Source organism: Hyperoodon ampullatus (genome assembly GCF_949752795.1).
Source record: "Hyperoodon ampullatus genome assembly, chromosome: 2".
NCBI classification, from domain to species: Eukaryota; Metazoa; Chordata; class Mammalia; order Artiodactyla; family Ziphiidae; genus Hyperoodon; species Hyperoodon ampullatus.
Genome location: NC_136915.1, coordinates 77,220,840 through 77,281,787, shown reverse-complemented (window position 1 = coordinate 77,281,787; position 60,948 = coordinate 77,220,840). Strand labels below are relative to the sequence as shown.

At 38.2% G+C, this 60,948-nt stretch overlaps 1 protein-coding gene across 1 annotated transcript; it reads right to left on the bottom strand.

The window, feature by feature from the left end:
• Positions 1-13,892: 13,892 nt before the first annotated feature.
• On the bottom strand, positions 13,893-39,559 carry LOC307048370 (calcium-activated chloride channel regulator 4-like; the record flags this gene model as incomplete). Its single annotated transcript, XM_079697444.1, has 14 exons — positions 39,395-39,559; positions 36,548-36,688; positions 36,260-36,407; positions 32,811-32,919; positions 30,869-31,046; positions 30,301-30,519; positions 28,005-28,232; positions 24,515-24,692; positions 23,141-23,247; positions 20,378-20,593; positions 19,525-19,792; positions 15,877-16,047; positions 14,697-14,933; positions 13,893-14,332 (listed from the first exon to the last, which is right to left on the bottom strand). Exons 1-14 carry the CDS (start codon positions 39,551-39,553, stop codon positions 13,893-13,895), a joined length of 2,799 nt encoding a protein of 932 aa, XP_079553570.1. The 5' UTR covers positions 39,554-39,559.
• Between the last annotated feature and the right edge of the window lie 21,389 nt (positions 39,560-60,948).

Sequence of the window (60,948 nt, the reverse complement as noted above, 5' to 3'; positions counted from 1 at the left end):
ATCATTCAGCATTTTGACCCCAGAGCCCATATATTTTTAATCACTCCACATTAAGGCAATGTTGTTTTATAATGAAAATAATGTAAATACAATTTTTTAAAAATGGGAAATGGGGTCAAGGTTAGGAATTGTGATGATGGATCAAGAATGTCTGACTAAGGCAAAAGGAGCCAAGACTTGACAGAAGCCCAAAGGAGAACTAAAAATAGAGAACTGGTAACTGAAAACAGAATAGCAGAAAATACCTTTAAATTAGGAGTTCAGATAGGATAATACAATGTTAAATTCTAATCAAGCAACATCACCAAGAAGGAGGTTTTATTATATGTGCCCAAACTCTGCCCTCTTAGGCAGCATCCCACATCTTCTTTCCATTCTTTCAAGAATATTATGGGATAATTGTATATTAGTAGAATTAATATGTTGTGCAAACCTCCGATCTGCATTTTGTCTCTATGGATTTACCTATTCTGAATATTTCATTTAAATGGAATTGTACAGTAAAAAAAAATGTTGTGCAAGTTATAGGATGGAGCTATTGTACTGGCCACAATTTCCAGGGAAGTTGTCATTAACTAGAGGAGGAAGGGGACTGGGTATTGACAGATACATCCTAAGCAGTCTTCTCTGGTTCCCTCACTGACCTCCTTTCCTACTGTTCCCTACCTCCCCCTGAACTCCAGGTTGGGGGCTTCAAGCAAACCAAGCATGCACTCATCCCATAGAGTGAGTGCTCAGGAAATTGCTTTTGACTGATGGACTGACTGAATTAGTGAATGATTATCTTTTTAACCCCAACATATCACAATGCCTAAACAGAAACTTGTTTAAGGTCTTTGAAATGTTGGAGAAACCTGAGGGACTCAGATCCCCTCTGGTGTTTGGGGGAGTACCTAGGTATTTTTGAGGAGGTGTTATTACTCCCTCAATAAAATCAGGAAACTCTTGTTTCTGGAAAGGGAGATCCTTCCTTTTTGCCAGAGAAGTTAAGAATAGCTTCCCTTCAGCTAGTGGGTACATGCACTTCAGGAAAAATAGATAAATGTTAGTAACACTCCTCCTCTACTTGTTCATAGTGGCACGGAATGTGTGATGGTTCATAGAGTGTGAAAAAGGACCTTCAGCGAATTAGAAATAAATGCATGCCCTTGACTTATTTTTCATGTCTCTTTCATGCTGAGTTTCTAACCCTCTTTGTAGAAGGAGAAGTAGGGAGCTGCTCTGGCGCCCTCAGAACCATCCCTGTTTATAACTAGTCCACCTCTTACAGATTCCCAGTTGGCTGGTCTAGCTACAATGGCCACTGTCACCATCAATCCAAACTCAGTTAGACATTCTGGACAGATGCTGGCTTGCATTAATCAGACAGGACTGTGCTCAGTGAGTCTAGATGGAATCCTACTCAGGCAAACAGGGTCAAGGACCTAGACTCTTGGGGTCACCAAGAGTGCCTCTGGAACTAGGAGGAACTTTTTGAAAAATTTAGTTGATATGTAATCATTTTAGTGTGTCATACAAAAAACATATCCAACACATCAAACTTCTAATTTCACATATTGTTATTGTTAGAATGACACGAAGATTTTTTTGTTTTTGTTTTCAGTGAGTTGACTTAATAAGAAAATAGTAAAACAGGGATACACAGACATGGGAACAACCTTGAAGTTGGTATGTGCAGGTGTGAGGTTAAGATACTTAGTCTAGATGATCTGGAAGGCCTTCCTTAACTCTACAATTTTATTCAATACTCTGACATTTAGTCAGGTCAGAATTCCTAATGCTGGAACCAGTATCTACACTAAAACTTAATCATGAGAATTAATTGGCAAAACATTTTAGCTATCTTATCTAATAATAATATATAAAAGTTCATAAAAATTTGAATCAACCTAGAGTTTGAAGGCTAGTTGAAGGATTAACAAAGAGCAAACTTTAAATCAGTTTGTTATTGCAGTAACAATGAGGATATAGTTTAACGTTTTTGTCCTCAATTAGGTGGAGTGAGGCTCAGTATTTTTACCTACAGGTATAATATTGTCTTCCTATAGTGTAAGTCCATGCAGTAAGATTTTACTTGTTCCTTTTGTGCTCTCCTTGTCAGCTCTGGGATTGATTCGTTACAACTGATACTCTGGAGAAGACAAATTTCAAGTTTTCCTTGATCAAATTTTGATTTATTGAGCATAGTGATAGACATTGAGGTATGCTGATGATAAGAGATTGTCCCCTGCCCTTAAGAAGCTCACCATCTAGAGGAAAATAGGAACAAGTAAATTGTCAGTTAAAACAAAGAGAGTTCAGTGTTACCACAGAGGTTAGAAGTGAGATGATGTGAGAGGAACTTAACCCAGTCAGAAGGGGGACTGGAGGAGCTAGGGAAGAATGATCATGAGTCATCCATGTGACTGGAGAATGTAAAAGTGGTGGGGAGGTGGCGGCAGGGGGCTTTCCTGGAGATGAAAAGCAGCTCGCAGCCTGGGGATGAGATATATATCCTGAGATATATTAAGAGAGAGTGGATGGAGCCCAGTATATACAATATACACTGTGTGATGGTGTGAGAACTGTGACTGGAGTGGTAAACCAGAGGTGGAACATGAAAGACATTATCAATCATATCACGGGTCTTGAACTTCACACTGAGTACAAAGGAGAGTCGTTAGAAGGTTTCAAATAGGAGAGTAAAAGCATCAAATTGGTACTTTAGAAACACTCTGGCTGTATGGTGAAGAATGGTTGAAACAGGGAGGCATTGCTAGCACATATGTTGTGTGAATTAGAAAAACAACTTGTGAATTAGAAAAATGTGTTCCCTCTGGGCAGAGAAATGATCTAATAGTGCCCCCTCGACTTTAGTCTTGGGAGCTGAGTTTAGACTGTATTTTACCCCTACACTCCTTGCCCCTGACAAGGCTGGATGCTTTCAGGCAGGACACAACCTGTACAGTGGTTCACAGTGGCTCTTTTTGCAAAGGGTTATGTAGGAATCCAGGTGAGAGATGCTGGGGGCATGAACTAAGGATAGAGACAGGTGGAGGGATTTTTGAGATACTCAGATTTGACAGGATTTGATGACTGTTTGTAAAAGGGTAAATAAAGGGAATGGAAAAGTTTCTGTATGTGTATGTGTGTTCAAATATTCATTACTTCATTGTTCCCTCTCTCCTCTTTTATTCTCTCTTCGTGGGACGCAGTCCTGTCTCCAAAGAACTCACTGAACAGTTGAAGGGTGTTAGGGAGGCTTATGTCAGATATGTAAAGAAGTAAATGCATTTGGAAGTTAGATTCTATATGAAGAGTGGAGAGTTGGACACGAAAGAAAGTGCTCTATTCTGCCTGAGAGTGGGGGAGACAGTCAGGAAAGGCAGTAGGGGTGGGATTTTGAAAGGGGGACATATGGTCAGGAGGCAGAAAAGGGAGCCTGAAGATGGTAGGATTAGAAATGGAGAAGGATGGAAGGGGTATGGTGTTCCTGATAAAGACCCAAAGACATAAAACAGTGTTTACTTTTGGGAAAACTGAAAGTCCTTGACTGATTAGATGTGTGAGAACAGTGAGATGGTACAGTAAGAGACAGGGAAGTGGAGGCAAGGGCCGCATGGTGGCAGGCCTGGCACTCATTCATTTGACACATACTTTGGTCCTTTTGTCCTTGGTGCCTGGAAAAAGTGATGTAGAGTCATAGTCTCTACCTTTGTGGCATTAGTCTTTATTTTTAAAATAGTTTAAGAGCTATTTTGGTTTTGCACATTACTTTGGGGGCATTGTGGCAGACATATTGGGGAGGGTTGTGGCAGACATATTGGGGAGGGTAGAATGAAGATACAGAGTTTATTTTTGTGTATAGTGTTAAAGAATGTTCTAATTTCATTTTTTTACTTGTAGCTGTCCAGTTTTCCCACCATTTATTGATGAGACTGTCTTTCCTCCATTGTATAGTCTTGCCTCCTTTATTATAGATTGACTGTAGGTGTGTGGATTTATTTCTGGGTTTTCTGTCCTGTTCCATTGATCTATATTTGTTTTAGGTTAACACCATACACAAAAACAAACTCAAAATGGATTAAAGACCTAAAAGTAGAACCAGACACTACAAAAATCTTAGAGGAAAACATAGGCAGAATATTCTTTGGCATAAATTGCAGCAATATCTTTTTTGAGCTGTCTCCTAGAGTAATGGAAATTAAAAAAAAGGGGGGGACCTAATTAAACTCAAAATCTTTTGCACAGTAAAAGAAACCATAAACAAAAAAAAAGACAACCCACAGAATGGGAGAAAATATTTGCAAACGATGCAACTGACAATCAATTAATTCCAAAATTTACCAACAGTTCATGCGGCTCAGTAGCAAAAAAGAACCCAATTTAAAAAATGGGCAGAATGAGGTAGACCTTCAAGATGGCGGAGGAGTAAGACGTGGAGATCACCTTCCTCCCCAAAAATACGTCGGAAATACATCTACATGTGGAACACCTCCTACAGAACACCTACTGAACACTGGCAGAAGACCTCAGACTTCCCAAAAGGCAAGAAACTCCCCATGTACCTGGGTAGGGCAAAAGAAAGAAAAACCAGAGACAAAAGAATAGGGACAGGACCTGCACCTCTGGGAGGGAGCTGTGAAGGAGGAAAAGTTTCCACACACTAGGAAGCCCCTTCACAGGTGGATATGGGGGGTGGTGGGGGGGAAGCTTCAGAGCCACAGAGGAAAGCACAGCAACAGGGATGCAGAGGGAAAAGCGGAGAGATTCCCACACAGAGGGTCAGTGCCGACCAGCACTCACCAGCCCAAGAAGCTTGTCTGCTCACCTGCCGGGGCAGGTGGGGGCTGGGAGCTGAGGCTCAGGCTTCGGAGGTCGGATCCCAGGGAGAGAACTGGGGTTGGCTGCGTGAACACAGCCTGAAGGGGGCTAGTGCACCACAGCTAGCTGGGAGGGAGTCCGGGAGCAAGTCTGGACCTGCCTAAGAGGCAAGAGACACTTCGGGGTGTGCGAGGAGAGGAGATTCAGAGCACCACCCAAATGAGCTCCAGAGACGGGCGCGAGCCACGGCTGTCAGCGCGGACACCAGAGACGGGCCTGAAATGCTAAGGCTGCTGCTGCAGCCACCAAGAAGCCTGTGTGCAAGCACAGGTCACTATCCACACCTCCCCTCCCAGGAGCCTGTGCAGCTCGCCACGGCCAGGGCCCTGTGATCCAGGGACAACTTCCCCGGGAGAACACACGGCACACCTCAGACTGTTGCAACGTCACACGGGCCTCTGCCGCTGAAGGCTCGCCCTGCATTCCGTACCCCTCCCTTCCCCTGGCCTGAGTGAGCTGGAGCCCCCAAATCAGCTACTACTTTAACTCTGTCCTGTCTGGGCGGGGAACAGATGGCCTCAGGTGACCTACATGCAGAGGCGTGGCCAAATCCAAAGATGACCCCCAGGAACTGTGCGAACAGAGAAGAGAAAGGTAAATTTCCCCCAGCAGTCTCAGAAGCAACGGATCAAATCTCCACAATCAACTTGATGCATCCTGCATCTCTGGAATACCTGAATAGACAACAGATCATCCCAAAATTGAGGTGGTAGACTTTGGGAGCTACTGTAGACTTGGGGTTTGCTTTCTGCATCTAATTTTGTTTCTGGTTTTATGTTTATCATAGTTTAGTATTTAGAGTTTATTATCATTGGTAGATTTGTTTATTGATTTGGTTGCTCTCTTTATCCTTTTTTTTAATATATAGATATATATATATTTTTTCCTTTTTCTCTTTTTGTGATTGTGTATGTGTATGCTTCTTTGTATTATTTTGCCTGTATAGCTTTGCTTTTACCATTTGTCCTAGGATTCTATCTATCCGTTTTTCTTTGTATTTTGTTTGTTTTTTATTTTTGTATAGCTTTTAGTGCTTGTTATCATTGGTGGATTTGTTTTTTGGTTTGCTCTCTCTTTCTTTTTTTATTATTAAAAAAATTTTTTTTAATAATTAAAAAAATTTTTAATAGCTTTATTTTATTTCATGTTTTTTTCTTTCTTTCTTTTTTTCTCTCTTTTCTTCTGAGCCAATATGGTTGACAGGGTCTTGGTGCTCTGGCCAGGTGTCAGGCCTGTGCCTCTGAAGTGGGAGAGCCGAGTTCAGAACACTGGTCCACCAGAGACCTCCCAGCTCCATGTAATATCAAATGGCAAAAGTTCTCCCAGAGAATGCTAAGACCCAGCTCCACTCAACGACCAGCAAGCTACAGTGCTGGAACTCTATGCCAAACAAGTAGCAAAACAGGAACACAACCACACCCATTAGCAGAGAGGCTACCTAAAATCATAATAAGGTCACAGACACCCCAAAACACACCACAGGATGCCATCCTGCCCACCAGAAAGACAATATCCAGCCTCATCCACCAGAGCACAGGCACCAGTCCCTTCCACCAGGAAGCCTACACAACCCACAGAACCAACCTTAGCCACTAGGGGCGACACCAAAAACAATGGGCACTATGAACCTGGAGCCTGAGAAAAGGAGACCCCAAACACAATAAGTTAAACAAAATGAGAAGACAGAGAAACACACAGCAGATGAAGGAGCAAGGTAAAAACCCACCAGACCAAACAAATGAAGAGGAAATAGGCAGTCTACCTGAAAAAGAATTCAGAGTATGATAGTAAAGATGATCCAAAATCTTGGAAATAGAATGGAGAAAATACAAGAAACATTTAACAAGGACCTAGAAGAACTAAAGAGCAAACAGACAATGGTGAACAACACAGTAAATGAAATGAAAAGTTCTCTAGAAGGAATCAATAGCAGAATAACCGAGGCAGAAGAACGGATAAGTGACCTGGAAGATAAAATAGTGGACATAACTACGGCAGAGCAGAATAAAGAAAAAAGAATGAAAAGACTTGAGGACAGTCTCAGAGACCTCTGGGACAACATTAAATGCACCAACATTCGATTATAGGGGTCCCAGAAGAAGAAGAGAAAAAGAAAGGGACTGAGAAAGTATTTGAAGAGATTATAGTTGAAAACTTCCCTAATATGGGAAAGGAAATAGTCAATCAAGTCCAGGGAGCGCAGAGAGTCCCATACAGGATAAATCCAAGGAGAAACATGCCAAGACACATATTAATCAAACTACCAAAAATTAAATACAAAGAAAAAATATTAAAAGTACCAAGGGAAAAAAAAATAACATACAAGGAAATCCCCATAAGGTTAACAACTGATCTTTCAGCAGAAACTCTTCAAGCCAGCAGGGAGTGGCAGGGCATATTTAAAGGGAAAATCCTACAACCAAGATTACTCTACCCAGCAAGGATCTCATTCAGATTTGACAGAGAAATTAAAACCTTTACATATAAGCAAAAGCTAAGAGAATTCGGCACCACCAAACCGGCTTTACAACAAATGCTAAAGGAACTTCTCTAGGCAAGAAACACAAGAGAAGGAAAAGACCTACCATAAAAAACCCAAAACAATTAAGAAAATGGTAATAGGAACATACATATGGATAACTACCTGAAAGTAAAGGATTAAATGCTCCAGCCAAAACGCACAGACTGGCTGAATGGATACAAAAACAAGACCCATATATATGCTGTCTACAAGAGACCCACTTCAGACCTAGGGCCACATACAGACTGAAAGTGAGGGGATGGAAAAAGATATTCCATGCAAATGGAAATCAAAAGAAAGCTGGAGTAGCAATACTCATATCCGACAAATTAGACTTTAGAATAAAGACTATTATAAGAGACAAAGAAAGACACTACATAATGATCAAGGGATCAATCCAAGAAGAAGATATAACAATTGTAAATATTTATGCACTCAACATAGGAGCACCTCAATACATAAGGCAAATGCTAACAGCCATAAAAGGGAAATTGACAGTAACACAATCATAATAGGGGACTCTAATACCCCACTTTCACCAATGGACAGATCATCCGAAATGAAAATGAATAAGGAAACACAATCTTCAAATGATACATTAAACAAGGTGGACTTAATTGATATTTATAGGATATTCCATCCAAAAGCAACAGAATACACTTTCTTCTCTTGTGCTCATGGAATATTCTCCAGGACAGATCATATCTTGGGTCACAAATTAAGCCTTGGCAAATTTAAGAATATTGAAATCGTATCAAGTATCTTTTCTGGGCACAATGCTATGAGACTAGATATCAACTGCAGGAAAAAAACTGTAAAAAATACAAACACTTGGAGGATAAACAATACACTACTAAATAACCAAGAGACCATTGAGGAAATCAAAGAGGAAATCAAAAAATTCCTAGAAACAAATGATAATGAAAACACGACAACCCAAAACCTATTCGATGCAGCAAAAACAGTTCCAAGAGGGAAGTTTATAGCAATACACTCCTACGTCAAGAAACAAGAAACATCTCAAATAAACAACTTAACCTTACACCTAAAGCAATTATAGAAAGAAGAACAAAAAAAAAACCCCAAAGTTAGCAGAAGGATAGAAATCATAAAGATCAGATCAGAAATAAAGGAAAAAGAAATGAAGGAAATGATAGCAAAGATCAATAAAACTAAAACCTGGTTCTTTGAGAAGATAAACAAAATTGATAAACCATTAGCCAGACTCATCAAGAAAAAAAGGGATAAGATTCAAATCAACAGAAGTAGAAATGAAAAAGGAGAAATAACAACTGACACTGCAGAAATACAAAGGATCATGAGAGATTACTACAAGCAATTATATGCCAATAAAATGGACAACCTGGAAGAAATGGACAAATTCTTAGAAAAGCCAATCTTCCGAGACTGAACCAGGAAGAAATAGAAATTATAAACAGACCAATCTCAAGCACTGAAATTGAGACTGTGATTAAAAATCTTCCGACAAACAAAAGTCTAGGACCAGATGGCTTCACAGGCGAATTTGATAAAACATTTAGAGAAGAGCTAACACCTGTACTTCTCAAACTCTTCCAAAATATAGCAGAGGGAGGAATACCCCAAACTCATTCTATGAGGCAACCATCACCCTGATACCAAAACCAGACAAAGATGTCACAAAGAAAGAAAACTACAGGCCAATATCACTGATGAACATAGCTGCAAAAATGCTCAACAAAATACTAGCAAACAGAATCCAGCAGCACGTTAAAAGGATCATACACCATGATCAAGTGGTATCAAGCAATGTGATACACCATATTAACAAATTGAAGGAGAAAAACCATATGATCATCTCAATAGATGCAGAAAAAGTTTTTGACCAAGTTCAACCCCGATTTATGATAAAAAACCCTCCAGAAAGTAGGCATAGGGGGAATTTACCTTAACATAATAAAGGCCTTATATGACAAACCCACAGCCAGCATCGTTCTCAATGGTGAAAAACTGAAACCATTTCCTCTAAGATCAGGAACAAGACAAGGTTTTGAATGACTGAATGAAATTTCAGACCACTTTGAAAACTTGTAAATATTTATGTCTTGTGATTTGTTTAATATCTGTCTTTCTGCTAGAGTCTAACCTCCATGAGGACTTAGAGCAGTATTTTCATTCACCATTCTATCCACAGCACTTAGCTGCAAAGTGTTGATAAATAGTAGGAGTTTAATATCCTGACTGACTGACTGACTGATGAACAGTTGGCACTCAGTGCTAAGATCTCTGAGTTTGGGGTGCAACAGTACAAAGCTTCTCAGCATGAGAGCTGCTATGAATTGAACACTAAGTATGTGCAGGAATGCGGCCAAGGATCTGTCATTATCTAATGAGATTTAGACACTTGGACTGGGTATTAGTATACCATTTTTACAGGTGAGAAAACTAAGGCATAACTTCTGTTGTTTACCAATGTTGCTATTTACCAATGTCTAATTACAAAGAATTGTTTAAAAGTTTTAATTTTCATCAGTTCAGTATATGGAGTTTAAAATATAAAATAGTTCTATAACATTTCCAAAAAAACTTTACAATTGTACTACAAATTAAATCTCTTTGGACCACATATTACTTTTCCCAATTTCTACTCCTTCTCTACACTCTACTTCACAGTTAAGATTCTTGAAAGAATTGTGTACACAGAGTTTTTCTATTTATTCACTACCCATTTTTTCTTTAGCAAGATTTCTCTTATTAAGGTCACTAATAACTGTATTGCTATATTCATTGGCCACTTTTCAGCAGTAACCAGAAACGGTTGACTGCTCCTTCCTCCTTGAATCATTCTTTTCTTGATCTCACACACTTGAGTTTTCTCATTTGTAGTCATAAGCTGTCTCTATTTTTTTTTATGGCAGTTCCTTCTCTTCTATTCAATATCAAAACTATTTGTATCATTTGGAAATTGGTAAGGTCTCTTAAATTGTTTTCACTTGGGTTTATTCCTGAGTCAGCAAACAAGCAGTATAAAAGGCTTACAAGATATGGATGTAAGTGGATAAATGGGCACAGTTTAACATGCCTCCACAGTTCCTCATGGGATTGGGCTAGAAGTTCTGTAGTCAATGCAGCCAATGTGGAGGGAGTAATATACCAGGTCACAGGAGCTCATAGCTTCCTGTTTGCTTCCATTTTTATTATTACGTTAGGGACAGGGTCCACTTACTATGACATAAGGAAATTCCTTGCTGTGCAACAAGTCATCATTACATGCTTCCATGTTTGAATTGGCTTTGCTGAGGCAACTTGGAAAAAGTAGAAATACATTTCACAGAAACTGTGAGGTTTTGGGTTAGAGCTGGTGAAAAGAGATATTTGATTTAAATTGGGAAGGCAGATGTAAGACAGCTGCCATAACTGCCTGAAGGGAGGGGTGATAGGAGGGAGTAAGAAACATGGAGATGGCCTGGTGTCCTTACTCTTCCCTACTCCATGTCCAGCTCTTCTTCTTGAATGCTGGCTTTGCTGACCTATCATGATCCTAGACCCATAACAAGATACTTGGCAACAATCTCACAGAGCTTGTAGATATGCAGAGGCAACAATCTTCCATAGACTTCTACATCAGCCCCCTCATGGTCCCACTCTAGTTCCTAGCCTTACTTAGCTTCCAACATCCAACACCAAAAGCTGACTCCAGTATTGCAGGGAGGCTTGTTTGTAACTTTTTTCTGATTCTCTGGCTCTTTCTTCAGTTCTTTACTGTCCCACTTAACCCCTATAATAAATTCTCAATTCTGCAATGTTCACAGTGGTTCTGATTCCCAGATGGAACACTGACTAATACGGTTACTGGTTGTTTCAGTAATCTGGAGCTTTGGACCAAACCATTTTAAAACTTGGCAGCTTAAAACAACCACCAGCTTATGTCCTCCATAATTCTATTGGTTTACTGGGCTTAAATGGGAGGTTCTTTTGCTGGTCATGTTTGGAGCCTAATAACTGCAAATACGATCATCTTAAGGCTTGACTGGGAAGCAGGGATAGTTAGGCCTCTTTCATTCTCAGTATAGTCTTGGAACCTCTGCAGAGGTCTCTCTGTCACTGTAGCTGAATTTTGTAAATGACATCTCAGAGTTCCCAAGAACACAAAAATGCCCATCATTTCTGCTACTTTCTATTAATTAAATAAGTCAATGGGGCCATCCCATACCCTAATGTGGGAGGCAACTACATAAGCCCATGAACAATAGGAGTTGTGGATCTTTAGAAATCCTTCTGGAGACTAGCTACCATACTTTACTGTTAGATCTGCAGCAGGCCTGGCTCATTTCACAGTTACTTTGAGCTATGCTCTTCTGAGTCCCATTTCATGCTAGTGTCATAGTGTACATTAATCAGACACTGTGGTTTGGGTCTCACCATTTACACATGCTCTATTAGGTCACTCTGACCTGCAACACCAGCCACCACCAAGGAGCATGAGTAAGAGCATGGGAAAATGGTACCCTCAGTCCTGGCTGAGCAGCTGAGATTGTAAATGTATACCACCCCTCAGTCCTAAAGCTTGGATAGACCCCTGCAGGCAGATGTTTAGTTCGGGACACTGCCAACTGCCCACCTCTAGAGGCAGCAACTAGTTGAATGACTGCTGGTGTGGATTTTTTTTTTTTTTTAGCAAGTTTTTATTTTATTTATTTATTTTTAACAACTTTATTGGAGTATAATTGCTTTACAATGTTGTGTTAGTTTCTGCTGTATAACAAAGTGAATCAGCTGTATGTATACATATATCCCCATATCCCCTCCCTCTTGTGTCTCCCTTCCACCCTCCCTATCCCACCCCTCTAGATGGTCACTGCTGAATCTAGGGGCAGGGCAGGAATAAAGACACCAACATAGAGAATGGATTTGTGGACACAAGGAGGGGGAAGGGTAAGCTGGGACGAAGTGAGAGAGTGGCATTGACATATACACACTACCAAATGTAAAATAGATAGCTAGTGGGAAGCAGCTGCATAGCATAGGGAGATCAGCTTGGTGTGGGGTTTATTTTCCCTTCAGGAATCCTGCAGTCATTTGAATCTCTGGGGATGATAAGGGGCTGTTCTTCCCTGCTTAGGGCTGCCTCTCTTCCTTTACTGGGATAGCTTAGATTTTTTTTCCTGTAGCTAGATTCCCTGCCAGAGGTGATGGCCCCAAAGTTTGATAACTAGGTCAACTATTAGATCATGAATGATGCTATAGGACTGTACTGGAAATCCCATGCAGAGCCTTTGTACTGCAGGTGTTCTCACTAGTTTATCCTGGACTATAGCCAGGGCTAGCTTTGTGGGCATGCAAAAGCACATTTGCATGGTGCTTCATGCTTAGAAGGTCCCTGTACTTAGTTTAATGCTTTGCTGTTGCCATCTTGAAACCCTCATTAACTTTTGAACAGGGGCTCCTCATTTTCATTTTTTACTGAGTCCTATAAATTTTATAGCTTATTCAGACTACAACAATGGTAATCATTCAGTTATTTTTCTGATTCTTACTAATTCACAATTAGCTATTTGATGCAGTCCTGGAAATAAGTCTAAACCAAGGCCCGACCTGGAAGGGGAAAGCCTTCAACTGAGACCCATTTGAGCAAATCTATTGCACCAGAGCATCAGGGACAGTACTAACCAGACTAGCAGGCTTTACCTCCAGAGTTATGGGATTGGTGGGTGGGAAGGACACAGGGAAAGTCTGGCTGTTATTTCTGTCACTATCATAGAATTTCAGGCTTTTATTCCCCTCCCAGTAAAAGGCCTATTGTCCTACACTTACCCTTTCTTACACTTTCTCCATGTTCACCTGTACGTGCATAGCTTTTAGCAACGCCTGAGTAGGTGCCAGCCCACTAGAGTAACTAATTGTGCTAATAACCTTCTGCCTCAATAGCACAGTCTCCAAATGCCCTACTACACAGCTCATTTTCCAATGAATGCTATGAGAGTAAAACTAACATTCCCATTTATCAGGTGTTTCCCACTTATTTCCTCTTCCCTACCTTCTTTAATATTATCTTCCATATCAATGAAGTGCAGTAAACATGTCCTTATTTATATTGTATATAGTAGTATATAATTGAAGACCTTCAGTGAATACAATAAAATCAATTTATACCGAAAAATACTGAGACCAAATTCATTTTTCTCAAATGTTGTTTATTTGCCTCTTACACTTGCATTTTGACCACTCCAATAGACAGTTTTAACTTCTTGATGAAATTTGAATTTTTATAGAGAACTTTTTTGTCTCAGGTAATATACAACCAGGTATGAATATGAAAAAGGATCTTTATCACCTTTTGTGATAAAACAATGAATAAATAAAATTATTTAATTTAATACTGATTCACAATTTTTCAGACACCTCTTCATGTTTATATGTAGTCAAACTATCCCTTCTAAAACTCTTAAAATTATTTGTATGAGTTCATGATCACACATGATAAATTTAAAAATTGAGAAACATCCTTTACTTTTGTCATTGATGTTTTTTAAAACCCTGTTCTAGGTCTGCTAGAGTTTCTTTTCCTGCTTAAGACACAAATGGTGATACTTATAATCAGACTGACAATTATCACAGCACCAACCACTAACACCACCAAAATAGCAATGCTGAGCCCGGACTTAGGGGGATTTTTATCAGGATTAGGATCTGGATGAATTTCATCAGGTATGTAATCTTGAGGAACAAACAAAGCTGCTTGTGCAATGTTAGATACCTTTGATGTCAAATTGCTTTTATCCACACTTTGAATGGCAATGAATATGTGGGTTGCATTTTCTTCTGAGATATTTCCTGGTTTGAATGTAAAGGTTTCCTTGGAGTTGGCCTCACTTGGTAACAGATCAGTAGTGTTTACGTGCAGAGCATTATCAAAATTATCCCTTAGATCCAGGATACTTCCGCTTATTCTTATGATATACTTTCGAACTAAGAAAAAAAAAGTTACATATAGTTTAGAAACTAGAGCATACCATATTAAATTTCTTTTTATTAATTCTCCTCAAAGATGTCATTTAGTCATGCCAAGCTTATACTCAGATCCAGAGCCTTATTTATTTTTCCATAATAGCTGAATTCTGATTTTTAAACTCTTCCAAATGCTACCTTCTTTATGAAAAGTGATAGCAGGTTAAAATGTGTCACATTTGATGATTCAAAACATGAGATTATAAAATTAATACTTTGCTGAGCTATTAATTATAAATTGTTTTCCTCTCACACAACCTTACACCCTTGCTTTTGCAACTAACAACTTTAACTTAATCAACACTGCATGACACTTCGTCCTTACCTTTTCCAACATCAAAATCATCTCCTGGTGCTGTCCATGTTAGACTGATCTCATCCTCATCTGATGTGGCCTCAAGGTCTGTGATTTGACTTGGTGGGAAGACGTCAGTCAAGGAGGGAAGATTTGGAACATTTGTAACCACAAATGCACCCCCAGATGCTGTTCTGGTGAAACTCTCCAAGTTTGTCCGAGTGTTCTCATCACTTTCAGGTCTTGGTGGATTCCCTTTAATGTTCCCTGCATTAAAAATTCCTGGTATTTAATGGACAAATCTGCACTAATATTTTCAGAACTCAACAAATTGTATTTCCTATCCCACATCTTTCCATTTTTTCCCATATACACAGTTACATTTTACTAATTTTGGTGACAAAGTCATAAGCATGCAATTGGTGGAAGAATTCTTTTATTAGTATACTGACCAGACTATTGTAGGGTAGAACTGGATAAATAAATGGCTTTGACATTAAGACTACACTGAATGGGAATATTGTTATATAATTCAACATATGACTTAAAAAAAAAGGAAATGCTTTATTTCTCAAATTATCTTCAAGATGGGAATAAACCTGGGGAAATTACTACTGGTTCCCTCCCAACCACTTGTGCCAGGTTCCTTACTTCCTCCCTGTTACAAGTGTTAGGGAATAATACTTCGGGTTATATTCCAATTGCCAACAGAAAGCCTCTAAAAGTCACAAGCGACAAAACAAAGGAAAGCTAACAAAAATGCATTTTTAATCCTTATCATCACCTTCCTCTACACATTTTTCCTTTTGACTCAGTAAAAACTTTCCAAATAAATGTTTACTCACATATCTTTTAACAGCATATGTAATCGGAAGGATAAATTCTACCACTAGTTTGTACTTAGGTACATAACCTATTAGCCTGTTTGCTTCATCCTGAACTGAAAATATGGCGTATTTTTGTTGATATAGGTAAGATGCTCCAAACTAATATAATAATGGGTGACATTTATCAAGATGCCAGACACTGTACCAAACGTTACATTAATTTGGAGGCACACTGTAGTATGACTGAGAGCTTCATTCCAGAAATGGGAAAAGCTATACTCTGAAGTTGTAAAATATTTGCAGCCTTAATCATATCAACTCACAATTATTCAAGCCGTCACTGGGTTTCAGTGATGGCTTGAATAATATTATGAGGTACTCACCATCCACTACCCAGCCTGGTATATATGCAGCTCTATTCAGTGGATGCCGTAAGTTTCGCACGACAGCATTTTCTCCTCCATGAGCCCGTACTTTCAAGCTATATCTGCCATTTTCTTTATAAGTTGTAAAATATCTGGAGTAGACTCCATCATTCTTAAAAGAATCAGCACCTTATTATAGAAGTGAAGGAATAAATTACTATTGTAAAGAAAAAGAGAAATTTATGCATTTTCTAAACCAAGCATATGGCCTTTATAAGCATATTGCCTTGATTGGACTCCCTATTCTGTGATTGACCCCTTGGGGAATATTTTCATTTTGCTCTGCCAACTAGTATCATGTTGAATTGATATCCTTGTGTTACTTTGTGTGTGTGTGTGTGTGTGTGTGTGTGTATACACACAAGGATCCCCACTAAAGAAAAATTGTCTTTGCATAAGATTTAATTATCACTCCAGTCACCTACAAATTACCTATTTTGACTTATCTTCAAACACTCCTTTTTATTTTTATTTTATTTTTTATGTCAAGATTTCCTTAGCTAATTTATTAATTTTAAAAGATTTTTTTTACATCTTTATTGGAGTATAATTGCTTTACAATGTTGTGTTAGTTTCCGCTATATAAAAAAGTGAATCTGCTCTATGCATACGTATACCCCATATCCCTTCCCTCTTGTGCCTCCCTCCCACCCTCCCTATCCCACCCCTCTAGGTGGTCACAAAGCACCGAGTTGATCTCCCTGTGCTATGCGACTGCTTCTCACTAGCTATCTATTTTACGTTTGGTAGTGTATATATGTCCATGCTACTCTCTCACTTCATCCCAGCTTACCCTTCCCCCTGCCTGTGCCCTCAAGTCCATTCTCTACATCTGCATCTTTATTCTTCTCCTGCCCCTAGGTTTTTCAGAACCAATTTTTTCCCTTTAGATTCCATATATGTGTGTTAGCATACGGTATTTGTTTTTCTCTTTCTGACTTACTTCACTCTGTATGACAGACTCTAGGTCCATCCACCTCACTACAAATAACTCAATTTCGTTTCTTTTTATGGCTGAGTAATATTCCATTGTATATATGTGCCACATCTTCTTTATCCATTCATCTGTTGATGGACACTTAGGTTGCTTCCATGTCCTGGCTATTGTAAATAGTGCTGCAATGAACATTTTGGTTCATGACTCTTTTTGAATTATGGTTTTCTCAGGGTATATGCCCAGTAGTGGGATTGCTGGGTCATGTGGTAGTTCTATTTTTAGTTTTTTAAGGAACCCCCATACTGTTCTCCATAGTGGCTGTATCAATTTACGTTCCCACCAACAGTGCAAGAGGGTTCTTTTTTCTCCACACTCTCTCCAGCATTTATTGTTTGTAGGATTTTTTTTTTTTTTTTTTTTGCGGTACGCGGGCCTCTCACTGCTGTGGCCTCTCCCGTTGCGGAGCACAGGCTCTGGACGCGCAGGCCCAGCGGCCACGGCCCATGAGCCCAGCCGCCCCATGGCACGTGGGATCCTCCTGGACCGGGGCACGAACCCACGTCCCCCGCATCGGCAGGTGGACTCTCAACCACTGCGCCACCAGGGAAGACCTGTTTGTAGATTTTTTGATGGCCATTCTGACCAGTGTGAGGTGATACCTCATTGTGGTTTTGATTTGCATTTCTCTAACGGTTAGTGATGTTGAGTATCCTTTCATGTGTTTGTTGGCAATCTGTATATCTTCTTTGGAGAAATGTCTATTTAGGTCTTCCACCCATTTTTGGATTGGGTTGTTTGGTTTTTTTGATATTGAGCTGCATGAGCTGCTTGTATATTTTGGAGATTAATCCTTTGTCAGTTGCTTCGTTTGCAAATATTTTCTCCCATTCTGAGGGCTGGCTTTTCATCTTGTTTATGGTTTCCTTTGCTGTGTGAAAGCTTTTAAGTTTCATTAGATCTCATTTGTTTATTTTTGTTTTTATTTCCATTACTCTAGGAGGTGGGTCAAAAAGGATCTTGTTGTAACTTGTGTCATAGAGTGTTCTGCCTATGCTTTCCTCTAAGAGTTTTATAGTGTCTGACCTTACACTTAGGTCTTTAGTCCATTTTGAGTTTATTTTTGTATATGGTGTTAGGAAGTATTCTAATTTCATTCTTTATCATGTAGCTGTCCAGTTTTCCCAGCACCACTTATTGAAGAGGCTGTCCTTTCTCCATTGTATATTCTTGCCTCCTTTGTCAAAGATAAGGTGACCATATGTGTGTGGGTTTATCTCTAGGCTCTCCTTTTTATTTTTAACCCTTACCTCTTACACTATGATCCATTAACTTTCTGGTCTAACAGTGGAAAACCCATCTATTATTAGAATAAACATTTGGGGGAGCTCAGGAATACTGTATCATTAGGATATTTCTTCATATCACCGGTACTAGAGTTATTTGTTAAATTACAAACACATTTCTCAGGGAGGTTATGACTCTAGGAGAGAGGTTCTTAAAATGAGGTCCTTGGATCAACAGCATCTGCATTTCTCTGGATCATATTAGGAGTGCAAATACTCCTAGGGAAGGCTCCAACATTCATATTCTGTTTTAACAATCCCTTCAGGTGATTCCCTTTCATGCTGAAGTTTGAGAACCCCTGCTCTAAGTCATTGTTAATCACCAATACCTTCTTAGGTAAAGGTGTCCCAAATTAGTTAAGTAGTCATTGGGTTTCATCTGAGAAATGAAACAAGGTACACGAGTTTTAATGTAGCATGGAAAGAGTTGGGGAAAAGGAAAGAGTCACCAGACAGTTTAGGAAAATATTGTCATATTAGATGAAGATGCTGAGGTGAACCAAGGAACAACTTTGCCTTCTAGATTTTTCACATGGCCAACTCTAGTTGATGGTAGGATTATAAATTGACTGATTTAATTACACTGAAAAGAAGTTGATAGAAAATTCTGACAATTTAGAAGTTTACTGATGCAGTAACTTCTTTACTAAATGACCTGTCAAAAGAAGTTTCAGTTCCCAGAATAATTCAGAGTCTGGGAAAAAGGTCTTTAAGTACCACTCACCCACATAGACCAAGGAGATAGAGCATGACCAACACTCTATTTTGTTTTCTCCCAGTCAGATCTGGTATCTGATGATGCTCCAGTGATGTTCCCTCCTCTATTATGGCAGATCTGCCTTCCCTTGTGCCTCAGTTCCCGAGAGTATATGTGAACTTTTATCTAGCTGTTGGGAATTACTCTTGCTTGTCACCCTCTCCCTGCCAAGGGCCCAAATTCTACTTAATTTCATACTACTGCTTGAGTTTCACTGTCTCTCACCAGCCTTTCTTGATTATATGCCCCTAAGAAACACTTATTAAGAATTCTTGATTCAGTCCTCAATCTCTCCAATGAGACTTTCCTATCTGTTGGTGAACATTGGTTGTCTAGATGACAAACAATAATGACAGTAAATAAAATTCATTGAGTGTTTACCATGTGTAAGACACTTGCAAATCACTTTGTAGATGTTACCTGGATAGAATTTCATGCTGCTCCAGCTGTTCATCCAAAATCTGCATCAATTCTTCTGCTGCCTATCCCTCTGCCCCACACTGCCGCAGGGACATAACATATCCTGAGTTATGAAAATATAGGCGTGTTCAGAGAAACCTATGAATTACCTGCACCATTATCCAAAAGTTCCAAAGCTTCTGTTTTCCCAGTACTCGATTCAATGAAAGCAGTCACATTGGCTCCAAGAATGGGTATATACCCTTGTAGAATTTCTGCATAAACAATCATTGGGCTGGGGAAGCTGTTTGTGTCTTTATTCATTTTAGCATTCAACGTGATTGGAGACACAGAAGAATTTGCTGCTCGAGAATTTACTGTTATAGTTAGTGTCTCTGGGTTTGCTTTTGCTTGAAGACTGTAAGTCCAAACACCCACCTAAAAATTCAATGGAAATGGAGTAAGTGTCCAAGAGCATGTTATTTTCTGTTTCCATTATCTAACTCTTAAATAAATTGTATAAGTGTGTTGCAGAATGAACAGGGTTTTGAGAGTTTTGAGGGTAAAATGATGAGAGTTGAGACAGTTTGGATAGGACATCCCGACTATTGTAATGCCTGGTGTCCAAAATTTATGAAATCTCAGTAAAAATAAGCTTTGGAAAGTTTGCCTTGACCTTATCCTTTGATCTCAAAGTCCACGGATTCTGTGATCTGGTAGTACTAAGAAATGGCTCTGTAGCTATCTACACAGCAAGCTGCACAGACTCTTACTACATTGCCTCCTCAAAGTTATTCTTAGCCTACCTAATTTTTTCCCTTCTCTTCCTTCCTCCTAATGTGTAAGTTCTTTCTTTTTCCTATCACCAAAATTTCAGGACCATACAGGCAGGCATAGAAAGCACATTCTATTTTATCTTAATTTTGAAATTATACAAGTATTGGCACCCATATTTATGATATTAAACAATGTATTTTCAGCTTAAAATAAATTTGCGAGGAAGTCCAAAAGTTAATTGTTTACCTTTGTAGTTCCTGGAATACTGAGATAGGCCATTTTGGAAGCTGAATCCACTGTGAAATTTCCCACTGATTTTCCAGTGGGATCCAAGAGAGAAATAACGGGAAGCTGTTGGTTCCATGTGATGAGAAAGAATGTGTCCTTTCCCACAGTGCTATCAATTATTACAGTGCCGTTCATCCAGCCATTACTGTTGAGTTTTAATCCCTTACTTTCAAGCTGTTTAAATATATCAAAAAATTAATGACTGGAGAAGAGAGTAATTTTATGCTTTTTTCTTTTTTACATATTTTAAAATTTCTGCCCTGAGAACAAACTTAAATGTGGCATACCACCTTAGGCTTGTGATCTCTCTGAAAGCTGATTGGGATGTGAATGTTGTCAGTCAGAAAGTGTGGAAATATAGGGACTGAGGACAGCACAGGGTATAATAAAAGCATTAGAGCAGGAGAATGGGGCTTACACCTGGAAATATGGCCCTGTTATTATTTTCCCAGTTGCCTTGGCAAACACCCACCCTAGGATTTAGCATTAAAGGGTACACCTACCTCTGAGAAGATTAGCTGTGTGTGTGTGTGTGTGTGTGTGTGTGTGTGTGTGTGTGTGTTGCCCTCAGTTTACCATTTTCTTGATAAGCTAAAATAAAATAATGCTGGTGGCTAGAGTGTTTGAGTAGAGGAGACACAATAAGTGGTGGAGTTCAAGAGAGAAAATCAGAACTAGCAAATAATGAGACAAACAGGGATATTTTTCTGATGTGAAATCTTAAAATAATTTTTCACACACTATAGAGTATTAACATTGGACAGTAATCATGCCCAACAAGAGTGGAAAGAGGGCAAACTGATGTCTATGAAGGATGAAATCCTGAGGAGAGAAGAAGTGAAAGATAGGACCTTTCTCTAAGAGGGGCTTAAAGGAAAGTTTTTCAAGTCTTTGTGGACAACTCTCAGTCAAGGAGAGCCAACTTTATCCACTGACCAAGAAGGTACTTCCTTCAGATGTGTCATTTCAGGAATGATGGGAAAGCTCACTTCTACTCCATCACAGTCCTAAACCACAGATACCTTCACACCAACGCTGATAGAAGGATATGAATTCTACCATTGAAACACGATGGCCATGACAAATATCTTAGTCCGATGTTAAATGGACATGTCTTTGAGTGGACAAAATATTATTGAGTTAAATTTGAATGTAAATAACTTTTTAAGCCTCCCCATCAGGAAAGTCTAGGAAAGTTATAAGGCCTTGCCTACATAGTAGTATTATGGCAAAATAACTAAAGAGAGTGATGCAACCTTTTCTCTGTATTCCAGCTCCACCATCCAAATCCAAGTTTCCATCCACTCAGATAGCATACCTCTACCTTGTCACTATTTTCTCCCAAGATTTACCCATCATGTATGTCAATCCAGATTAACCTTTCAAAAATTTGTTTTCTTTTTGTTATTTCTCTATTTAAGAACCTATAGGCATTTCAAGTGAGGGGAACAAAACTTTACTCCTCCCCCTTTCATACTGTATAAAAAGTCCATCCCCAAAACTTTGAGCACCTCCTGCATGCAAATGTCTCATTTGCAGCTGATTTCCCAATTTCTGCTCTTATATTTTAAAGTTCTTTTGGTATATTCCACTCTGATATATCATCATCCACACAGAACAAGCATAAAATGATATCCTCAAAATTAGTTCTCTCACCTTATCTGTCAATTTTAGACAATTGTGTCATCATTCTCTGTCAACAAGACTGAAACCCTCAGAAATGAGCTTTATTCTCCTTCAGTTTATTCTTTGTACACTGCCAAGCTAGACATCAGACCTGTTTTTAATTTGGGTTCAGGCTGAACTGCAAACCAGATCTCCAAACCAATCTGCAATATTATCCTAACCTTACATCCTATACTTCTGTCCTCCTCATTGTTGGAGAGTAGAGGAAAACAGGTTTAGATGAATATGTCAAGTTTTAAAGTAGGCAATGAGCTGAATTGGAAGATGGTAGATGGATGACTTGGCATAAAGTGACATGATGTAGACTTAGTGGGAATGGATGTGGAGAGAAACAGAATTTTGTAAATTATATTTTGAAGGAAACAGGCTCTGTTAACATTTTTCATGGGGCATGAACAAAGAAGAATCAGTTTACTCCAAGTTTTTAAATGTAAGTAACAGAAAATTGTGGTGTTATTGAAACACAGAAGAGAAACGGAGTTGAGGCAAACAAAGAGAAGAGAGGTGAATAACATAAAAAGACAGTGAAAAGAGTGCTTTAAGAGGTAAGAGAAGCCCTAGACTTGTAGATATGCTCTGATTATTCACTCTCTTTCTCCTGATAAATTTATTTCCAAGATATAATCCTTCCATTTCCAAACCACATTCTAGAGTTCATTTATCTAAATTAAATATATTTAATAGCAGTGAAGGTTGGGTAAATCTTGGAAGCATGAGGTTTTTTAATGCATTCATAGAAAAATGGATGTTATACTATTAGACAAAGTCTATTTTTGGTGGAAAATTTAACAGCATTAGGTTTTGATGTTATGCCTTAATCAAACCTCATGGGAAAAGGAAAAAAATACACCGGCTATTTCAATACTTCAATACTTAAATTGGTCATATCTAAAGGATAATTTCTATTTCAGATTGATTTTTTAATTAAAATTTTATTTGAGAAAGATATAGAACTCAAAACTTATAACAACCAAATTATTTTTCTTGGTTATGGCTAAATGCAGACATAAAAACCCAAGGACTGGGAACTCTGACCTGAAGAGACTGCTGGGAGGCATCGGTGTTTCCTGATGCAAGGGCTGCGAAAGCATCAATGAGGCCATTGTTCTGGGCTTCATCTGAAGCATAAAAATGTTTTCCTCCTAAGGTGTAAATACATTAACTCAGTTGCTTTCCAGAAAATAAATATTTTCACATTTTAGTGATTAATTAGATATCGGGTAAACAAAGCCATAGTTTCAGTTTGTATTGTTAAAATAGACCAAAATCAGATAGGTGTAATGCTTAACTCTGAAATGTTAACTTAAAAATGTCATAACTGGGAGGTAAGCTACCTTTAAACCCCACTTATAGAAATCTTCCTGACTTGAATGCATGAAATAATCAAAGAATATGAAAAATGTTACAATTTCATGTACTAAAGCTCACAGAGTTCACATAACCTTTTAGGAGAATTATTCACTTTAATTATCATTTAAGATACAGTTCTAACAATGTAAGCTTTCAAGTTTTCCAGCCAGAGTGGATCAGAATCAGAAAATTAGAAAAGTTAAAGAGCTTTCATATTGAGATATTCTGACAATAGTTGGCAATGAGGAGATAAAAAAAGGTGAACAATAGAGACAAATCCAAAAAAGGCACTACTTTGGGGGGAATACTTGGGACAGAAATATTTTACAATGGCCTTAAAAGTCCTTTGAAATGATGGGAGTTTGTACAATTAAGCATTAAAGAGCAAGTATATGTTTGGTAACATTAGAGGTCAATTCAATGCAATAATTGATATTCATAATGTTATAAATTGTGTTCTCTACTATGTTTAAGAAGACACTGAAAACATGTAGTCCATTTTCATTACATGTCTCTGTATCTAAGATAATAGCTATTGTATATTTAATCAGAAACCTTGTTATTATATTTATACAGCCTGAGCCATTCCTTAACCTCCAGTCTAGACTCTGCTCTCATGTATTTCCCACTGTCCCTCAATGTGGCTTGCATTGTCATCCCAACATGATTTTTTTCCCTCTCATCACTTTTCCTTCCAGAGAAAGCAAACAACTTGATAAATGTCCAGCTCCAATGTCACCTTGTCTCTCATGCCTTCTTTCCCTGACTCTGTTCAACCCTGGGAGAATCAATGGCTCCCTCTGCTCACATAGTGCTTGACTCCTATGTATGTCTCCTATTATGGAAGAATGTTATCTGATTATGCTATCTGATTACTAGTTTTATTTGTCTCTCCAGCCAGCATGACTGTGAGCACTTTGAGATCAGGTCTGGTTTAACTCTGGTCCCAGGCTCCTAGCACAGCACCTGCATAGTAGGAGCATAAGAGAAGTTGGCGAATTGTCAGCCTCTACCTTTATGCATTGTTATCAAAGGACTAGAATGTATGTCATATTTTACCTGTTACATTGCTCATCTCTATGACTGCTTGATCGGCATTTAGTCCCAGAGCAATAAAATGAATTATGGCCCCACTTTGTTTCACTTCATCAATACAAGTGTTTGAAGAGCTATCCTCCCCATCAGTCAGCAGCACTATTTCAGATCCATCTAGTTGGGGGTAAGCGTTTCTAATTACCTACAAATATAATCAGAGCATTATTACAGGTGTTTCTAGATCAAATGGACATAGAAAATAAAGTGTGCAGAAAAGAGGCGATAGCTTCTTTTTTAAAATCATAGGATCTGCAGTCAACAACTGCTAGGGGAACTTAAACATGACTTTTAATTTTCTGTCCACCTGCTGTAGGGAATGTTTGTTCAGATGAAGTTTGTGTGGGAGCAGGGGTGTGGAAAATCCTACTTGGGTTAAATGACTGTGACATCTCAGTCTGGGGAACTCAGGTGAACTAGACACCAAAAATATAATGGCAGAATGTGGCATTAAATATTTTTCTGTTTTATTTGACCAGCGTGTCCTCTGATAGGCCTTCGGTGTATAAAGTCTGTTGTATATGCAGCTAGATGCATTGAGTTTACCTCAACATTCTTTAAAAAGTTAATGACTCCAAATTAGGGAACCCTCAGTATGCTTATAAAGAAAAGATATGGAAAGTTCTAAGCAGGTCAAGGTTAGAGATCTTGTTATATAATTTTGATTTTACCTCTCATAGTCACAAGCACAAAACTAAGCATATTGGTGGTGTAAGAGAATACATGACTTATTGAGATTGTGTTCTATTTGTGGCTTGGACCAACTGAGAGTTTTGAATCTAGACACCTGTAAGAAAGGATAAAGAGAATTTATCCCAGGATAGCAACTGTATTTCATCTTTGACAGCTTTATTGGTAATGGCTTCTTGACACACCATTTTGAGAAATTGAGTCCAGTCCAAGAGGGAAAAAATGACAGGTTATCAGTGGCTTTCATGAACTTGCAGTGGAGGTGTGTGTAGATTTACAAAGGAGGGTTTAGAATGTAGAAATTCTTAATAATGCAGGGGACAAATTGACCAGTCTCATTTCAAATTTTGCATGTTTTGATGCAAAGAATGACTATTATATATATTTTATAATATATGTGAAATATGGTGTGATGTGCAGGAACCAAACTAAAATATAGGAAATGTGTTGATACATTATAGCATTTATACAGCATCCCCACCACATTCCCCCTACACATTCGAGATCAAATGAAGATTCAGACATTAAGCATAGTTCTCTCTCCTTCACATCTCCCTTTCTTGTATTAGTTTATTCACTGAACACTTGCAATGTGTTATTCACTGTACTGGTTCCTGGGGATTCAGCAGGAACTACATGGTTTTTGCATTCATGGAAAGAATTAAATTTAAAGATATTTACTGAGATTTGGGTGATAGGCTGAGGAAATATAGAGAAGAGTGACAAATACACAACTAATATATTCAGTAAAGAGAAACAATATTATAGTGCTACCATTTACTGAAATTTGCTAAGTGTTAAATGTGTTTTACACATTGTGTAATTTAATCCAACTCAAAACTCCCAACCTGTCCCTAGATTACTACCCTGCTACCACTCTTACTCCCTACATTTTACTTTAGATCGGGCAACCAGAGTCATCTTCCTAAAACATGAATTAATTATCAGGCTCTGATACTTGAAAGCCTTCTGTTTTGTTTAAAATACAAACCTCTTATATTTTTTGAGTGTTTGAAGGATCTAACCATTGTCTACCTGGCAATCATACTTCATACCCCTTCATTTGCCAAATTCCAGTGCCAATAGCTTCTATCATTTCTTAGAATAATTTAGTTTTTTTCACCTCTTTCCCAAGGGACTTTGCCCTTTTCTTCCCGCCTGAACAACTGGCTCCTTCTCATCCTCCAAATTTTAGCTTAAACATCACCCTTCAGAAAGCACCTCAGTGGCCTCTCTACCTAAAGTAGGCTGTGCCCCTCTTTTCCCTGTTACTTAATCACGTTACCTTTGTTTGGTCCCTTCACAACACTATCTCCACAACCTTCAATTATTGTTTTAAAAAAATTAATTGATTGATTTATCTATATATTATCTGTTCCCCCACTGAATTAACATGCAAGATTTGCTTCTTACATAAATAAATATGTGTTGAATTAATTAAAATATGTTATGTTTACTCCCTGCTCCCTACAATGTGTTGAATAAATTAAACATGAACAACCCTATGTGCTAGCTTTCATTACCCTATTGATGAGGTAATTGAATGCTATTGAGGTGAAGAGTCAGGCTTAGGGTCAGAAAGCTGATAAGTGATCATTGGAGTTTGAACCCAGACTTCATGTTAGAAAGCTATGCTAAAATGCTATTCTATTTATAAAAGAGGATATTCAATAGAGTTGGGAGTAGCAGGAAAAGCTACATAAAGGAGCAAGGATTTTGAAGAATTGGTACAATTTTAACATGCAAAGATGGAAAAGAAGCATTTTAGGCAGAGGAATTACATGGGCAAATATATGGAGGCTGTTAGTACATAGTGGGCTTGGAGAACAATGTGTACAGTAAGTTGGTTGGAGCATAGAGCATTGGGAAGGGAGAACTGAGAAAAAACTGGCAAGAGAGGTGAGGGCAGGTTTATCAGAGGCTGAGAAGCTTTTAGATAACATCAGACTGAGAAATTCAGACTTAATTTTATAGACTGTGAGGGGACAGGATATCTAAGCAGGAAAATGACACATGATATTAATTGTGAGTTCAAGATGACCATTTGTATAAAAATAAGATTCATAATAATAATTGTGAATTATATGTTCACTATGTAATATAATAAATATTGTTCTAAGTATGAACATGTATCATTTTGCTCATAATAATCCTATGAGATAGGCATTCTTATTTTCCTATATTTTATAGATAAGGCATTGAGAATCCAAACAGACTGAAAACTTTGCCTAGATCACATGGCTTGTAAGTAGCAGAGCCAGTACTCTGATATCAAAACTCATGTTCTGACCAGTATTCCTTACCCTAAGTATGACTAACAGTTCCTGCTACATCTGGAACTTTGACAGATAAACGTTAGTTTCCCTAACTGAACGTCACAGAAACTAAAATGAAGATTGGCCTGAAGTGGAATCATACCATCTGACTTGCTTCTTTGCCTTAAAATTTGATGACTCTTGCTGCTCAAGAACTCTTATTTATTTAATTAACATTAATTGAGCATTGACTACTGCATGGTAATAAGACAAAGTCTCTGACCTCATTGGGCTTATACTCCAGTGGAATTTTAATAGTCATTTATTTACCCATTACTTTACTCATTGATTTACTGACCCATTAAAATATGGACAAGTGATTTTTTCTATGTGATTAGTTCTCTGCTTCTTAGAATTAGTTATGTTAAAATTAGGGAGCAAGTATGTGAAGCAGCACTTAACATAAAAATGTCCTAATAATAAACAAACTATATTTGAAGTACAATTTTCACCTGAAATCCTAATTTAATTCCACTGCAGATGGAAGTTCCTCCACTAGCAACTGCAGGTAAACTCTCCAAGAGCTTTGTTCTTTCATTGCTGCTTATTATTTGGATTAGATTACTTTCGATGTAGGCACTACTATCAAAGTGCACCATCCCCACCCAGGATCCATTTTCAACAGTCTGCAGCAGGAAATGTTTTGCTGCTTGATTCATTCGATTTAGGCGATTAAAATCCTGAAAAAAAAAAAGGTTAGGAAAAACAACCAAGTAATTTTTGACTGGAAAATAATAGCAGATCACATAAAATGAGTGAATAGAATTTGTTTTTAAAGATTTTATGTCAATAGTAGTTGATGTTATTAAAGAAAACAATTTTTTCAGTTGATAAAATTTAAAAATACAGTTTTATTATGTAATACATATGTATAGTATAGTAAGGAACCCAGGCTTTTAACCAGAGCTGATTCTTGGCTTCTAAGAACCTAAATTAGAGGTGTAGAGTAGGGTGGGTGCTGGGCTGGAACTGGGGGGGGGGGTGGTGATGACATCTTAGAGACTGCTTAATTACTCCTGGAATCCTCTGTTCCAGTTGTCTCAAGATGAAACTACTCCCCAGGTCCCACAGTTTCAAACCAGACTATCATGAACTCCAGCTAGAAACTGAAATCTCTCCATCCACTGGCCACCAGACTACCCAAAAGATGAAACTTATTCTAAATTCTGAGAGACCCCGTTCCCTCCCCACCCATTTCCTCTTCTGCTCCTAACCTCTCCTCACCACATTTCCACTAGAGATTAACTGGAATTGGTTCTTTGGTAACCCATTAGGACTCATATCCTTATTTCCTAGGTGAATACCCAGGATATATACCTTTCCACGCATTTGTCTTTTTTCAGTCCCTCAATACCAATTGACCTGTGGTACTTCTTCCTAACACATGCCCAAATTTCCCTCTGAACTCCCCGGAACCAAATCATGGTGAAGAACTTTTTCTACATCCCCATCTTAGCAGGTTTTCTCTACCACTTTGCTTTACCTTTAAACGTGGCTCTGCCTGCACCCTGTCTAGGGGAGGCTGCTCATCTTCTTCCAATTAAGAACCTCATCTCTCCCCAGCGACACTTCCTAGAACAGTTCTGTGTGCTGGTATCTACCACTCTGACGCTCTTTTGGAAACCCTGTGCTATTGTGGATTATTTCACCCAGCTGTATCATCCTCTGCCCTTTCCACTACCACCCAACCCCCATTTGTTGAATACATTATTCCTGATCTTCAGCATGCTCTGTTCTGCCTCAAATGTGCCATCCTGCTGGGTACCTTATCACATTACATCTGCTCATTTGTAGTCCATTCATTTCAACAATTATTTATTGAGTGCCTACATGTGATAAACCCTATTCTAGACAAAAGGGATACAAAGATGAATAAGACTGCTTCAAGTCCTAGGGGAGCTGGTTCCTAGAGAACATGGTTTCAAGTCCTAGAGGAGTTCACAGTATAGTAGGAGAGAAATGTGTAATTTCAATATAATATATAGTAAAAGAGGTTTGTACAGGTCATTGTGGAAGATCTGCTGAAGGGCCCTTAGTCCAGCCTGGAAGACCAGCCCATGTCCTGGACAAAGTGGGTACCTACATCATATTTTGAAGGATAAGGTAAATATGAGTTAACTCATGATGCAGAAGAGAGAGAATTTTGTCTCTTCAACTATGAACTGTTCAAGGATATGGATCTCTAATCCTAAAGCCTAGTACAATGCCTAGTGCCATTCACTTAATGAGGGTAGAAGGAATGAATGGCTGAATCTGGTCCTATCTTCTTTATGGTGATGCTTTTTGTCTGTGTCTTTGAGCATAAGGGGGTCATTCATATAGGTGATACAAATAAGATAAACCCATGTTAAGAATTCTCCTGGTTGATCTTTCACTCTCTCCTCATGCCTGTCAAGTATTTACAATAGATAGAGGGAGCAAGGTTAGGAAACTTTTACATATTTCAGTCTCTAGTTCTGATCTTCTAACAAAAGCTTTACTAAAGGACCTAAAAGTCCTCCTCCACAAACTCTCCATTTTCTGGAAAAAAACAGAGATTCTTGGATTAGGTCCTTCTAACTCTATTGCCATCCTTCTTTCATTATTATGTTCATTGCCCCTCTTGAGGTCAAGATCACAGGAAGTGATGGTACTTATGCCAACCGTGCAGTTTAGAAGAATCCAGGTGCAGGTAGCAATCAGAGTGTTCTTAAGCGTTCAGTCACTGCCCTGTCCCTACAACCAGGAAAAATGGGTGCATGAACTTACCGCCATGCTTCCAGACTTATCAAGGACTAAGCACACAGTTCTTTCACTGATCTTTAGCAATGAGATGACAGGTGGAGGGGGTGGTGCCACCATAACCTCTGTGTTTCTAAAATCCTCAGAATTGCTGATTACCTCCCATGTGCTTCTGAAATTGCACTTTTTATTTTGTAGGCTTGGAGCTTCATGGTTATGGTTTTTTTCATTACAGAATTCAGTGACCTAAAAGGTTAACAAAATGAAAAGAAATTTTATATATGATGCATTTATATTTTTTATATGATGCATTTAGAAACTCAACTACAAATCTGAAAAGTATTAAAAACCTCTTCTCTAAAAATGTTGTTTATTGAATGAAATATGATTCAAGGAGGAAACATATAATAGTAAGGCAGATTTTCAATAATAATAATAATAATAGGTGACACTAGATGAGTACTTACTATGTGCCAGCCAATGTTCAAAGAACTCTGTAATAATACACCTAATCCCTGAACAGATATTTTATAAACATGGTAACAAGTCCTCTGATTATAAATATACAGTCTGAAGTAATGATTGGTATACTTACAGAATCAATACCTTGCATAAACATTATGGATGTCTTTTCAGTTTGATATTTATCAGGGAAGAACTGACAATCTTTTTGATACAGTTTTGTCTTGGAATCAATTTTGCATCTATTAGTTACACAGCTGTTTCCTTGACACTTATACACTCTGTTTATACCAGTAATGCCTGTGGAACACCTGAAATTGTGTGACAGTTAGTCTCTGAGGCAACCTAATCATTAAAATTTTTATAAAACCTTAAGTGGTCTTCTTATCAAGGTTTTCAATAATGATCTTTATCAAGGTTTTTATTCTTATTTGAATACCACATACATCCTATTTTGACAGCAAAGTTTCAGGGTTCCTACCAGAGCACTTATCTGTTTTTCAAGAAATTTTTGAGGGAAATTTAAGTAGGATCTCCAGTCTATGCAAAGGGTGAGTTCTCTTCTGGAATTAAATCTCCTGCTGTCCTGCTTATACTAGTGGCTGTAGGCTCCCCTTTTCCAAACATCTCTCCTGGTAGCCTTGTGATGGTAAATGAACTGCAGGCATCTGGAAAAGGTATCTTATGAAATCATTTACTCTTGGTACCACTTTAGCCTAAGACTGTTTGTATATTTCTTATTCAAAGAAATTATCTTCAAGAGAATGAAATGTTGCATAGCTACAAGTATTTTGATTATTCAAGGAATATTTTTATCCAAAGTGAAATGTGACTAGAAGGAAAGACTGGGATACTGCCAAGAACAGTAAAGAATAGTAGAGGGATTTTAGACATATGTTTTATTGCATGGAATTTGCCATAAGCGGTAGTGACTGTAACAAATATGCTGGAATGTGAATGTAGCTCATCTTTTCAGTATATTCCAGTTCAAATTAAAGAAGCAAAGACTAGATTTTATTTAGTAATTTAAGGAGTCTTCTAAATATGTCTGTGCCTCTATTGCCCCAAAACTCAGCAAACATAATGGTGTTATCTATGTTAACAACCATGATGAATATTATGCATAGACTTAGACATTTAGGGGAATATGATATAAACAAATGTAATCACACAATAGTCTTTAAAATACTCATCCTAAAACTTGGTGCTATGGTGCTGAGGAAGGACCTTCATTGAAATTTGTACATTTTTGACAAGTTCCCACCCCCAGCAGGGCATCTAAGATTGATTAAGCTGCTGATGCCCAATTTTACATTGATTACCTCACCCATTCTGCTCTCTTGATCTCAGAATCAAGAGGATTGTCTACTATTAACTGTGATGTTAGATTTGTATTTTAACATGAACGTTATAAATCCCAGGAAATTTCTGTTTGGCTCTCTGAAGCTGGTTGATTTCCTACTCAGCCGCATTTACCACTACTTATTTTTTTTCATTCTTTTGTAGGGTAAATAATTTTGACCTCCTAGCACATAGTACAACCCTTTACAGAGAGCACTAACTTTAGCAAAAATGAGTTCTGGCAGCTATGGTAGAGAGGTATAAAAATATGTCAACTTGACTACCAAATGCTCTTGAAGTTATGTGTATGTTAAATGAACAACCAGCTTCAGGCTTCCCTGGTGGCACAATGGTTAACACTCAGTGCTCCTAATGCAGGGGCCCTGGGTTCCAACCCTTGTCAGGTAACTAGATCCCACATGCATGCCACAGCTAAGAGTTTGCATGCCACAAATAAGGAGCCAGCAAGATGCAGCTAAGGAGCCCACCTGCCGCAACTAAGACCCAGCACAACCAAATAAATAAATAAGTTTTTTAAATGAATAAATAAATAAATGGACAACCAGCTTCTTTGAGATACATTTTCTTAAAAACTCAAAAAGCACTGTTTTGTGATATAGCATCTGTTACCTGCATTGGGACAAAAATGAAAGAAAGGCTTTTGAAAGAAATCAGTCTAAGGAAAATGAGAAGTTACTGCCTGCAGTAATTTAAGACAGTTTAAATAGTCATGCCTCGTTGCTTCAATTTTCTTTGACTTAGCACTGTAGAAAGGCTCATCATCATTGTACTCATCAAACACTCCCCAGCGGAGATGGGCCCACTCATGGACAAACAGTCTACCTGTTGGAAAATATTTCAAATACATGATTATATTTCAAGTGACATAATCCATCCCTTACATATTTTAAGAAAAAATTTAAATATCCAGAATGTTTAGGCTTTAAATAACTGCTAACATTTATTTTTTTGTTTATAAAAAAGCATACTGAATTACATTTCATTTTATTAATTATATAGTTTTAGCATATTATTTTTTATTCCACATTTGTTAAGTCAATGAAACATTTATTATGTGTATGCCATGGGCAGAACAGATTGAACTTTGAGTTTTGGTTCTTGGGGGGCAAAAAGTCTTAGATATTACAGTGGTTTTTGGCTCTACAAAACTCACTCCTACCAACAACATAAACATATGTATAACACATCTGTCGTATTAAAATTTCATGAAGGTACAATTAGTTTTAAAATGTCTATATATGCTCCATAGGGGATTGATAATGAAAGAAAAAGATTGAAAAACACTGCTATAGACAAAATATAATTTGGGTGGGTGTCTAAATGAGGTGATTAATTTATAGTACTTAGCACATATAAGCATTAATGAAATGAAAACAATTATTTTTAATTATATATATTCAGCACTATACTGGATTCTAGGAAATATACATATGAGTAAGATATAATCCTTGACTAGGATAAGGTTAGAGAGAGGGGGTCAGAATTAAAATTTTTCTTCCCTAAGAATTTCAGGGTGAATAGAAGAATAAAGAATTTCATCCTTGAAATGCAGGATGAAAAAATAAGTACATTTTTTGTTTTAGCAATGCTAGGAAAAACTTCAGTGGAAATAGGTATGGAGAAGTAGAAGTTGGAAATATAGTCTGGTCCACTACAATGTGTGTTTCTCCAACTCAGATTACCTCATGAGATCTGAAAATTGGAGGACAGTGTCAGTATTATGAAGAAGTCACGTTTCTTCTTTAAGTCCTTGCTACTCAAAATGTGTTCCTTGCACTAGCAGTGTCAGCATCACATGGGAGCTGACAAGAAACGCAGAATCTTGCGTCTACTCTAGACCTATTGACTCAGAATCTGCTTATTAACAAGATCTCTAAATTATTCCTCTGCACATTAAAGTTTAAAAACACTATTTTTAGGTTCCTAGGCAAATGGGGTCAGGTGAGTGAACATGAATTATATACATCCTTCAGTGTGGGAAGAAAAAGCTCTCCTATCAGCTACAGTGATAGGAATTTGGTGAATTTTAAGAAAATTTAAATCTGCCTGCACCTGCTGTTCCTTTTTTTTAGAAGAGTCCACTCTCAGACTGGCTTTCTTTTCAGCTCATGACTGGTTGCCTGGCTCCCATGCCCTCCTCAGTTTGCTGAAAGAAGAGAATTCAGGTGCTCTGACCACACATACAAAAAGGTAACTATATGAGGAGATGATGTGTTAATTAGCTCAACTGTAGTAATCATTTCACTATGTACATGTATAGCAAATCATCATGTTGTACATCTTAATTATATATAATTTTTATTTAAAAAGCAACACCTCTGATTTCGAATTCCATTCCTATCTCAATCATTGTCTCAGTTCCTACTAGCCCTGTTCTCACTTCCAACAGCATTTCTGTGTGAGTGTGTGTGTGTGTGTGTGTGTGTGTCTACTTTTAATATCTGCTGTGGAGGCAGCTTGCAGCGACACTGAACTGCTGTTTGGATGGTCCAAAAGATCTTTCCAGGGACCTATTGTTTTTGTTATCATTTTTATTACAAATTCCATAGATTTTGAGGAGTTTCTTCTTAATCTTATTTCCCCCCAAAGCCTTGTTGCTTTTAAGGCATTGTTTTGCAGAATGTGAGTTTTCCCACAAACACATGTATCACATTATGGCAGAGACACTTGTCTAAGAAGGAAGGGGGGAAACTGTCAGTTATGGGATAAGGGCTGAGGTGAGGGGTATGGGAAAAGAATAAGAACTCCGGTAGGGGCATTGGCTTTAGAAACTGAAGAAAATATTCCTCTTCTAAGACAGGTGGAAGTGGAGGGAAATGAAGGTGGACATGAGTTTGGAAGTAGAGAGGAAGAAGGGAGGGCCCTCTATTTTCTCAACCAAGGCATCCGTTAACTTATGAGGTGGAAAACACTGACTAGTGATCTTAAGAAAAGTGGTAGAAGTTTAGAACAGCTGCTATCAGGAATGAGAAAGGGAGAGGAGAGAAGGCAAGTCCAATCATTGTTGAGTAGATTTGAGGACTTCACTGAGCTTGGAAAACGTGTTTTTTTTTTTAAAGATACCAATTTGGTTTATAATTTTCTTTCACACTCTTGGAAACATATTAACAAGAGTCAAAAAAAAAATGACTGGAAATTCAGTACAGAGAATTGGCAAGTTGAATAAAACATAAGGATAAGAATGGTGAGGGAGTTGTTCTATTTATACTTGTAGCTGACATGACTGACTTTGCTGGATATGTCAGGTAGAAAAGAAGGTATATCTAGAAGGGCACAAAGGGTTAGAGGTGCCAAGTACAACAAGCATGGTCAGACCAAAGTATGGGGGAGAGATAAGTTTGGGATGGGATAGGATGATGGAGCTTTTAGGATTGGGTCCAGGCAATGTTGAGGACCATGACTAGCTGATTGTTTGACAGAGATAAGAGACTTAATGAATGTTCACTGAAGGGGCAGTGGAAGAGGAAGAAGTGGTTCTGGGCTGTATGGATTCAGGAAGGCTTTCATTGATTAGTGACGTATGAGTTGGACCCTCCTTTGACAATAATCTTCATTTTCGTCTGAAAAATACCATGCTTTAGTTCATTTGAAACAATGATCTTAACTCTTAGATTGAACCAGATGAAATTGCCATTTTCATAGGTAAAAATGATCACTTATAGACAAGTTCATCTGGTTCAAAGAATGGATTGAATAATAGTATCAGCAACTAACAGCCTAAGAGCATTTTCTCTTGGCCAGGAACTGTCATCTTGGCCCTTTTCAGCTTGCCATGCATCTCCTTCCATGGAGGTGGCATGTGATTGATTAATATCCAGCAGTGGAGAACTGAAAAATTAAAATCCAAAAAGTGTTCCTAAAGCAAAACATTTACTATGGCCATCCCATATTCAAATTTCTGTAGAGATCATACTGAGTACAATGACAAGGATGATCTAGTTTAATATTCCCAACATTTCTATAAGGTAGGAGCTCCTCTATTCACCATTTTTTAGGAAATAAGCACAGAGAGGCTGAGTCGCTTGTCCAAGGTCACCCATAGCTGTAGGGGAGTCAGGATTTGACCCTAGGGACTCTGGCTCCAAGGCTTGTGCACTGAACATGGATATAAAGCTGCATGTTGGAATCATGGCAAAATATTTGTTTTAACCAAAATTCCTACCTGATGGTCCAAATTCATTTTGTTTTTTTCCAAGTACAAAGTCAGGGGTGAAGTGAATGTATTCTCCTTTTTCTTCACAGACTGTGAACTGCTTGGTATATGGCTCATCTCTACCTGGGAGGGTAGGTGGTGAGACTAAAACATCAACCTGAAAATGTTTTAAAAGGTGTTTAAAACATCAGAATAGGAATGATAACATTTGTGTGAAAAACTCTGAAATGATTAATTTAGGTCAAAATTGACAAGCAGCAGAGAAAATATTTTTAAGAGACACTTTTTGACTCTTACATGTTTGTAACTTTCATGCTTTGGCCTCTTGTACTGAGTGATGTTCTTCCAATTCTCTGGAATTAATATTGATACATTTCTGAAAAAAAATCTTTTTTCTGTGGCTTCAAACAGATAAGTAGATGCTGCAGTCACCATGACCTATTATTATAGGAAAAAAGAGAAGTGAGGATGGCTAAGGGAGAGTAGACTAAATGAACAGGCGTTCATCACAGGCAATTCTCACTTTTAGTCCTTAATACAAAAAGCAACTGACTGGTGAGTAGGGTTTCTGATTCAAAATTTGAAATCTGTCACCTGTCAATCCAAAACTGTGGCTTAATTCTGCACATTTAACAGCTTTCAGTCTTCTATAATCCTACATCAAAAGTCAAATACTTATGCTTGGCATTACAAGGAATTGTTTAATATGATAAAGGAAGCATCTAGACTTGGTTTCAATACTAGCTTAATACTCTGGCTTAAACCTTGGCTGGTTTATATGACTGCTTTGAATCTCAGTCTCCTTGTCTCCTTAATATACTATTACAACCTATCTTTAAGGTTGCCACAAACATGAAATATGTTATAAAGCACACATAGGCAGTCATAAAACTCACTGATATCATTACTATTATAATTCCTAGTAGGGCACAGCCTTACCTGATGCAAGCTGAGGAAAACAGTTTATGGCGATGGCCCATGGAAGAGATTTTCACTATATTCCCACCTCCCAGCAGAGGCAGCTGGGTTGGGAGCACAGCGAGTGGAGTAGTGGAAAAATTCATAGGAGAGGCAGAGCTTTGTGATCATAGGCAGAGCTTCTTGCTCTGCCATCAAGCTGAAAATAATATCACCTTATATTGTTTAGTATCCTGAACCCCAAAATGTTATGATTAATAGGAGAAATAGTTCCTCCAAAGAGCTTATTATCTATTGGAGGAAATAGATGGATAAAATGTTCTTTGGTAATCTATTCTGCATGATCAAATCCACTGAATAACTGAGGAATACTGGGTGCTGGATGACGATGTCAACCTCTTCATGTTTCTGGCAACACCACAGTCTACAGTATTGTTTATGTCAAAGTAGATCCTCCTCTCAATTCTTCCTGACCTAACATAAGACCACAATAAAGTTATTCTTCTTCAGGAATTTCAGGACATTCTTTCCTGTTCTCTGGAATATGGTCTAGTGTGCTCTTAGTGTATTGAAGAGATCATTAAACTGACGAGGCTCAGGGCAGAGATCAGCCAGAAGCCAGAATGCAGAGAGCTGAGACCCAGATGACCGGCTCTTGTTAGGAAAAGGGCTTTAGAGAGCTCCCAAAATAGGCTGGAGGTTACTTCTCAATTGATGATAATTATATTTTTCCAAGTGTTCAGGCCAAAACTCCTGAAGTTTTTTTCATGACTCCTACTTTCCCTCCACCCCTCCTCTACTCCACACACCTATCAGCACATTTCTCTATGACACTCTTAGAATTTGTCCAGAATCACACCACAGTAATGATCTCTACCACAATATCCCTGTTCCAAGTCACCAGCACTTCTCACTTGCAACAGCTCCCGACCCAGTGTCCCTCTGTACCTCTGTGCTGCAACAGAGCTTATACAGGTTGAAGGGACAAAGTAAAGCCCTCTACAGTGTTTCCTCAAACTGCCGACAGAGTGACTCCAGAACAAGCACAAGAGAACATGCCTCTCCTCTTCTACGGATTCTGATTTCACTCAGAGTAAAAGCCCAAATCTTTCCGATGGTCTGGGCCCTGCTACATCTCCACCTTCAGCTCTCCCCCACCCTTCTTCCTGCTCATTCACAGTTGTTTCCTTGGTCACATCAGACATGCTGTCACCTCCAAGCCACTGCACCTGCTGTTCCCTCCCCCAGGTTTTCAGCTGGCTCTTCCAGGCCTCTGCCCAGATGTCACATCAACAGTGAGACCTTCCCTGACTACCCTGCATGAAACAGTAACCCACATTCTCTCCCTACCCCAGTCCCGCCAACACTGCCTATCCCCCTTTGCTGATTTATTTTACTGCATAGCAACTTACTACCGTTGGCCTGCTCTACGCTGACATGTTTTTATTATCTATATCATCTGAAAAGAATATATACTGCAGGAGATCGGGAGCTTTAAAAAATTTCACTGCTCTCTCTCCTGGCATGCCAGAAACAAGCATTCAATAAATAACTGTTTAAAGAACAGACAAGTCCAAGCGATTGTCTTCCCAGTTCAGTTCACCCTGCTGCTGCTTCTCACCAGAAGGATGGGAGATAATTTCCCCTTTTTGGTTTGTAACATTTGATAGCAATGGACTTAAAACAAAGATTCTTTTTCTTTCCCTCCTGCAGTGTGAAAAGAGATTGTGTTTGTCAAAATAAATGGCATGGGGACTATAAACATTCCCTGTACTCCAGACATTTTCTGAGGCTGAATTTAAGCAGTAAAGATGTACTGCAGTGAAGCTGTGTGCTGAGGACCACCCTGCAAACTGTGTTTGAGAGACATTAATGAGTTGCATGTAGGCCTGGAAATATGCTAAATATTCAGAAAACATTATAGTATATCTAAAATAAAAGTAAACCTTCATCCAAAAAAAAGAACAGATAAGTCCAGTTGCTAATTTACAGATTAAGAAACTGAGGATCAGGGAGACCCCATGCCTTGTCTTTGGTCTTATGGTGAGACAGGGTAGAATGCTGTCTAGAACCTTCAATTTCCACTGCCCATTGCAGCATTGTTTTTTACTTCACCATGCTTCTTTTAAACTTCCTAGAGTGCTGAGAAGTTTCCATTGCAATTATTAACTACTATATATTTTTTTCTCATCAATTCAAACAATAGAAATCCCATTTCTTTCTTACCTTTATCTGTTCAATTAGTGTTTCATCTTCTGGCACAGCAGGGTCTATAGCAATGATAATGCCCTCGTAGCCATTGTTATCCAGCTGAACAAGGGAAGTATTGGACCCCTGCAGCAGGTACAGGGCCAAGAGGAAGACAAAACTTCTGAATGACCCCATTGTTCCTCTTGAGTTGTTCCCGGCCCCAGTCTTGTTCAAGAAGCTTTTCTTTCACCTTTAATCTCTCTCTCTCTATATATATATATACTCCTAAACACTGTCGACATTGGCTGATTATGGGACATTAACTGTTTAAAGGTCAGTGTTACATATGTGGGAAAATATTTAGCTTCAGTTTACACAATCGTTTTATTGTATATTATTGTAAAAATGATCTGAATCATACAAGAGTTCAGATCTTTTAATAAAATACATTGCACATATTCCTTTGTGGACATATTTTCCATACTTTCTAATTCTAGCTAATTTCCTCTGTATAGACATATATTTTGTATTTTCTGAAGAGTTCAATGTGAAAATAAATAAAATTTCATAATGATATTAATAGAAACAATACTGCTAATTTTGTTATTCAGTTTTACAGAGTGATTTAATTATTATTTACTAACAGTATAAATAATAGAAGAGAATGTAAGATTACTAAATGTAAATAATGCCAAATTAGGTAAGACAGCTTTGAAACCTAAATTAAATATTTTTAAGACTGATAAATTAAGGCAGATTCGGTAAAGTTATTAAAGTAAATCTTCAAAAATCCTGTCCAGTAAAGAATGAATAGAATTTGTTTTTAATCAAGTATATTAAAAAAATGGTATGTGTTGGTTATTATTGAGGCAGAGTGAATCATATTAATAGTTAATATTTATTCGGTACTTACCAGGGCAGAGATTCTCTCACTTAATCCTCACTGTAACTCTGTAACATAAGTACGAATATTATCTTCATTTTATACATGGGGAAACTGAGGCACACATTTTCAGTAACTCGCCAAGATTACATAGCTAGTAAATGGCAGAGTCAGTATTTGAACCCAATATTCTTACTCTGGGAATTCAGGTGAACAAGGCTGAATTCCCCAGGGAGAGTCAGACTTCTGATTACCATGGTGACACAGAGGTCTCCTGTCATGGGACTTTTAAATCATGGGTCAATCACATGGTAAGACAGTAACAGCCAGGTTTTTTCCTTAAGAGAAGAGGATTTGGATTGTTATTATTGAGGCAGGCATATAGTCTGTGATTTCACTTTTGATTTCCTGGAAGGAATGATACTTGTAATATCTTCATTTAAAAAAAAATGAAAAGAACTTCTTTCTGAGTTGTAAAGCTGAGTTACTTACCCTTATGTAATGTCCTGAAGGCAAAATTGTATTTCTATTAATATGAGTTATCCACTATTAACACAGAACTTAGGGTATAAATAGGTTGGAATTCCTCCTTTGATACTGTTTCTTCCTCCTTTTTTGGATCTCCCTATCCACAGTGAGGTTGTGGTTCCCTCTGTACCTAGTTAGGTAAGTATCTGCTTTGCAGACAGTGTTTTGGGGATAGTGGAAGAAGTATCCTTCTGAGTTCAGACTTGGAGAGAAGTATTAGAAATCGCAGCTGTGGCTTCAGGTCAAGTCATATTTCTTAGTCCAGTTTCACCACTGATCTAGCCAATAGTTTGATTATCTGTCTGACTCCTATCTGTTTCCAAATTAGTTCCAACCTCTGAAAATGAAATGGCTGGGTTTTTGTATGTGTGTGTGTGTGTGTGTGTGTGATTTTAAAGCCCAAAACATTAATTAAATAGGAAACAATATAAAATCACATATTTTTATATGTTCTTGGAACATCCCGCCATTAAGGGGTTCTCATTGGCCCTTCCTCCTACTTAGTGACTAGCTTTCCCCTTTCTTCCCTCACTCTCCGCTTCTCACTCATTCCTTTCAGGATTATAATTCCTGGAACTCCAAATACTTTTTCTCTATTCTACAAAGTAGTATATTAGCTCTCTCCTGCTCCTGCTCCCAAACTTGTACATTTAAACCTGTTAAAGAGTGATATTTATGGTTATAAAGAGCTGTGTAGTCTTACATAAACAAAAGGAAGTCTGCCTTGCTACAGGTTCTCCACGTGGGGATGGACAGTCAGAGATGATTTCATTTTCTCTCACTGTGAGAGGAACTATGCCCTGTTCAACTAATCTCTTTACAGTGCTAACCATATAGTATAAAGCCCTCAATTTTCAAAATTTTTTCATCTCATAATAAGCAGTTTGGCAGCCTTCTTACAGAATTCTTAGCCACCAGATTTTCCAGCTCCAATTCCTCTTGCACATCACCAAATTATCTCATGTACAATGCCATCTTTCCCTTCTCTAATTCTTCAAGAGAGTATCATTACCTTCAGGTTGGCACGATCCTTTACTTGCTATTCAGAATGCATCACAATCTGGTCAATTTATATCAGTAGTTTCCATTTTATCTTCCAGTACTGCCTAGAATAAATCTTTCCCTCTAATCAATAAGATCTACTCATATTTTGTGAAAAATTACTTTTACTTTCTATTATGATATCCTTGACCACATTCATTTTTCGAATTATTCAATATCTAGCTCAAATTCTGCTTCCTGTGACGGTTTCCCTGACCAATCCCTCCTGTCATTTCCCTTCTCTGAACTTCTGTATGCTTTGAATAACAACATGGTTTCCTACACAAGAAATCCTTCAAATTTCAGAATTTAGGGGTTGAGGTTTTGAATATCCTCATAATGGAATTTTAGTGCTGGAAGGTACCTGAGACACCATCTAGTTCAACCACTGATATTATGGATGACAATACATGTCCTAGGAAGGTAAGTGACTTAGTGACAAAACTCCAACCAGAACATCTGATTTTTGCCCAGTGTGACCTCTTCTCATGGCTTCCTGCTCGCCAACACTGAACCAGTCTTTCCTTACTCTCCCTGGCTGCTGCTGCTGTGGCTATTTGTTACACCAGCTATACTCTGAGCTCAAGGTACCCATTTCTTTTTAGGAGTCATAAAGTTAGCAGATGCTACAGAAATATTGTAACATATGACTCCTAAATTAAAGAATTTCTCGTTGTGTAATCAGAAGAATTGGAAGAGCCATAAGGAGAAAAAAATCCTTTGAACAAAATTGCTTTAAACAGAAAGTTTGTCCAAAGAACTTTATGCCAGGAGCAAATACTCAGAGATTCATCTGTACATAGTGATCTCTATAATCCATTCTTTTATATATATGGAATCCTATAAGGATCAGGGAGAACTAATATTTACTGGGCACCCATGTCAGATACTCTTATTGTTACTTTACGTTATTAACTCATTTATTCTTCATGATCACCCTTTTTAAATTTTTATTTATTTTTATTTAAAAAAATTTATTGGAGTATAGTTGATTTAAAATATTGTGTTAGTTTCTGCTGTACAGCAAAGTGAGTCATGAGATAAGTATTATCTTCCTCCTTCTACAAATGGTGAAACAGAAACCAGAGGTGTTAATATAGCATGATGTCTACATCATGCTATGGGTAGCTATATTTTGCCTGGTTGGTTACACATTGGGGTATGGTAGTGGACACTGTTAGTGCTCTACCCCACCTTCCTCATATCTCTTTACTATTCCTGTATACCTCTTCTCTCTGTGTCAGGGGACTTTCTCAGTGGCTCACACTGGCAACTCTTCTCTGGAGGATAGCACTCAGGCTACATGAGCTTTGTCTGTTTATGCAAAGAGCCAGTGGTAGCTTACATCGTACCAGGTGGTCCTTAGTCAATGACTGACAAGTGTAAGGATGTGAAATCTTAGTGCCTTTGCTTCAGGTTGGGACAAGTTCTGAAGAGTAACTTATACATTAGAGCTCCCTGTGGGAATCAACCTGAAACAACCACCAAGGGACTCCACCTGTAATCAACATCCCACTTGGCTTCTTTTCTTTCCTTGTTCTGGTTTCTCTCCTCCTTGCCATTTTTTCTTTGAGAACTTCCTTAATAAATTGCTTGTGCATAAATCCTTGTCTCAGGGTTTGCTTTTGGTGAATCCATTCTAAGATACAGTGTCATGTCTTAAATTCTCAAATAATATTTATTAAGCGCTTACTATATGCCAAGCACTATGTGACATTCTTTAAATCTATTAACTCATTGAATCCTCACAAGAACCCCATGAGTAGATACCATTTCTCATTTTACAAATGAGAAAACTGAGCCTTAATAGCTTCCTCAAAGTCACCCTGCCAGTAAGTGTCAGAACCAAGCTGAAACCCTGGTCTGACTCCAAGCCATATTCATAACCCCTATGCTGTACTCCTCGAGGACACATCATTTCACCTGGTAAGGAAGCCAACTCATAGTCAACCCCACCATCTGTGGAAGAATACAAAAACAAATGATAAAAATTCTAGTGCAAAAACCAAATTATCACATATTTTACAATTTTCTTTTCCTAATCAAGAAGATCTAGATTTCTGTAACTGGGGAGAGCAAGAAATCTTGTATGGGCAAAAAATATTATATAACATGTCATATAGTCTTTAGACTAGTCCCTTGAATATTTATGGAGTATGCTTTACGATAAGCTCAGAAGGGAAAAAAGTGCTTTCCCTTAAGGAATCCACAGTTTAGTGAAGGAGACTGACCTATGAAGGTCTATAATACAACCTGATAAATGCTGTAATAAAAGTATATGATAGCAAGGAGGAAGGAGCAAAGAATTCTGAGTCAGGATTTGACATGGAGTTAAGGAATGACTCATTTAACATGAGTCTTAAAGAATGGATAGGATTTTAATGTTTTATTTTATCTCATTTTAATTTAATTTAATTTTACTTTATTATTTTACAATGGAAGAATGAATACCAGAATTTTGTTTGAAATAGAGACCAAAATCACAGAGGTAGAAAATGGCCTATATCTCTACTTCTAATTAAAATTCTAATACAAAGACCTAGATCCCATGTACTTGCTCTGGTGGAAAGAGCAGTAGTGCTTTTTCTCTGATTGACTGAGAGTCTCTTTAAAATGACACAGAATTATTTTACAATTAGAATATTCACTTTCAAGCAGTGATCGATTATATTCATAGCTATTCACAGCTATATAAAATGTGATTCTGAGATGGAGGCTTCAAAATTTCATATGTTTCTAATATGGAGATGCGAACTTGGACAAATTAATGGCCACGCTAGGTAAAAGAGAGTGATTTCCAACCTGTGGATTAAGACCCTCAGGGACTCAAGTTTATTGAAATGGGTGTTCAAATTCATATGCATGTATGCATTCCTTTTCCAAGCTACAGACACTAGAGCTCTTATCTGATGGGGCAGTGATAAGACAAAGCGGTTAAGAATATAAGGGTTTGGAGTTGTACTGTCGGAGTTCAAACCCCAGCTGTATCATTAAGTGGATGAACTTGGTTAAACTACTTGACCTCTCTGTGCCTCAATTTCCTCATCAGTTGAGTGAGGATAATAATTAACCTGCCTTGAAGAATAGTTATGACTTAAATGAATTAAATATATATACATATGGGACATTTAGAACACTGACACATGGTAAAAATATATCAGTTATTATTATGTATGTGAGTTGGGAAAGCACATCACTGACATTCTTTTGACATTAAAATAATAATCTTACTGGACTATTTCTGAAAAAGTTGGGGATCACTAGTCTACAGTAGATCCTTGCCTATTCAAAGAAGCTTATCTCAGTGGATTACCAGGTACTTTGCTCCTCCTCCCGTTCCCTTTCCTGCTAGCTTTTTTGTCCCTACTTCACACATTAATATCTATAGCCTATATGTATTCATTAGAAGTGTTTTCAGTTATAAAACTTAATAATAGTGGCTTAACAGAATATGGATTTATTTGCCTTACTAGGCAGTCACTGGTGTAGTGGCTTACTGGTGGCATAAAGGACACAGGCTCTTTCTAAATTTCTTCTCTACCAACTTTGGATGTGTGACTTTTTACTCGTGATCGTGAGAGGCTGCTGCACCTACAGGTCCCATATTTATGCTGTAAGTAGAGGAATGTGGTAGCCCCTACACTATCTGCTCTTGTACCAGAAAAGCAAAAGTTTTACCAGAAGTCCCTGAGATTTCAGTTTCCATCTAATTTGCCAGATGTTCTGATTGTGTGTACATCATGCTATTAAAAATGTGGATACGGGCTACCTGTATTGACATCACCTGGCAGCTTGTTAGAACTTGCAGAATCTCAGGCACTATCCCAGACCTACTTAATCAGAATCTGCTTTTAAACAAGATTTCCAGAAGACACGTGTGCACGTTAAATTTTTTTTAAACATCTTTATTGGAGTATAATTGCTTTACAGTGGTGTGTTAGTTTCTGCTGTATCACAAAGTGAATCAGCTATACATATACATATATCCCCATATCACCCCTCTTGCGTGCCCCTCCCACCCTCCCTATCCGACCCCTCTAGGTGGTCACAAAGCACGGAGCTGATATCCCTGTGCTATGAGGCTGCTTCCCACTAGCTATCTATTTTAAATTTGTTAGTGTATATATGTCCATGCCACTCCCTCACTTCATCCCAGCTTACCCTTCCCCCTCCTCTAAATTTTGAGAAGCACTAGTTTTCATCATATTAACCATAGTTAGCACATTTTGACTCTATGTATATGACTTGGATGCAAATACGTTATTATTAATTACCTCTCTGATAAAGGTGTCGGCCCTGGCACTCACATAATCCTTCATGCTAAACCTAGTTTCTTTGTGAGACATTTACACCTTTGCATTTCCTTGGTCGGCATGGCCTTGGTTCCTGGTACAGAGGCAGATTTTCCATTAATGTCTTATTAAGCTTTTAAATATTCTTGTAAAACCTGCTCAGATGCTTCTCTTGTCCCTGCCACCTGGGGCAGTGATTGTTGGGAGAGGAGGTTTCTCTTTCAGTGAAATACTTGCTCAACTAATTATTGGTTGCGTTGCTTGTTTTTCTTCTTTTTACTTCTTCAGAGTTATTATTGAGCTCCTTATTTAGTGAGATGTGTAGCTTTGTGCATTGGGTTTTTCCTCTATATAAAGTGCAAAAATTTAACCTGTTCCTGTATATTTTGAAATATTTTATTCAGAAAGATCTGTCAAAGAACAGATCAATTTTAATTTTCTTTTAGGAAAAGTGCTTTTCACTTTTATTGACATGAGTCAATAAAATATCCGTTTCATTCCTTTTTAAAAGTAAACTTCCTTGGGATGGTGATTAAAGGGAGTATATCTGTAAGGGAAAAAACTTCATAAAGTTATGATGACAACAGCATAATACAAAATGTTTTAAAATTTGCCCCAAGATTTTTTAAAAATGCAGTTTGTAAGTAATATGTTTCTTCATTAACATGCTGGTGACTCTTGGGTAGTGTTGCCTGAAGAGGTGGATAAACAGAATGAAGGTATAAGCAGAATACGTCAAAATGAACTCTACATAGAACTCTACAAAGACTAATTTAGAGTTAACACAGTAGGGAAAAATTTTGTGTATTAGCCACAAAATTTCAACTATTTCAGCCCCTCTATATCATTATGCATAAATGCAGAGAATATTATCCTGTAGGAAGTGTCCCTCATCTATGTTTTAAAAGAAATTTTTCTTCAATTTAGGGCTCAAGAATAGTATGAGATATAGAGAGGACTTAGAGCGACCAGAAAGATAAATGCTGGTCAAGAAACTCGAGGAACTTCACAATGAGACATCACTTCACAGCCATTGGGATAGCTATCATCAAAAAAACCAGAAAATAACTGTTGGTGAAGATGTGGAGGAATTTGGAACCCTTGTGCATTGCTGGTGGGAATGAAAAAAGGTACAGTTGCTATGGAAAGCAGTATGATGGCTCCTCAAAAAAATTAAGCATAGGATTGTCATGAGATCTTGCAATTCTACTTCTAGGTATATACCAAAGAGAATTGAGAGCAGGCACTGGAACAGATATCTGTAAACCCATGTTCATAGCAGCATGATTCACAATAGCCAAAAGTGGAAGCAACTCAAGTATCCATCAATGGATGAATAGCTAAACAAAATGTATATCCATACATCCAGCTTTAAAAAGGAAAGCAATTTTGACATGTGCCACAACAAGGATGAACCTTGAAAACATTATGCTAAGTGAAATAAACCAGTCACAAAAGGACAAATACTGACTGAGTCCACTTATGTGAGGTATCTAGAATAGTCAAATTCATAGATTGGTGATTGCCAAGGCCTGGGGGGAGATTGGAGGGGAAATCATCGTTTAATGGGTATGGAGTTTCAGTTTGGGAAGATGAAAAAGTGCTGGATATGGATAGTGGTGATAGTTGCACAACAATGTGCATGTACTTAATACAGCAGAACCATACACCTAAAGTGGTTAAAACTGTAAATTTTGGGGCTTCCCTGGTGGCGCAGTGGTTGAGAGTCCGCCTGCCAATGCAGGGGACACGGGTTCGTGCCCCGGTCCGGGAAGATCCCACATGCTGCGGAGCGGCTGGGCCCGTGAGCCATGGCTGCTGCGCCTGTGCATCCGGAGCCTGTGCTCCGCAACGGGAGAGGCCACAACAGTGAGAGGCCCGCGTACCACAAAAAAAAAAAAAAAAAAAAAAAAGAAAAAAAAAACTGTAAATTTTACGTTATGTATATTTTACCACAATAAAAAATCAGGAACTTAAGAGGATGAAAGTTTAACATCTTTCTATTATTTTACATGTTTAAATTAATAACTTTAGCACTTAGCACAGTATTCTTTCCTTTATTAGGTAGCTTGACTGAAACTGGGGTTGCCTGTAGTTCAACAAACATTTGTTCAGTCCCTACTGACTATAAACCCTCACTGTGGTAGGCCTTAGGGATATAAAAACAAATTAAATATAGTCCTTTGCTTTAGTGAAGGCACAGGTTAGCATGGGAGACAGACATGGAGATAGATGATTGCAATTTAGTTCAATGCAATACCTAACAGAAATATATATGACATTGTGGTTGAGAGCGTAGGTTCTAGAACCAGACTTCCTGAGTTTGAATTCTGGGTTGATCGCTTTTACCAGTAGTATGATCTTAAACAGTTTGCTAAATCTGTTTGCGTCTCTGTTTCCTCTTCTGTAGAATAGGAATAATAATGATTCTTGGCTCATAGTTGTTGTGAAGATTAAATGAGTTCATATTATAAAGCGCCTAAAATAGTGCCTGGAACATGGTGAATTCTTTTTATATTTATCCAGCATTGGCATCATGTAAAGAGCAGTAGTAGTAGTGGAATATAAGGCAGATATTTTGTCTTTTTATTTACTGCTAAATCTCCAGTACCAGGAAATTATCTGAAACATAGTAAGTGCTTAAGAAATGTTTTTTTATTTTACAAATGAGGAAAGTGAGGCTCAGAAATAGTACAAGGAAGAGAGTTTGAGTTTGATGGGGTAGGTGATTAGAGAAAACTTCAAGAGGAAGCAATGCCTCAATAGGGCTTTGTCAGATGACTGTTTTCCTGATAACAATGGGGGGGAGCGGGGCAGGCATTCCTGACAGGGGAAACAGTATTGTAGCCATGCAGGTGAACTAGCACTGACTGTCTCGGGAACAATGATAGGTTTGGTGTCATCAGATTATGAAGGATAAGGTGAGGAATGGCCTGAGAGGATGCTGGAAAAATAGAGAAGTTTATTTTTGAAATTTATTTAGTTATTACTATATACCTGGTACTATGACATGTGTCAGCATAGCAACCACGACACAGTTCTAGTGTTCAGGAGCTTATGTGAAAGACCTGAAATGCCATAAAACAAGGATTAGACTTTATGGAGTCAACTGTGGAGTTGCTGATGAACCTTGAAAAGCTTTTAAGAAAAGACATGACCTAGTTAGACTGTACAGATGGATAGAACTCTGGCAGCATATAGAGGATAAACTGGGAAGGGGCTGGAGAGCTCCTGCTGCTGATGTTGCTTGGAAGACAACTAGTGATCAAGTTCTGTTCTAATCCAGACAAGAGAGTATACTGCCGAAACTAAGGTGGTATTGGTAGGAATAGAGAGGAAGGATATGAATTTAAGAGGGAATACAAGACATAGTCTCTAGAACTTGGTGACTGAGGGTGAAAAGAGAGAGAGAAAATCAGATGGCTCCCAGTTTTCTGACTTGGCTATCTTGGTGGAGAGTTGAGACCCCCTATTCCCACTCATTCAAGGAAGAAAATAAGAAAAAGAAAAAAAGTGGGTTGGGGAATGGGAAGCAGAAAGAAATTTAGTAATTCAGTTTTGGACAAATTGAGTTTGAGGTGTCAAAAAACATCTAGATAGAAAAGACCTGTAAAGAACTACACACACACCCCACAGATACATAAATGTGTGTGTGTGTGTGCGTGTGCACATGCATACCTTGGTACTTGGGGAGAGCTCTTAGAATCAGAGATCTGGGAGTAATCAGCTTATAGCATAGCATACATATCTTTTAAAATCAAATCACTCTTGTCCCACTGTGTTAGTTTCCTCTTTCTGTTGTAAGAAATTGCTTCAAGCTTAGTGATTTAAAACCACACAAATTCATTTTCTTATGATTCTGGAAGTCAGAAGTCTGAGGTGGGTCAGTTGGGCTAAGGTGTCGACAGGGTTGGTTTCTTCTGGAGGCTCTAGGGGAGAAGCTGTTTCCTTGCCTTTTCTGGTTTCTAGAGGCCATCTGCATTCCTTGGCTCTTAACCTCTTCCTCTATCTTCAAAGCCATAAATATAATATCTTCAAGTCTTTCTCTCTGTCTCTCTGTTTCTGACTTCTATTTCCATCATCACATCTTCTCTGACTCTCCTGCCTTCCTGTTTCCCTTACAAGGACCATTTTTATTACACCGGACACACCTGAAAACCAGGATAATCTCTCCACCTCAAGGTCCTTAAGTAAATCACAACTGCAAAGTCCCTTTTGCCATGGAAGGTAACACATTCACAGTTGTGAGCACTAGGACATGGACATGTTTGGGAGGCAATTATTCTGTCTTCCACATTCACTTTTGTTTGTAGAGTTTAAATTCAAATTCAGTTTATTCACTTTTAGTGTTTAAATGCCTCTGCAATTTGTCATGATTGTTGCCTCCCTAGCTCTCCAAACTTGATCTGATCTTTATCCCACCTCAAGTAAGGCCAAAAAACCTTCCTTGATCTTCTGGTCCAAAGACATATCTCTCCTCTGAACTCCTACACTGTTGCCTACCTAGCTCTCCAAACTTGATCTGATCTTTGTCCCACCTCAATTAAGGCCAAAAAACCTTCCTTGACCTTCTAGTCCAAACAAATGTCTCTCCTCTGAACTCCTACACTGCTTCTATTTGTCGTATTCATTTGTATTAATCATTCACTCATGTGAAGTCTCTGTTCCATTAAAGAGAAATTTACCTCAGATTGACTTAAGGAATTAAGTGGAATTTATTGACTCAGGGAATCCAAAAAAGGACTAGACAAGAAATTATGGGAAGGTCAAGATGCAGCTAGTTTTCAGGAAGAGCCAAAACCAGGGACTTGAACATTCTGTCTCCTTCCTTTGTTTCTACTTCTCTCAGAGACACTTTCATTCTCTCCTATGGAGGATGATCTTGTCCATATGGCAAAAAACAGGGCCAAGAACAGGAACCAAGTTTTATACTTTAAGGCTTTTCTCATCAGACACACAAACCAAGACAGACTTAAGAGAAGAAATGTTGCTTAAACTCCCTTCAAGAGTTGTGAAAAGACACAGAAGAGTCAAGATGCTGGAATAGGAGGATGTGGAATTTGTCTCTCCTCACAAGTATATCAAGTATATACATCTAAAAATGGAACAATTCTCACATAACACTTGCTGAATATTAGTGGAAGACTTGAAACACCGAAAAGGACAGGAAAAATCCCCACCCAACTGGGTAGGATGAAAGAAAGAAAACAGGAATTAAAAAAGGGACCAACCCTAGAGGAAAGCTGAAGGTATCCATCTTGACACCAAAACCCAGCTCTACCCAACTGCCTACAGGCTCCAGTGCTGGACACCTCACACCAAACAACCAGCAAGAAAGGAACACGCCCCACCCATCAGCAGACAGGCTGCCTAAAGTCGTAATAAGCTCACAGACACCCCAAAGCACACCACCTGACATGGCCCTACCCTTCAGAGGGAAAAGACTTTGATAAAGAACTCAGAGTAATATAGTAAAGATGGTCCAAGATCTCGGAAACAGAATGGAGGCATGGATCGAGAAGATACAAAAAATGTTTAACAGAGACCTAGAAAAACTAAAGAACAATCACTGATTGTTCACATTAACATTGATTGTTCACATTAACACTGATTGATTGTTTACATTCACAATAACTGAAATGAAAAATATACTAGAAGGAATCAATAGCAGAATAACTGAGGCAGAAGAACAGATAAGTGAGCTGGAAGATAGAATGCTGGAAATAACTGCCACAGAGCAGAATAAAGAAAAAAAGGATGAAAAGAATTGAAGACAGTCTCAGAGACATCTGGGACAATATTGAACACACAAACATTCGAATTATAGGGGTCCCAGAAGAAGAAGAGAAAGAGGGGATCTGAGAAAATATTTGAAGAGATTATAGCCCAAAACTTCCCTAACATGGGAAAGGAAATAGTCATGCAAGGCCAGGAAGTGCAGAGAGTACCACACAGGGTAAACCCAAGGAGAAACATGCTGAGACACATATTAATCAAACTAACAAAAATTAAATACCAAGAAAATTATTAAAAGCAGCAAGGGAAAAAACAGCAACTAATAACATACAAGGGAATTCCCATAAGGTTATCAGCTGATTTTTCAGCAGAAACTTTGCAGGCCAGAAGGAAGTGTCAGGATACATTTAGAGTGATGAAAGGGAAAACCTACAACAAAAATTACTCTACCTTGGGCTTCCCTGGTGGCGCGGTGGTTGAGAGTCCACCTGCCGGTGTAGGGGACACGGGTTCGTGCCCCGGTCTGGGAGGATCCCATATGCCGCAGAGCGGCTGGGCCCGTGAGCCATGGCCACTGAGCCTGCGTGTCCGGAGCCTTTGCTCTGCAGCGGGAGAGGACACAACAGTGAGAGGCCCGCGTACGGCAAAAAAAAAAAAAAAAAAAAAAAAAAAAAAATTACTCTACCCAGCAGGGATCTCATTCCTTTTTCTCGAGAGAGAAATCAAAAGCTTTACTGACAAGCAAAAACTAAGAAAATTAAGTACCACGAAACAGCTTTACAACAAAGGCAAAAGGAACTTCTCCAGTCGGGAAACACAAGGCAAGAAAAAGACCTACAAAAACAAACCCAAAACAATTAAGAAAATGGTAAGAGGAACATACATATCAATAATTACCTTAAATGTATATGCTCCAACTAAAAGACAGAGACTAGCTGAATGGATACAAAAAACAAGGCCAGTATATTTGCTGTCTACAAGAGACCCACTTTGGAACTAGGACACATACAGACAGAAAGTGAGGGGATGGAAAAATATATTCCATGCAAATGGAAATCAAAAGAAAGCTAGAGGAGCAATACTTATATCAGACAATACTTATAACAGACTTTAAAATGAAGACTGTTACAAGAGGCAAGGAAGGACACTACATAATGATCAAGGGATCATTCCAAGAAGAAGATAAAACAATTGTAAATATTGATGCACCCAACATAGGAGCACCTCAATATATAAGGCAAATGCTAACAGCCATTAAAGGGGAAATCCACAGTAACACAATAATAGTGGGGATTTTAACATTCCACTTATGCCAATGGATAGATAGATCATCCAGACAGAAAATTAATAAGGAAACACAAGCCTTAAATGACATATTAGACCAGATAGACTTAATTGATATTTATAGGACAATCCATCTGAAAATAGCACAGTACACTTTCTTCTCAAGTGCACATGGAACATTCTCCAGGATAGATCACACCTTGGGTCACAAATCAAGCCTCAGAAAATTTGAGAAAATTGAAATCATATCAAGCATCTTTTCTGACCACAACACTATGAGATTAGAAATCAATTACAGGAAAAAAGCTGTAGAAAACACAAGCACAAGGAGGCTGAACAATATGCTACTAATTAACCAGGAGACCACTGAAGAAATCAAAGAGGAAGTTTTAAAAAAGACCTACAAACAAATGACAGTGAAAACACGATGACCCCAAACCTATGGGATGCAGCAAAAGCATTTCTAAGAGGGAAGTTTAGAGCAATTCAATCTCACCTCAAGAAACAAGAAAAATCTCAAATAAACAATCTAACCTTACACCTAAAGTAACCAGAAAAAGAAGAACAAACAAAAAGTCAGTAGAAGGAAAGAAATCATAAAGATCAGAGCAGAAATAAATAAAATAGAAATGAAGAAAACAATAGCAAAGATCCATGAAACTATAAGCTAGTTCTTTGAGAAGATAACCAAAACTGACAACCCTTTTGCCAGACTCATCAAGAAAAAAAGGGAGAGAAAATCAAATCCATAAAATTAGAAATGAAAAAGGAGAAGTTACAACTGACACTGCAGAAATACAAAGGATCATAAGAGACTACTACAAGCAACTATATGCCAATAAAATGGACAACTGGAAGAAATGGACAAATTCTTAGAAAAGTAAAACCTCGAATACTGAACCAGAAGAACTACAAAATATGAACAGGCCACTCACAAGTAATGAAATTGAAACTGGGATTAAAAGTCTTCCAAAAAACAAAAGTCTAGAACTAGATGGCATCACAGGAAAATTCTATCAAACATTTAGAGAAGAGCTAACACTGTTAACACTTGTTGACAAAAGTCAACATCCATTTATGATAAAAACTCTCCAGAAAGTGGGCATAGAGAGAATCTACCTCAATATAATAAAGATCATATATGACAAACCCACAGCAAACATCATTCTCAATGGTGAAAAACTGAAAACATTCCCTCTAAGATTGGGAACAAGACAAAAGTGTTCACTCTCACCACCATTCTTCAACATAGTTTTGGAAGTCCTAGCCCCAGCAATCAGAAAAGAATAATAAATAAAAGGAATACAAATTGGAATAGAAGAAATAAAACTGTCACTGTTTACATATGACATGACACTGTACATAGAAAATCCTAAAGATGCCACCAGAAAACTACTAGAGCTAATCAATGAATTTGGTAAAGTTGCAGGATACAAAATTAATGCACGGAAATCTTTTGCATTCCTATACACTAACAATGAAAGATCAGAAAGAGAAATCAAGGAAACAATCCCATCACAATCCCATCACAATAAAAAGAATAAAATAGCTAGGAATAAACCTACCTAAGGAGGCAAAAGACCTGTAGTCAGAAAACTATAAGACACTGATGAAAGAAATCAAAGATGATATAAACAGATGGAAAAATATAACATGTTCTTGGATTGGAAGAATCAACATTGTGAAAATGACTATACTACCCAAAGCAATCTACAGTTCAATGCAATCTTTATCAAATTACCAATGGCATTTTTCACAGAACTAGAACAAAAATTTTACAATTTGTATGGAAACACGAAAGACCCTGAACAGCCAAAGCAATCTTGAGAAAGAAAAACGGACGTGGAGGAATCAGGCTCCCTGACTTCAAACTACACTACAAAGCTACAGTAATCAAGCCAGTATGGTACTGGCACAAAAACAGAAATATAGATCAGTGGTACAGGATAGGAAGCCCAGAGATAAACCCACGCACCATGATCACCTAATCTATGACAAGGGAAGCAAGAATATACAATGGAGAAAAGACAGCCTCTTCATTGAGTAGTCCTGGGAAAACTGTACAGCTACATGTAAAAGAATGAAATTAGAACAGTCCCTAACACCATACCGAAAAATAAACTCAAAATGTATTAAAGACCTAAATGCAAGGCCAGACAATATAAAACTCTTAGAGGAAAACATAGGCAGAACACTCTCTGATATAAATCACAGCAAGATCTTTTTTGACCCACCTCTTAGAGTAATGAAAATAAAAACAAAAATAAACAAATGGGACCTAATGAAACTTCAAAGCTTTTGCACAGCAAAGGAAACCATAAACAACATGAAAAGACAACCCTCAGTATGGGAGAAAATATTTGCAAATGAAGCAACTGACAAAGGATTAATCTCCAAAATATACAAAAAGCTCATGGAGCTCAATATTAAAAAAAACAAACAACCCAATCAAAAAATGGGTGGAAGACCTAAATATACATCTCTCTAAAGAGGACATACGGATGGCCACAGGGAACATGAAAAGATGCTCAACATCACTAGTTATTAGAGAAATGCAAATCAAAACTACAATGAGGTATCACCTAACACCAGTCAGTATGGCCACCATCAGAAAGTCTACAAACAATAAATGCTGGAGAAGGTGTGGAGAAAAGAGAACCCTTTTGTACTGTTGGTGGGAATGTAAATTGATACAGCCACTTAGGAGAACAGTATGGAGGTTCCTTAAAAATCTAAAAATAGAACTACCATATGACCCAGCAATCCCACTACTGGGCATATACCCTGAGAAAACCATAATTCAAAAAAGAGTTATGTACCCCAATGTTCATTGCAGCACTATTTACAATAGCCAGGACATGGAAGCAACCTAAGTGTCCATCGACAGATGAATGGATATAGAAGATGTGGCACATACATACAATTGAATATTACTCAACCATGAAAAGGAATGAAATTGTTTCATTTGTAGAGATGTCGATGGACCTAGAACTGTCATACAGAGTGAAGTCAGAAAGAGAAAAACAAATATCATCTATTAATGCATATATGTGGGATCTAGAAAAATGGCACAGATGAACCTATTTCCAGGGCAGAAATAGAGACACAGACGTAGATAGCAGATCTGTGGACATGGGGGGGGTGGGGGAGGAAGGAGAGGGTGGGACGAATTGGGAGATTAGGATTGACATATATACACTACCATGTGTAAAATAGATAGCTGGTGGGAACCTGCTATAAAGCACAGGAAGCTCAGCTCAGTGTTCTGGGATGAGTTAGATGTCTGGGATGGGGGTGATTGGATGGAGGTCCAAGAGGGAGGGGACATATGTATACATATAGCTGATTCACTTCCTTGTACAGCAGAAACTAACAAAGCATTGTAAATAATTATAGTTGAATAAAAAAGAAAAAAAAAGAATGATGTTTGCTGTAGGTCTGTCATATATGGCCTTTACTATGTTGAAGTCGTTTCCCTCTGTGCCCACTTTCTGGAGAGTTTTTATCATAAATCGATGTTGAATTTTGTCAAAAGCTTATTCTGCATGTATTGAGGTGATCATATGGTTTTTATTCTTTAATTTGTTAATATGGTGTATCACCTTGATTGATTTAAGTATATTGAAGAATCCTTGCATTCCTGGGATAAAACCCACTTGATCATGGTGTATGATCCTTTTAATGTGTTGTTGGATTTGGTTTGCTAGTATTTTGTTGAGAATTTTTGCATCTATGTTCATCAGTGATATTGGTCTCTAATTTTCATTTTTTTGTGATATCTTTGTCTGGTTTTGATATCAGAGTGATGGTGGCCTCATAGAACGAATTCGGGAGTGTCCCTCCCTCTGCAATTTTTTGGAACAGTTTGAGAAGGATAGGTGTTAGCTCTTCTCTAAATGTTTTATAGAATTCGCCTGTGATGCCATCTGGTTCTGGACTTTTGCTTGTTGGAAGATTGTTAATCACAGTTTCAATTTCATTACTGGTGAGTGGTCTGTTCATATTTTCTAGTTCTTCCTGGTTCAGTGTCTGAAGGTTGTACTTTTCTAAGAATTTGTCCATTTCTTCCAGTTGTCCATTTTATTGGCATATAGTTGCTTGTAGTAGTCTCTTATGATCCTTTGTATTTCTGCAGTGTCAGTTGTAACTTCTCCTTTTTCATTTCTAATTTTATGGATTTGATTTTCTCTCCCTTTTTTTTTCTTGATGAGTCTGGCTAAAAGGTTATCAATTTTGTTTATCTTCTCAAAGAACTAGCTTATAGTTTCATGGATCTTTGCTATTGTTTTCTTCATTTCTATTTTATTTATTTCTGCTCTGATCTTTATGATTTCTTTCCTTCTACTGACTTTGGGTTTTGTTTGTTCTTCTTTCTCTAGTTACTTTAGGTGTAAGGTTAGATTGTTTATTTGAGATTTTGCTTGTTTCTTGAGGTGAGATTGAATTGCTCTAAACTTCCCTCTTAGAAATGCTTTTGCTGCATTCCATAGGTTTTGAGTCATCGTGTTTTCACTGTCATTTGTTTGTAGGTCTTTTTTAAAACTTCCTCTTTGATTTCTTCAGTGGTCTCCTGGTTAATTAGTAGCATATTGTTCAGCCTCCTTGTGCTTGTGTTTTCTACAGCTTTTTTCCTGTAATTGATTTCTAATCTCATAGTGTTGTGGTCAGAAAAGATGCTTGATATGATTTCAATTTTCTCAAATTTTCTGAGGCTTGATTTGTGACCCAAGGTGTGATCTATCCTGGAGAATGTTCCATGTGCACTTGAGAAGAAAGTGTACTGTGCTATTTTCAGATGGATTGTCCTATAAATATCAATTAAGTCTATCTGGTCTAATATGTCATTTAAGGCTTGTGTTTCCTTATTAATTTTCTGTCTGGATGATCTATCCATTGGCATAAGTGGAATGTTAAAATCCCCCACTATTATTGTGTTACTGTCACTTTCCCCTTTAATGACTGTTAGCAGCTGCCTTATGTATTGAGGTGCTCCTATGTTGGGTGCATAAATATTTACAAGCGAATATCTTCTTCTTGGAATGATCCCTTGATCATTATGTAGTGTCCTTCCTTATCTCTTGTAACATTCTTTATTTTAAAGTCTATTTTATCTGATATGAGTATTGCTACTCCAGCTTTCTTTTGATTTCCATTTGCATGGAATGTGTTTTTCCATCTGCTCACTTTCAATTTGTATGTGTCCCTAGGTCTGAAGTCGGTCTCTTGCAGGAAGCAAATATATAGGTCTTGTTTTTGTATCCATTCAGCTAGTCTGTGTCTTTTGGTTAGAACATTTTATCCATTTATATTTAAGGTAATTATCAATATGTATGTTCCTATTACCATTTTCTTAATTGTTTTTTTTTTTCACATCTTTTTCTTCTCTTGTGTTTCCCACCTAAAGACGTTTCTTTAGCATTTGTTGTAAAGCTCGTTTGGTGGCGCTGAATTCTGTTAGTTTTTGCTTGTCTGAAAAGCTTTTGATTTCTCTGTTGAATATGAATGTGATTCTTGCTGGGTAGAGTAATCTTTGTTGTGGTTTTTCCCCTTTCATCACTTTAAATATATCCTGCCACTCCCTTCTGGCATGCAGAGTTTCTGCTGAAAAATCAACTGATAACATTTTGGGGATTCCCTTGTATGTTATTTTTTGCTTTTACCTTGCTGCTTTTAATATTTTTCCTTTAAATTTAATTTTTGTTTGTTTGATTAATATGTGTCTTGGTGTTTTTCTCCTAGGGCTTATCCTGTATTGGATTCTGTGCTACCTGGACTTGGGTGGCTATTTCCTTTCCCAAGTTAGGGAAGTTTTTTACTATAATCTCTTCAAATATTTCCTCAGACCCTTTCTCTTTCTCTTCTTCTTCTGGCACTCTTATAATTCAAATGTTGGTGCATTTATTGTTGCCCCAGAAGTCTCTGAGACTCTCTTCAATCCTTTTCATTCTTTTTCTTTCTTCAGCTCCTTGCAGTTATTTCCACCATTCTATCTTCAAGCTCACTTATTTGTTCTTCTGCGTCAGTTATTCTGGTATTGATTCCTTCTAGTATATTTTTCATTTCAGTTATTGTGTTGTTCATCTCTGTTTGTTTGTTCTTTGGTTCTTCTGGTCTTTGTTAAACATTTCCTGTATCTTCTTGATCCATGCCTTGATAATATTTCCGAGATCATGGATCTCTTTTACTATCATTACTGAATTTATATTCAGGTAGTTTGCCTATTTCCTCTTCATTTATTTGGTCATGTAGGTTTTTACCTTGCTCTTTCGTCTGTAACATATTTTTTTGCCCTCTCATTTTTGTATTTTTGCTGGCTATCACTGTGTTCCTGTCTTACTTGTTGTTTGGTCTGAAGCTTCCAGCACTGGAGTTTGCAGGCAGTTGTGTAGAGCTGGGTCTTGGTGCCAAGATGAGGACTTCCAGGATACCTCACTTTGATTAATATTCCCTTGGGACTGAAGTTCTCTAGTAGTCCAGTGGGTCAGACTTAGTGCTGCCACCACAGACGCTCAGGCCTGACACCTGGTTCATGAACCAAGATCCCATAAGCTGTGCAGCATGACAAAACAAAACAAAAATAACAGAACAATAACAAAAAATAAAATAAACTAACAGATATATTAGAAAAAATACAAAATACAAATGAAACAACAATTGGAAGGTAAAAGAGAACCACAATAGCAAAAAAAAAAAAAAAAAAAAAAAAAGGCCTGAGAAGGCCTTGGCTGTGGGGAAGGGTGAAGCTTAGGCAGGGGCAGGCTTAGGCAGGGGAAGGATTTAGACAGGGGCAGGGCTTAGGCTCAGGACCCATGTGGCTGGAAAATGCCCTGGGGGTGGGGGGCACGGGGCCTGGGCTCAACAATGCTGGAGGGGGCCCAGGAGTGCCTCTAGCCTCGGAGTGTGGAGGATCAGGCCCAGGACCTCAGCAGGCTCCCCAGGGACCCAAGTGGGCAGGAGAAATGCTAGTCGCATTATCCCTACCTTGAGGGTCCCTCCCCGTTCACCTCTACTCTTCCTTCTCCCCCGCCACACGCCCCCAGGACTCACACAGCTAAAGGGACCTTGGAGGGTGGAGAACTAGGCCCAGTACCCCAGCAGCCTCTCTGGGGCCCGAGTGGGTGGGGGAAACACTAGCCACATTCTCCTCCAATCCTCCGAATTCCCAAGGGTCTCTCCCCATCCTCATTGATCACCTCAGAGTGAATGGGCCTCTCCAGGCATGGGAACCCCTCCCCTCCCCTAGCCACCCCTCAGGAGTGCCGGCCCCATCCCCCCTCCACTTCTCCTCTCATCTCGTTTCTCCCTCATCCTAGCCAGTCACTCCGGGGTTGCTACCATCCCCTTGGGTGGCGAGGTCCCCAACCAGTATCTGGTAGGTACCCTAGTTGTGAACAGACGTGAACTCTGCATCCTCCTACTCTCAAACATCATTCTCAATGGTGAAAAATTGAAAGCATTTCCTCTAAGACTGGGAATAAGACAAGGGTGTTCACTCTCACCACTATTATTCAGCATAGTTTTGGAAGTCCCAGCAATTAGCCCCAGCAATCAGAAAAGAAAAAGAAATAAAAGGAATACAAATTGGAATAGAAGAAATAAAACAGTCACTGTTTGCATATGACATGACACTGTACATAGAAAATCCTAAAGATGCCACCAGAAAACTACTAGAGCTAATCAATGAATTTGGTAAAGTTGCAGGATACAAAATTAATGCATGGAAATCTTTTGCATTCCTATACACTAACAATGAAAGATCAGAAAGAGAAATCAAGGAAACAATCCCATTTACCATCACAACAAAAAGAATAAAATACCTAGGAATA